The sequence below is a fragment of the Beta vulgaris genome, chromosome 5, assembly GCF_026745355.1.
Source record: "Beta vulgaris subsp. vulgaris cultivar EL10 chromosome 5, EL10.2, whole genome shotgun sequence".
Classification (NCBI taxonomy): Eukaryota; Viridiplantae; Streptophyta; class Magnoliopsida; order Caryophyllales; family Amaranthaceae; genus Beta; species Beta vulgaris.
The window spans coordinates 53,488,706-53,560,794 of NC_079206.1; the positions used below are offsets into that span (position 1 = coordinate 53,488,706).

The 72,089-nt window shown below is 34.1% G+C and overlaps 2 protein-coding genes and 1 non-coding gene across 3 annotated transcripts; all 3 read left to right on the forward strand.

Annotated features, from left to right (window-relative positions):
* Positions 1 to 2,099: 2,099 nt before the first annotated feature.
* LOC104884646 (uncharacterized) lies at positions 2,100 to 12,497 on the forward strand. Its single transcript, XM_057394780.1, has 4 exons — positions 2,100 to 2,224; positions 10,209 to 10,471; positions 10,608 to 12,239; positions 12,394 to 12,497. The coding sequence occupies exons 1-4, from the start codon at positions 2,100 to 2,102 to the stop codon at positions 12,495 to 12,497; spliced, it is 2,124 nt and encodes a 707-aa protein (XP_057250763.1).
* An 18,859-nt stretch (positions 12,498 to 31,356) lies between these two features.
* On the forward strand, positions 31,357 to 31,463 carry LOC125498053 (small nucleolar RNA R71). The gene has a single exon (XR_007274819.1). It is a non-coding gene; the product is annotated as a small nucleolar RNA R71 (small nucleolar RNA).
* A 15,737-nt stretch (positions 31,464 to 47,200) lies between these two features.
* LOC104884642 (squamosa promoter-binding-like protein 6) lies at positions 47,201 to 52,540 on the forward strand. Its single transcript, XM_010669328.4, has 3 exons — positions 47,201 to 48,982; positions 49,718 to 49,851; positions 51,618 to 52,540. Exons 1-3 carry the CDS (start codon positions 48,327 to 48,329, stop codon positions 52,289 to 52,291), a joined length of 1,464 nt encoding a protein of 487 aa, XP_010667630.2. The 5' UTR covers positions 47,201 to 48,326; the 3' UTR covers positions 52,292 to 52,540.
* Positions 52,541 to 72,089: the final 19,549 nt, after the last annotated feature.

Here is a 72,089-nt window from a genome sequence, read left to right on the forward strand (position 1 = left end):
CGCACATTTGACGGAGAATTCAGTGAGGCAGAAGACTCAGGTGCGCCCGCACCTGAGCAAGGTGCGCCCGCACCTCCTTTTGGTGCGCCCGCACCTTACGATCCGGAATGAAAAAAATCAATCATTAAACCCTCTTTTCGAGAGGAGTTTTAGACTTACGGTTTATTCTAGTTTTCACACAACATTCTAGGGTTTTGTATTAGAGAGAAAGCACTTTAGTTTCCATTGATAGTTGAGATTAGTGATCATAGTTTGTGATTCGATTTACATTCAAGGTACTTTTCATTCAATTCAATTCAAAGTTTCAGTTTTTAATTCATTCTCTTGGTGTTTGTTTATGTTCTCAGATTATTTTAGATCTTCATTCTCTTAGTTTAATAATTATGATTTCTATTAGTTTAATAATTTCTTAATCATGTTTAAGCTTAGATTAGTCAAAGATTTTATGTTTAATTGCTTAAACTCCATGATTAGTGAGTAGTTTCATATCTAGGGTTAGGGTGAAAGTATGAATTAGGGTTTTAATTATGATGTTGATGTGATTGTGATGTGTGGAGAAGTTTATGCATTGATCTTGGTGTTTTGAGACCTTAGGATAGATATTGATCACATTTATACTTTGGTATTTTGATTTCAAACGTTCTTAAACCGGATTTTGAACTCTTTTATCATCCCCAAGAATCAACTTAATTTCTATACCAAGATATTGGATGGAAATTAAGGGGATCCTTCATTAGGGGTTTTCCAAACTTATTGAATCTCTTAATCAATTAACTAAAGACCATTGAGAGAGGATTTAGTTGATTGATTGAGTGATTACTCTTGAGGACCATTCGAGAGAGGACTCAAGTAATTTAGAGGGAAACTAAACCTTGCATAATCGTCTTTGTTGCTTCGCAATCGCATTAACAATCATCATCCGTTCTTATTCATACTAGTAACCTTAACTCTAGTGTCTTTTATTTGATATTTAAACTCGTGATATTTGCTTGTTCTAGTTGTTAGATAGTCTTAATTGTTACCAAACATCTTTTAAACCCCAAATACCTTTCAATTAGGTAGTCTAGACTAGATAGACTCTAATCAATCCCATTTTCCCTGTGGATCGACCCTTGACTTGCCCTTACTATTCCCTTAGTAGTTGCTTGTTAGGATTATAAATATTGTTTGGAAAGCGGTTCTTAGTGCCTGAACGACACACTAAAAACCTCTTATCAACTAGCTTCGTCTTTCTATCTATTGAACTCGTACTTTGGCACCTACACATGTAAACAGAAACATGTATGCAATATAATAGTTCAATGTGGTTTGTTTTGTCATCATTCAAAACTCAAAACAGAAAACATAACAAAATGGTTTTACTATATTCTTTTCTCCCTGTTTGCAAAATGAATTGAATTAAATGAATTTACGTTGTTAGATTATTATGTTACTGAGTATCGGCTCATGACGTTTTGTTTTTCTGTTTTAGGTATGCATACGAAGATGGGATGACGTAGCTGTGAGGATTAAATAACTGTAATTCATGCGACTATGATGGTTATGTAATCCAAGTTTATGACCTCTAAATTACGTAACCTTAGCTATGCTTAAGCTATCTATCCATGTTTCTAGAATTACTTTAATTGTTATAAAGGTTTAGTTATATGAAAGAATATTTGCCTTGTACTTTCCTGGGTGGAGAGTACAGCAGTAACACGCCGACTAAGCTAGGAAGGTCTTCCGCTGCCAATCTTTGTAATTAATTAACATAATAGTGATGCTTAGAAGTCGGGGCGTTACAGAGTGGTATCAGAGCAAAGGTTCTGAAGACCATAAGTTAAACTCGGGATTTCATGGCAACGAGTTTTTAGGGAAAAAGAAAGTTAAAAGGAGAAATAGAATATAAATAGAAATAAAAGAATTATTAACAATTAGGTTATAAAGTTACAAAATGATTCTAAGAAGGAAATGTATATGATTATGAAAATGGTAAATAAAAATAATATGAGCATGAGTGTTAGGAACGGGATGGGGAAATATTTATACTATTTATGATGTTTATCTAGAACGCTTGTCCATAAACATGTGATGATTCTAATACAATTAATGTATTAGAAATGGCTTCAAATGAAATTGATCCCACTAATGGCGCAAATGGGAGCCATGAACCTGATGTTTCACTAGATGAAATAAGGGCAAGACTTGACGTTTTACGAAATGACCCCATATTCGAAGATGCCACGTGAGACGTTGCGAACGATAATCGAATGGATTTGATGAGGCTCATGATGATGAAACTACTGCACGGGAACTGACAAAAGGCCAAGACGGAGCAAGAAAAATGCTTGAATACGTTTAAAAGATTTTCTGCGCATAATCCACCAACTTATTATAGCAAGCCAGACCCCACCGAATTTGAAGAATGGCTTAACAGTATGGAGAAGTTATTCGATGCCCTTCAGTGGCCCAAAAAATGAAAAGTAAACTTTGCTGTATTTTATTTGAAAGCGCAAGCTGATCTTTGGTGGTTTACCACCAAAGACCTGCAAAGTCAGCATGGGTTCGGATGCGAAAAACTGAAGGAGGTTATGAGAAACCAGTTCTACCCTCAATCTCTGTAGCTCCAGATGAAATCTGAGTTCATCCAGCTAAAGCAAAGGAACATGTCCGTCCTGGAATATGCTGTGAAGTTTAATGAGTTGGCTCGGTTAGCTCCCAACCTGGTAACCACCGATCGTCATCGAATGAACTGTTTTGAAGGTGGTTTGAACTTGGAACTTCAAGAAAAGCTTGTTGTGCACATGAGTCAGTCCTACAAAGAATTGTATGATAGAGCTATCAGCGTCGAGCGGAAAATGAAGCTTCGAAAAGAGGTATATGAAAATGGCAAAAGAAAAGAAAAACCCCATGATGGTCGATCAAGCGACGACTCCAACAAGAGGTTGAACATGGGATTCTCGAAGAACAATCGATCCCAAAGACAACCTCTCCAATGTAATAAGTGCGGTAAGCAAGAACATTTGGAAAAGGATTGTCGACAAGGGACATGTCAATGTTCCCGATGCGGTAAGCTAGACCACTTGGCCAGAGATTGTCCCATGCCAGACTCTCGAAACCAACACACGAACAACTACGGTCCTAGATGAACTCAAGGAAGCGGACAAATTTTCAGATATAATGGCAACAAAAGTAACACCAACGCTAACAGAAACCCCGCACAAAAATCTTCGCACGCTGGAAGAGCATATGTGATACAATCAACTGAAGATAAACATGAAAATTATGACAATGAAACCCTCTCTACTCATGAGGCTTAAATCGTTGTGCACAAATTGACAAACTCGTATTACATGACGCTATTGCTACCTATTAGGTATAGTTTTAAGACGCGTTTACGTTTTAGCAACCTAAATAAAATGTGAAATTGTGTCCATGAAATGTTGTTATGGTTTTTCTCAAGTTTCGAGGACGAAACTTTTCTAAGGGGGTAAGAATGTAATATCTCGGAACTTTACACTTGCCTAAACTAAATAATGATAATTAGGGATTGATTTTTTTTTCCTTTAGTTATAAGGTATGACAAAAATTTTGTTTGTTATACATTATGGAATGATACAATATATTTAGGTTCCAATATGTATATAATTATTTGCTACATGAATTGAAACTTGGCAAATTATAACAAATGATGGTGTGAATAAAAAGGAAAAAAAAAGGAAAAAAAATAAAGATTTATGAAAAGAAAAAAAATAAAAATAAATAACAAAACAATAGTACAGTAACTTAGTTTCCTCCTCCATCTCTCCATCTCAATTTTTCCTCACAAACAACCCACCCATGAATTTCTAATTTAAATGAGATTTTCTTGCACACAAAGATCTACATCAAATAAAAAACTCAAACCTCTCCAAAATCATAATTTTTATTACTTCCATCAACCCAAAACTCAACCTCAACCATGACTACAAATAGCCATGTTGCCACCCTCAAATCACCAAACACCACCACTCTATCTTCCACCCTCTTCTATCTACCGGAGTTTCTATTAAACCGCCGGAAAACTACCACCAGAACACCCCCACAATCCCCTATTTTCGCACTTTCCCCCCCCCCCCTGTTTTCGTTCAGCCACCGCAGCACAACCGTAGCACCACCATCTGTAGCTGCCACCTCCTCCACCAGTGCGACCTCCTGTGCGCCACCCAATGCACCACCAACCACCTACGGCAAACCCAGCTCGCACTTCTCCATCGTTCGCATTCTCCTCTCTCTCGCCCAATTCTTTCTTCTTTCTCCTCTGTTTGCTCTCCCCACGCGCACCACTGGACCACCATTGTGACGCCGCCTCACGTTCTCCTTCACCTCGCCATCCAAGTCGTCGGAGCCCCGACCCACTCCCAACCGACCTCCCTCTTCTGCTCTCTCTTTTCAAGTCTGTTCAGTTGGAGCAGAGGTATAAAAATACCTCCCCACTGTTGTTTTTGATATTTGATTTAAGTAGTTGAGCCCAAAAACACCCATTGATTTCTCATAATGTTGGCCCTTAGCTCTAGTTTAAATTTTTGTTAAACTAAGTAACTGAATTTATATATTTAGCTTGTTGGGCTTAGAATTTATATTGTGTTTTCCTAATTGGATTGATTTTTATAAATCAGTAAATGAATGGATTAAATTAGATGGTTAAACTTTTATTTGCTGAAATATTTGAATACTGATGGGTTCTTTAGCTATAATTAAGAACTCACTATAACTTTTGGGATAAGATTATATGTGACTAATAAATGATTTATTTATAACTCTAGTATATGTCAACTAAAGAGTAATTCAAATTAAGTATAGTTTACTTGTTAAATTTATGTTAAAGTAGCAGACAATTATATAGTAATTAAACTACAAGAATGAAAGTGTTTTATTACGAGTTTTATAATCACAAATTATAAAGCCTGAATCATGAACCATAAGACTAATGTTCACTTATTTAATTTTAAAATGATGAATATGTATAAAGGTACCATATGACTAATAGAACGAAGTTTTGAATTAAAGATTAACAAAATAATAACGTTTTGAAATGGTAAAATACGCAATGGTTATAGTAAGACATCGTCAATAATCACAAATAATGAATTACGACTTAGGCGCTAAGTTGTTAAGTGGAAAGGGTGACTACGAATTTTTATCAACCACCAAAGTCTTAAATATATATTGCAACACCCCAAATTTTTCTGAAATTTTCACACATTAAATATTACTATTGAGAATTAAGTTATATCTTTGCTAATATATTTTTTCGGTAAATATATATATAGAGGTGAGTTCATATGAGAATGCATACTTATATGAGAAATGAGAATGAATTTTACACGCTATAACTCTTATGAATAAGTGATGTAACTCTAATGAAAAAGTGATGTAACTCCAAAAACAAAATATTTGAAAAAAAAATTAAAAAAAAAAACAAATTTTTTTTTGAATTCAAAATTTTTTAGAGGGATATAACTCTAATGAATAAGTGTTGTAACTCTAAACAAATCGTGTGGTTGAGATTCATTCTCATTTCTCATGTAAGAAGCATTCTCATGTGATCTTGATATATATATATATATATATATATATATATATATATATATATATATATGTATATATATATATATATTATATATATATTATATATATATATATATATATATATATATATATATATATATATATATTATATATATATAATATTATATATATATATATATTTACACCTACATTTTAGTTCGATAATATTTTTACATATATTAATATATTTATAACGTATTTTAAGTGTAGCATTGTTTAGTAAACGTACAATGCTTGTACTTACGTCAACTATGTTAAACGGGCAATGTAGCGCTCGTGTTTGTGCAAAGTGTAAAATGTGATCGTTTTGTGAGTTCGTATTTATATTACGTTAATAATTATAATTTTTAATTATAAAAAAATACTTACTTATATATATATATTATTTTGAACGAATTACTTTGTTCCTGAAACGTAAACTGTACTAGCCTTTGCGCACATTGTGTTACTTGGTTTGGGGGGGGGGGGGTTTCGAAAATTCTGATTATTATGGGTTTATGAAGAGTCTTGGACAGCCACATTATTCCCTTGTAACGTTAAGCTAATCAAAAGTCACACCTCTTCACTCACCCTCTTTTAACACCCCTTTAATCACCCTCTCTTCATCTCCTATGGCTGAAAATAAAATCAGAAAATCACTCTTTTCCACTCTTCCATTCACACGCCTATTACCAAAGAAAAAGGACGAGGAAAAGTTCTTTACTTCCTTCACATTTCTCTCACAAAAATCAGTCTCTATTACTTATTTTCAAGCTATTTTTGCACCGGGTTTCAAGCACGTGTTGAGTTCGTTGTGATTGTGTTCGAAGGACATGAAGGTGGTGATAATTCACAAGACATTTAGGCTATGATCGAAGTGTTCTACTACATTCCTCTCGAAGAATAAGGTAACTAGCGTTATTCTAGTTCGATGGAGAATAAATTTTTGAGCTTAGATTGTTAGAATCGCGTTAGAGAACTTAGATCATGCGAGGTGGAACTTAGGTGATTGTATGCTTGTAGTTAAAAGTAGTATCATGGTTGTTAGTGGTACTTTTCATGTATTGGACATGTTGTTATGATCATATTGTTAGTCTCGATAATTAGTTTGTCAATTTGATGTTTTTGTTGTTGTATTGATTTGGAGTAATTTTGATTATTATTGGATTTTTGAGTAGATAGTTGTGGTTAATGATGTTTAGCCTCATGATTAGGATGATTAGTGTTGTGATTGGTATGAATTTGGGTTGGTTTGGATGCTTGAGACCGAACATAAGTGTTTTGGACGAGGCTAGGGCATGCGAGCACAACCCGCAAGCCACGAACCGCAGCAGCTCACGACTCGGAACAGTCGTTACACCTCGCGACGAGGGCATGTTTTTCCTTGGTTGTGTATTTTGATTAAATTCCTATTTGGCTTACAACATGTTTAATTGTTGGTGGTTGGGTTTATGCATGTATGTTAAGCATGTTTGAGTACGTTTGGGTTGGTTTGAGTTATTATATTAAGGGTATATACCCTACTTTGTTAGGTAGCCTATGGTTGTTTGGTTTGGAGTGTGTTGAGGGCCTATACTTTGTCGTGCATACTCACGTTTGAACGTCATTGGTTAGTTGGAATTAATTTGCTTGTATACCTTGCCGTGTATACATTTGAAGGTTGGTTAGATGGATTATGTGTATACCTTGTCGTGTATACCCATGTTTGAGCGTTGTTGGATTCCTTTGTATGCCTTGTCGTGTGTACATTGTACTTGGTTGGGTTTGATTGATCATATGGGTAGCATGGTCATAGGAATTTGGGTTTGATTATCCTAAGGGCGGTATGGTCCTAGGAATTTGTTACTTAGCCTTGGGCGGTATGGTCCAATGGTTCACTCACAGGTGGTTTGATCCGTTGAGTTTTTGCTATTCGGAAAGGGCGACATGGTCCTTAGATATGCAACGTAGGCCTTGGGCGGCATGGTCCAATGAGTCTACTCACAGACGACATGGTCTGTTATGTTGATCTTGATAGTGTTTGATTGCGTTGGTCGCATGGTTTGACTGGGTTTTTGTTTGATGTTGAGCTTTCCTATTTGTTTCTTATGACTTCTTGTATCTCGTGGTAAGCATGTCATCTTGGCGATGTATTTCTTTGGTGTGGTTTCTAATTTCTATAAGTTTATTATCTGTTCCTATTTGGGCTGGGAGAACGGCTAGTTATTCCCCACTGATTGTGGAAATTGTTGATTTATTATGCAGATGTTGATGCTGTTTAGGATCGTTAAGGTTTGGACTGGGATTGTGCAGTTTGACCTTGTGAGCAAGGAAGTTGTGCTAGTCATAGTGGACGAGCATTTGGACTAGTTACTTAGTGGGACTTAAGTAGCTTTCCTTTATGGTTGTAGTATGTTTGAACCACTGGTTTTGGTTTTGTCCTTTGGATTTGGATTACTCTATTTTGAGGTTTTCGGAGTTTTCATAGTTATTTTGGAACTTTGGTGGGAATGAGGGTATGGGACCTCATTTCCCTTTTTATATGATTTTCGAAAGTTAATTATTATCCTTGAAGGATTATTTCTTGTTTATAGTTTAAATTCTACTCTTAAGAGTAGCATTTCTGTCTTAGTGGTATTTCTGCTACCACTAGTTGCATTATTTCATTTATTTTTGTATCTTTTCTTTTTTATATCGGACGGGATGTTACAATTGGTATTAGAGCAAAACGTTCCAAAAACTCTCTTTGAGTTACTACTTATTTCACAAGAAATAGGTAGACCTGTAACTAGTAGAATAAATGATATTTGCTGCGGTGATATTGCTGCGGTTTTACCTATACGCAGCAATATAACACGTAAAAAGAAAAGAAAAAATAGAAATTAATAATATTGCTGCGGTTTTGGGCGGGAACCGCAACAATATTGTGTAACGGACATTTTTTAAAAATAATGTGGGGCCCTGAACAGCAAATATTGCTGCTGTTGCCACGTAGGACCGCATCAATATATTAAAAAAATATTTTTTTAATATATTGTTGCGGTCCTACGTGGAAACCGCAGCAATATATGCTGAATTAACCAAAAAAAGACGCGCCTGTTGAAATTTTAAAACAATACTCCTTAGGGTTTTTCTTTCTTATGTCAAGAGAGGCGCCTCTCTCTCTCTCCTCTCTCTCTCCCCCTCTCTCCTCTCTCTCCTCTCTCTCTCGTCGCCGCACTTGTTCGCAAGTTCATCTTCGTTCATCTTCACTCAAAATTTCGTTTCCCTCACATTCTCTCTCCTCTCAGCCTTCGTTTTTTCTCACCCTCCCTCCTCACTCACCGTCACCACAAAGCCTCCCTCGTCGCCGCACCAACAATTGTTCGCTCACTCTCCTCGTCGCCGCATCTGTTCGCAAGTCGCTCGACCCAACAAAGCCTCCTTCGTCGCCATCAACAATTGTTCGCTCACTCCTCGGCGCCGCATCTGTTCGCGAGTTCATCTTCGTTCATCTTCACTCAACTGGCGTTTCGTCTTCTACAGTTATGTTCTTTATTTTATTTTCAGATCTGAATTTCAATTTTAGATGTAAATGATGATTTTGGGTTGAATTTTTCGATTTGCGTGGTGGTTGCTGGTGGTGGTTGTTGGTAGTAGTTTAGGGTTGAAATTCGTGGTCAACATTAGTGGTGGTGGTTGTTGGTAGTGATTTGCGTGGTGGTTTCTTTAATTTTTAATTTTCTTTATTAATTTCATGTACCTCTGTATTTTTTTTTCGTTTTTCAGAAATCTTTTTTTATCAGCTTTGTTTTGATTTTTTTATATATTATTGTAATTAGGTCCACTTTTGAGCCTCTTCACGAAAGCAATCAACAACATTTGACATTTCGCGAAAGAGGGAGGAGAAAAAAGTCCCATCACATACTGCCCAGAGAGTGAAGATTAAGCCATTAAGATAAACGAAACAAAAATAATCGTTGAAATTAATATAGGAAGACCAAAGCCAGAGCAATATGAGTTGTATTCTTTTTTTCGTTTTTTCGAAATCTTTTTTATCAGCTTTGTTTTGATTTTTTTATATATTAATGTAATTAGGGTTTGTAAATATTATTTTTATTGAATATATAGTGGTTTGGTTTAGTTGCATTTTGTGTTGTTATTGTATTTCAATACAGCAATAGTCTCCTTGAATGAGAGATTGATAGTGGATGGGTTTGTTGTTGGTTTTATTATTTTAAATTTAATTGTAAAATGCAAAAAAAAAAAAAAAAAAAAAAAATTTCTATACCAGGTCATATTGCTGCGGTTTTGACCAGAAACCGCAGCAATATAGTGGATTTTTTCTGATAAAAAATGATAATATTGCTGCGTTTTGTGCTAGAAACCGCAGCAATATGTTGAGATATTGCTGCGGTTTACAACCGCAGCAATATAATTAATACCTATTGTTGCCCACTTAATTGCTGCGCGCCCAAAACCGTAGCAATAGGGCACTTTTTAACCGCAGCAAATAGCATTTATTCTACTATTACTAGTCTTAGGCTTCAAGTTGAGTGCTTATTGAGAGCTACTTGGGTAGGAAAGGAAACCATGGGAACCATTTTTGTTTACGGTATTTGTCGATTAAATGCTTCCTTATGTGAATTCAGTTGACTAATTTAAAAGCTTTTGTTTTGTAGAATGCCTCCACGACAACAATTGCCTGCTAGAAAAGAAAGTGCTCGTCGTTGCCGTGTAAGCCTTGAAAATGCATTCATATTCTTAGCTAACAGAGCTACTACTCCCTCTGCTGGGCAATCTGCATTTGACCGATTTGATCGCCATAGGCCACCCACTTATGATGGTGCAGCTGACCCTATGGCTCTAGAAGATTGGTTAAGGGAAATGGAGAAACTCTCTAGGCGACTAATTATCCCGTTGCTGAGATGGTACCTATTGGGACGTACTACTTGAAGAAAGAGGTTGATAACTGGTGGGGTACGGTAAAGGCTTCATGTATGGCTACTGCTAGATTTTGGTGGACTCAGTTCTCCGCCAAGCTGAAGGAGAGGTTCTACCCTGATGTGTTTCGTTGGCAGAAACAGGAAGAGTTCCTATCTTTGACTCAAGGAACATGAATATCCAAAAGTATACCGACCACTTTACTGAGCTGTCTAAGTTTGTCGGTACTGTCATTCCCACGGAAGCCGAGAGAGTTAAGAGGTACATAAAGAAGATGGATCCTAGAGTAAGGACCCTTGTGCTGTATTTGGGAGTTACTACTTTCCAGGGTGCTTATGAAATGGCCCTGAGTGTCCATGCTTCAATAAAGGAGGAAGAAACTGCTAAGGCCGCATCTGTGAGGAAGCATGTCCCTTCTTTTTCTCCTGGTCCGGCTAAGAAGTCGAGGTTCGAACCGAATTTTCGTGGTGGATATCAACGTTCCAGTTCGAGGCCGAGTTTTGATCCGTCCAAGCGTCGGAGGTGTGAGAAGCCTAATCATCCGGGAAAAGACTGTGATGGATCTACCATTGTTTGCTTCTACTGTAGGGAGGTGGGTCGTCACAAGACTTATGAGTGCCCTAAGAATCCGAGAGCTACAGCCAGACCTCCTGCTCCTCCTAGTCATTCTACTCCACCGAAGAATCGAGTTTATAGCTTGACTCATTCTGACGCCGATGTCCATCCCGACGTCATCTCTGGTACCTTTCTTGTTAATTTTGTTTCTGCCTTCGTGTTGTCTTATTCTGGTGCTACAGTGTCGTGTGTGTCTAACTCATTTGTTAAAAAAGCTAACCTATCTTTAAGTTCTCCTCTTCGAACTCTTATATCTCTTCCTTCTAGTGAGAACTATCCATGTTATGTTGAGTACCGTGATGTGACTATTTCCTTGTTGGGTACTAATCTTCCTGCGGATCTTAAGGAATTTTCCACGACTGAGTTCGATGTCATTCTGGGTATGGATTGGTTGTCTAAGTATCATGCCCATATGCATTGTCGTGATCAAAAAGTGACTCTTCGTAGTCCGTGTAGCAAGCGTATCTCCTATAGTGGAGTAGTGTTGAAGAAAGGGGTAAAGATCGTGTCTGCTCTCAAAATGCCGAAACTTCGTCAGAATGGGGAACACGTGTTCCTTTGTATGGTCAAAGATTTGACTCAAGAAGTGAAGCTAGAGGATATCCTCGTTGTTCTTGAGTATCCGGACGTCTTCCCTGATGAGTTACTAGGTATCCCTCCTGAAAGAGATGTCGAGTTTAGCATTAACCTCACTCCTGGTACTGCTCCTCTATCTAAGTCCCCGTATAGAATAGCGCCTGCTGAGTTGCAAGAGTTGAAGACTCAGTTGCAAGAACTGATTAATAAGGGATTCATTAGGCCAAGTGTCTCACCGTGGGGTGCTCCTAATCTGTTCGTCGGGAAGAAAGATGGGAGTATGCGGCTTTGTATTGATTACCGTGAACTGAATAAGGTGACTATCAAGAATAGATATCCTTTCCCCCGCATCGAGGATCTGTTTGATCAGCTGAAGGGTGTTGGGGTTTTCTCTAAGGTAGATTTGAGGTTGGGTTATCATCATCAGATTCCGGTGAAGAAGGAAGATATTCCTAAGACCGTTTTCCGTACAAGATATGGGCATTATGAGTTCGTTGTTATGCCCTTTGGTCTTACAAATGCTCCTGTTGTATTCATGGACCAGATGAACCGCTCTTTCCATGAGTTCTTGGATACGTGTGTGGTTATTTTCATTGATGATATCCTTGTGTACTCTAAGAATGAAGAAGAGCATGAGAAGCATCTGAGGTTGATCTTGGATATTTTGAGGAAACAAAGTGGTTTGCGAAGCTCTCCAATGTGAGTTCTGGCTTAAGGAGGTGTCTTTTCTAGGCCATGTCATCAACAAAGATGGTGTTATGGTGGACCCTTCCAAGATTAAAGCTGTGGTGGATTGGGAAAGTCCTAAGAATGTTTCTGAGATTCGAAGTTCCTAGGTCTTGTTGGTTACTATCGGATGTTTGTTAAGGATTTCTCAAAGATAGCCTAGCCGTTGACCAAATTGATGAGAAAGGAGAGCAAGTTTATGTGGTCCGAAGGGTGCGATAAGGCATTACAAGAGTTGAATAAGTGCCTCACTACTACTTCAGTTCTGACTTTGCCTACTGAAGGGGTTGGGTTTGAAGTTTATAGTGACGCATCGAAGCACGGGTTGGGTTGTGTCCTTATGCAACAAGGGAAGGTTGTGGCTTACGCCTCTAGACAGTTGAAGGTGCATGAAAGGAATTACCCTACTCATGATCTAGAGTTGGCTGCTGTGGTGTTTGCCCTTAAAATTTGGCGACACTATTTGTATGGAGTCTCATGTAAAGTGTTTACCGACCACAAGAGTCTTAAGTATATCTTCACACAGCGTGATTTGAATTTGAGACAGAGAATATGGTTGGAATTGATCAAGGATTACGACCTACAGCTTGATTACCACGAGGGTAAAGCTAATGTGGTTGCTGATGCTCTCAGTCGTAAGTTGAAGCATTCTCTTAGTACGGCTAGAACCCTGGCGAGGGACTTATGTGATAAATTTCGGAAGCTCGAAATCGAGGTTGTGCCTCAAGGTTATGTAGAAACTCTTTGTGCTATGAGTGTGGAGATTGTCTTGTTCGAAGAATTGCAAGGGAAGCAAAGGAATGATCATAAGTTGGAGAAGATCCGTGAAGCTAAGGCTCAGGGTCGAGCCGAGAATTTCGAAGTTGATTCCGAGGGAAGTCTGAAATTTATGGGTCGTTGGTGTGTGCCTAATGACTTAGAGCTTAAGAAGAAGATTCTCGAAGAAGCTCATTGTACTCCCTATTCTGTCCATCCTGGGGGTGATAAGCTTTACAAGGATCTCAAGGCTAATTTCTGGTGGCCTTGTATGAAGAGGGAAGTGGCTGAAATTGTGGCTAGATGTTTGGTATGTCAAAAGGTCAAGATCGAGCATCAAAGACCAGGTGGATTGCTACAACCATTGCCTATTCCCGCATGGAAGTTCGATTCTATCTCGATGGACTTTGTTATGGGTCTTCCGAGAGCTGCTGGTGGTAAGAATGTCGTATGGGTGATCGTAGATCGTTTGACTAAGGTAGCTCGGTTTATTTCGATGAAGAATACTTGGTCTATGCAAGAGTTAGCAGAAGCTTATGCTAATGAAATCATCCGATTGCAATGTATCCCGAAGGATATAGTCTCTGACCGTGATCCTAGATTTTTGTCTCATTTTTGGGTTGCTCTACAAGAGGCTTTTGGTACTAAGTTGAAGTTGAGTACCGCTTTTCATGCGCTACTGATGGGCAAACTGAGAGGACTATTCAGACTTTGGAGGATATGCTCGTGCTTGTGCTTTGGAATTCAAGAGTCCTGGTTGAAGTCGTTGAATTTGGTAGAGTTCTCTTACAATAAGTACCATGCTAGTATCCAGATGGCTCCTTATGAAGCCTTATATGGGGGAAAGTGTCTTAATCCTACTTGTTGGAGCGACATAAGTGACTCTTTGGTGTTGGGACCAGACTTGATTCAGGACGCCGTTGAGCAAGTGAGGTTATTCAGGATAGAATGAAGGCTGCTCAGGATAGGCAAAAGTCTTATGCAGACCTGCGACGAAAGCCTATCTCTTAGGCTGTTGGGGATAAGGTACTGCTGAAAGTGTCTCCAATGAAGGGTGTGACGAGATTTGGCAGAAAGGCAAGTTAAGCCAAAATATGTGGGTCCCTATGAAATCCTCGAGAGAATTGGGGAGGTAGCTAACAGATTGGCTATATCACATTTGTCAAGGGTGAATGGTGTGTTCTATGTATCGCAGTTGCGGAGATATCGCAGCGATCCTTCTCATGTCATTCCTATAGAGTCGGACGCTATTGAACCGAATTTGAGTTTCGAAGAGCGACCTGTCCAGATCTTGGACCGTCAGAACCGTGCCTTGAGAAGAAAGGTGATACCCTTGGTTAAAGTACTTTGGAGAAGCCAAAAGTACGAGGAAGCCACTTGGGAAACGGAAGAGTCGATGAGGCTTAAGTATCCCGAACTTTTTTTCTCATGTATTTTCCTTTGTTATTTGAAGTTTCGAGGCCGAAATTTTTCTTAAGGAGGGGAGATTCAACACCCCAAATTTCTCTGAAATTTTCGGGCGTTAAATATTACTATTGAGTATTAAATTATATCTTTGCTAATATATTTTTCCGGTAAATATATATATATATATATATATATATACACACACCTGCATTTTAGTTCGATAATATTTTTACATATATTAATATATTTATAACGTGTTTTAAGTGTAGCATTGTTTAGTAAACGTACAATGCTTGTACTTGCGTCAACTATGTTAAACGGGCAATGTAGCGCTCGTGTTTGTGCAAAGTCTAAAATGTGATCGTTTTGTGAGTTCGTATTTATATTACGTTAATAATTATAATTTTTAATTGTAAAACAATACTTAATTATAGATATTATTTTGAACGAATTACTTTGTTCCTGAAACGTATATTGTACTAGCCTTTGCGCACATTCTATTACTTGTTTTAGGGGGGTGGGTTCCGAAAATTCTGATTATTACGGGTTTATGAAGAGTCTTGGACAACCACATTATTCCCTTGTGACGTTAAGCTAATCAAGAATCACACCTCTTCACTCACCCTCTTTTAACACCCCTTTAATCACCCTCTCTTCATCTCCTTTGGCTGAAAATAAAATCAGAAAATCACTCCTTTCCACTCTTCCATTCACACGCCTATTAGCAAAGAAAAAGGAAGAGGAAGAGTTCTTTACTTCCTTCACATTTCTCACACAAAATCAGTCTCTATTTCTTATTTTCAAGCTATTTTAGTATCGTGCTTCAAGCACGTGTTGAGTTCGTTGTGATTGTGTTCGTAGGACACGAAAGTGGTGATCATTCACAAGACGTTTAGGCTACTATCGAAGCGTTATATTACATTCCTCTCGAAGAATAAGGTAACTAGCGTTATTCTAGTTCGATGGAGAATAGATTTTTGAACTTAGGTTGTTAGAATCGCGTTAGAGAACTTTGAATCATGCTAGGTGGAACTTAGGTGATTGTATGCATGTAGTTAAACGTAGTATCATGGTTGTTAGTGGTACTTTTCATGTGTTGGACATGTTGTTATGATCATATTGTTAGTCTCGATAAGTAGTTTGTCAATTTGATATTTTTGTTGTTGTATCGATTTGGAGTAACTTTGATTATTATTGGATATTTGAGTAGATGGTTGTTGTTAATGATGTTTAGCCTCATGATTAGGATGATTAGTGTTGTGATTGGTATGAATTTGGCTTGGTTTGAATGCTTTAGACCAGACATAAGCGTTTTATACGAGGCTAGTGCGTGCGAGCACAGCCCGCAAGCCACGAACTGCAGCAGCTCGCGATTCGCGAGCAGGCTCGCAACTCGCGACGCCCATAGGTCGCGACTCGCGACAGTCGTCGCACCTCGCGACGAGGGCCTGTGTCTCCTTGGTTGCGTATTTTGATTAAATTCCTATTTGGCTTACAACATGTTTAATTGTTGGTGGTTGGGTTTATGCATGTATGTTAAGCATGTTTGAGTACGTTTGGGTTGGTTGGAATTAATATATTAAGGGTACTACTTTAATGGGTAGCCTATGATTATTTGGTTTCGAGTGTGTTGAGGGCCTATACTTTGTCGTGCATACTCACGTTTGAACCTCATTGGTTAGTTGGAATTGATTTGCTTGTATACCTTGTTGTGTATACATTTGAAGTTTGGTTAGATGGATTTTGTGTATACCTTGTCGTGTATACCCATGTTTGAGCGTTGCTGGATTCCTTTGTATGCCTTGTCGTGTGTACATTGTACTTTGTTGGGTTTGATTGATCATATGGGCGGCATGGTCCTAGGAATTTGGATTTGATTATCTTAAGGGCGGTATGGTCCTAGGAATTTGTTACTTAGCCTTGGGCGGTATGGTCCAATGGTTCACTCACGGCTGATATGATCCGTTGAGTTTCTGCTATTCAGAAAGGGCGACATGGTCCTTAGATATGCAACGTAGGCCTTGGGCGGCATGGTCCAATGAGTCTACTCGCAGACGGCATGGTCTGTTGTGTTGATCTTGATAGTGTTTGATTGCGTTGGTCGCATGGTTTGACTGGGTTTTTGTTTGATGTTGAGCTTTCCTATTTGTTGCTTATGACTTGTTTTATCTCATGGTAAGCATGTCATTTTGGTGATGTATTTCTTTCGCGTTGTTTCTAATTTCTATAAGTTTATTATCTGTTCCTATTTGGGTTGGGAGAACTGCTAGTTACTCCCCACTAATTGTGGAAGTTATTGATTTATTATGCAGATGTTGATGCTGTTCAGGATCGTTACGGTTGTGACTGGGATTGTGCGGTTTGACCTTGTGAGCAAGAAAGTTGTGCTAGTCATAATGGACGAGCATTTTGAGACAGGGATTAGGACTAGTTACTTAGTGGGACTTAAGTAGCTCTCATTTATGTTTGTAGTATGTTTGAACCATGGATTTTGGTTTTGTCCTTTGGATTTAGATTAGTCAATTTTGTGGTCTTTGGAGTTTTCATAGTTATTTTTGATCTTTGGTGGGAATGAGGGTATGGGACCTCATTTCCCTTTTTATATGATTTTGGAAAGTTAATTATTATCCTTGAAGGATTATTTCTTGTTTATAGTTTAAATTCTACTCTTTAGAGTAGCATTTCCGTCTTAATGGTATTTCCGCTACCACTAGTTGCATTATTTCTCTTTTCTTCTTTGTATCGGACGGAATGTTACATATATAACTTAGAGGTGATCATGGGCCGGGTCGGGCAGCGGCCAAAATTTTTTGCCTATTGGTCGGGTCGGGCCTAAAATCGGGCTGAATGTTTGTGTCCAAAGCCCTCTATTTTGGGCCTAAATTAGCGGGCTTTTGCGGGCCAAAAGGGCCGGGCCAAAAAATAGACTAAAAAGTCGTTTTTGGCTTGGCCAAAGCCCGCCCAAAACCAAAAAAAATACGGGCGGGCCGAAAAATTCTGCCCAAAACCCGGTCCAAAAACGGGCCAGGCCGGGCCAAAATAATCACTTCTAATATAACTCCTAAAATGGATAGATAATGGAAATGGATCAATAAGCTCAAAATTTAGATTGGCATAGTAATAAGTCTTTTTATTAATTCTTGATTATTAGATTAAAAACGATGAGATATTACAAGCCTCCCCCACAAACAAGGTTGTTAGCAGGATTCCAGGTAACGTCTACTGCTAACACCCGCACTCCCTTTCCAAGTACGTTTTATGGTGCTTTTATATAATGTTTATGTTATGTTTCACATTGTGTGCGGGATATGAAATGTTTGGCTATGTAAATGATTTGATGACGTTATGAAATGACTTTACTATGTTCATCAAAATCACTCATAACAAACTAAACATGATAAATGAAAGTGAAAGATGGTGAATGACAGTACTATGTTCTCTGGGCCTTGCACGTATCATTTTGTTATCTACGGACAACGCCACCTTCTGATGGGGGCCAACGTCCTCGGTGGTACCCACATTATGGCATTATATGCCACCTTCTGATAGGGAACTATGTCCTCGGTGGCTTTGTCTGGCATTATATGCCACCTTCTGATGGGGGATGAATATTCTCGGTGGCTTTGCCTTCTGTTACGATCCATGGCATTATATGCCACCTTCTGATGGGGGATGAATATCCTTGGTGGTTTTGCCTTCTGTTACGATCTATGGCATTATATGTCACCTTCTGATGGGGGATGAATATCCTCGGTGGCTTTGCCTTCTCTTTTATGATCTATGACATTATATGTCACCTTCTGATGGGGACCTATGTCCTCGGTGGTTATGCTTCTGTTGTACTCGCCAAGTAACCAAATAAAAGTTTTCTGATAATGAAATGTGATAATAGAGATTATTTTAATGAAAATGACTTTTAAATTCCTGATTCGAAGTATATGTTTATGAAATGGTTTTACTATATTCTCTTCTCCCTGTTTGCAAATAAAATGAATTGAAATGAATTTACGTTGTTAGAGTAGTATGTTACTGAGCCTCGGCTCATGACATTTTGTTTATCTATTTTAGGTATGTATACGAAGATGGGATGACATAGTAGTGAGGATTAAATTACTGTAATTCATGTGAATATGACGGTTATGTAATCCAAGTTTATGATCGCTAAATTATGTAACCTTAGCTATGCTTAAGCTATCTATCCATGTTGCTAGAATTACTTTAACTGTTATAGAGGTTTAGTTATATGAAAGAATGTTTGCCTTGTACTTTCCCGGGTGGAGAGTACGACAGTAACGCACCGACTAACCTAGGAAGGTCTTCCACTGCCAATCTTTGTAATTAATTAACATAATAGTGATGCTTAGAAGTTGGGGCGTTACAATACTACAACAAAAGGAAATAAAAAAATAAATTTTTTTGGAGGAAACCCCCTCTAAGGAAACCACGGTCAACTGACCACCCCCTCTCTCTATCCTTCCATCTACTCCCCTCTTTATTCCCTACTCTAATAACCTCCCTTATTTGAACCACCACTCATCATCTATCCACCTCCATTTTTGTCTCCAAAATTTATCTATAAATGCACAAAGGAATCAAGCTTTGAAGTCACAACACAAAAACCACATTACAATCAAATTTTTTTCTCCTCCCACTCCTCCGTCCTCTCACGGTACCAGCACACCACCACCACTGTGCGCACCACCTTCTGCACACCACCACTCTCTGACTGACGAACACCACGTCATTCCTTCACCGGAGCTGCACCACACGTGGCGCCACCAGCAACACTCTTATTCGCACGCTCCTCTGATTCGTTCGCTGCTGCTGCTCCTGCCTTCTTGCAGTTGGTGGAGCTCCGAAGACTGACGACCAACGCTGGTATGTTTCCACCGCGGGCTCCTGCCTTCCTGCACCTCTCGCTGGAGCTCGCTGAGGGCTCCTGCCCTGTCTTGTTTCGTCCCTGCTCCAAGTGAGTAGAGGTATAAACACCTCTTTTATTTTTATTTCCCTCTAAAATCTGTTTTCAAATATTACAAATGCAAGCCCAATTACTACCCATTGATAATTAATCTAAGTTGGGCCTAAAAACTAATTCCATTAGTTAAACCAACTTAATTTAATTGTTTCATGTATACTAGTTGGGCTCAAATATGATTTTTTATAATGTTAGTTAAGCTACTTGGTTAATTTGGTTGTCTTGATAATGTTGGCTTGGGTGGACTGATTTGTTGGATTTAGTTAAATCACTTGGTTTAGCTTAAATCTTTAACTAGTTGGGTTAATAATTATATTAAGGATTAGTTAAAAATATTATGTTAAGTTAATTAACTTCTAATTCTTATAATCTGACTTTTATAATTGAATACTAGGAACACTTTAATTTGTAAAAATGACTTTATATTTAGTTCATAAGTTCTATTATAATATATTTATGGTGATTATATTAATGATAAGAATAATTCAAGTTTAGTGATAACCACACCTAAGCTTATTTATGAAATAAATTAGTAAGTCGATAGTTATAAATAAATATCACTCATTAGCCTAGTTTGTAAACATATTAGTAATTAGGAATATCACGTTGTTATACTATGAGTGTTGTTAAAATAAATTCATTTAGTAACATGTACTTATAGTTTATTAAAACATGAATTATAAGACAAGATTATTTATCATTAGTATCACTTTTATATTTAAAAGATGTAAAACATAAGTTGAGCCTATTTATTAGAACCTCATTAAAGGAGAATAAGAATTAATATGAGGTATAAACTTTTCTAAAATGCCACTTAGTTGGTAACGAATTCCGCTTTTAAATTCTTAATTAGATTAAAGTAAGGAATATTACAAGCCTCCCCCGACTCTCAAGAAAACTTAACTACGTTACCAGGTAGCGTCTACTGCTAACACCCACAATCCCTTTCTAATGATATTTTATGTTATTTCGCACCACGTTGTTGATGTATGGATTGTGGGATATGAAAGATTTTATGAATATGACTATTTTCGATGATATAAAATGACTTTGATGTTATGAAAATATGGGTATGATAACACAATGATTCTAATTACGTTTTATGATTACGATTACGATGATGTAATGTAATTATGATATGTAAAAGAAACGAAACATGATAAAGTAAAGTGAAAGATGGTTCTTGGCAGTATTTGGGCAACGAAACTGTCACCTATGTTGTGGTTGCCTTTCTGTGGGCACAGAAAGTGTCACCTATGTTGTGACCGCCTTTCTGTTAAAAATGTGGGCACCGAAAGTGTCACCTATGTTGTGGTCGCCATTTTGTATGCTTTTGGGGAGACGTCCCTTACGTTATATTTTCAAGTTACCAATATAATTAAGTAAGATGAAAAGATGATGATGAAGCTTATGATATATTTATAAAAGGAAAAATTCACAAGATTGAGCCCAGCTATTACCCATTTTCTTTTATAACTCCCAACTATGGATTATTCCTTACAGGTTCCAAGTTTACTATCTTGTGATTTTCATAGGTCTCGAGTTACTTATAACCGGTTTAGAAGGTAATATTTTATAATATTTACCATCTTCGAACACTATCAGTAAGTGACAAAGACCTATAAAATGGGGCCAACGTTTAATAATCTTACCTTTTGAACCCACTAGTGGAAAAAAGGGGAAGGGTTGCGTTTTTGGCCAGCATCCCTTTCCGTAGCTGCCCTTCACTAAAAGTGAAGGGTTGCGTTTTTAAACCGCAACCCTTCACAACGAAGGGTTGCGGTTTTGGGCCTCAAACGCAACCCTTTTGACCCAAAAAAAAATTTGAAATAATGTAGCCAGGGATACAGATCAATTATGCTGAGATGATGACACTGACATATGAGCTTGCAGAAGTAAATTACGTTTGATAAAGCAGCAGCAACAACCAACTCCGTGTAAATGCAATTTGATAAAACTTCAATCCAGAAATTAAAATTAAAATTTTTATTGATTCTGATGAATATCATACAACCAAAATACTGTAATATACAACTGAAATTAAATAACAGATATAACAAAACTATTTCAATCTTTAACCTAAATGTTCAATGCTAACTTGAACTTCAGCCTCTAACTTTAACTTGAACTTCCTATTCAACCTAAATCTGTAAAAACCAAAATTAGAACAGAAGCAATGAACCCAAAATTCCAGAAAATTCATAAAACGGAGAGTATTTTTAAGAAAAAAATCCACAAATTAAAAACGAACGAAAATGAACACAAATAAAAAAAAAAACGAATGGAAATACAAAAGAGAAAAATTATGATCTAAAAATTAGATGAACATTAATCAAAACAAACATCAAGAAATTATAGATCTAAAAACGAAAAATCATCACTTGTTGTTAAGCGAAGTTCGACGACGACGAAAGGACGAACGACAAGGAATAGCCCGGCGCGGCAAGGTCAACTAACGATGACGACGACGAAAGGTCAACGAACGACGAACCCTTGCAGCGTGAAGGAGGGAATTTTTAGAGATTAATTATGCCGACAATCAAGTGTGAAGAGTGTTAAAATTGAAATCGAATTCGAAATTGAAAAGTTAGGGATCAACAATTTGCAGAGAGAGAAAGTGTATGTGTGTGAGAGAGAAAGGAGATCTTAGGTAAGCGAAGCTTCAATGGCGACGAAAGTGAGGAGAGAGAAAGAGAGAGAGAGAAATAGAGGAGAGAGGGGTTCGGCGTTGTAGAGTGCAGTGTTGTTGTGGAAGGAGGGAGGAAGGTGGGTGAGAGAAGAGAGAGAATGAGGAGAGAGAATTTAGTGAGGGAGAAGTTCCGGACGGGAAGAGGAGAGAGAATTTAATGAGAAGAGAGAGAATTTAATGAGGGAGTAGGAACCGCGTTTATAGGGCTGCGTTTTAAAAAAACCGCAGCCCTTTATTACTTAAATGGTTGCGTTTTTAAAAAACGCAGCCCTATAAACCATAAAGGGCAGCGGTTTTTAAAAAACGTATCCCTTCACTAAAAGGGCTGCGGTTTTCTTTAAAAACGCTGCCCTTCATAAAAGAAGGGTTGCGTTTTATCAACCCTTCCTTTTTTTCCCCTAGTGACCGTTTATAAGTAATTCAGGACTTATAAAAATCACAAGATGGTAAACTTTGGACCTGCATGGAATAATCCATGGTTGGGACTTATAAAAGAAAATGGGTAATAGTTGGGCCCACTCTTGTAAATTTTTCCTTTATAAAATGATCATATATGTTTATGAAATGATTTTACTGCTTCTCTCCTCCATGTTTCAGTAACAAAATGAATTGAAATGTTTTACGATGTTAGAGTAGTATGTTACTGAGCCTCGGCTCATGACGTTTTGTTTCTATTTTAGGTACTGATGATGATAACGGGTTGGTGCATCTGTGAGGAGTTATTTAGTTTTTAGCTTCCTTAAATTAAAGCACTTTTGGTTTAGTTTATTTCAAACTATGTCAGTTACTAAGTCTAAACTTTAGTCTTTATTAATGGATAATTAGGATGCCTTAAGTTATAATATGTTTAAGTTATGAATTTATGCTTGCCTTGTGCTTTCCAATCGGGAAGTACGGCAGTGACGCACCGACCTTCTAGGTTCCGCTGCTAATGACTCTTTAATTAACCGAATAACGATGATTAGAGGTCGGGGAGTTACCCTTATACTTAGGAAAATAATTAATCTTCATGAATCTTCCCTTGAATCTCCATGGATCACCATCCTTGAAACTCCTTTGATCCTCATCCCTTATTACATAATTTGTATTAAATAAATAACAAAAAATTTAGAGTTACAAAAATACAAATGATTTGCAGATCATATTTAATTTACATTTAAATATAACGATTCACAGATCGTATTTACTATCCTAATTTGGGCCATACTAGTCATAACATGTAAAATATAATATCATACATATTACATTAAACATCCAGGCATTTATAATATCATAATAAAATAAACACAAATTACTTACTTATTAATAATTAACAAATTTAAGCTAGAATTATGTAGGAAACTTTATTATTTTAGTTCAATTACTTATTTACATATGACAATAATCTTTATTATTCCCAAAATTGCAAACTAGAGGAAATTATATATGAATTAATGCTCAACATTAAAAAAAAAATCCCAAAAAGATTATTTTTTAAAAATTAATTGTAGGTCGTTGACCAACAGCATAAGGCTGCCAGTCAATACCCTTCCTGCAAAACACCAACACAGCAGCAACACTACCTTCATTGCACACACACGTCACTCAAAACCACCTGCAGCAGCGATAATAGTCGGCCAGCCCCCGTGCGTCTCACACCCTCGCAGCCGGCGATCAGCCCATCCACGTCGCTCACCGGCAGCACACGCCATCTGAGAGCTAAGCAGCGTGAGCCGCCGCGATCCCCATTCTACCTCGCCTACCTTTTGCGCCCTCCATCATGGCTCCACCGGTGCAAGTGGGGCCACCCAACTTTGGGGGGTAATGAGATGAGACAACTCGCAAGCTACTCGAGATCGACTCGATCAAAAATCGATAAATGCTCGACTCAAGTGACCTCAAATCAAACTCGAGCTCGACTTGAGATGTGGGTAAGTCAAGTTGTGCAACTCGATACTCGACTCGAAAACTCTTGAGAAGCTTAAATACCCTATTATCAATAGCAAATACCTAAATTCAACATTTTTTTACCTTATTGATACTAGTAACATGAGACAATTGCAAGTTATTCGAAATCTACTCGGTCAAAGCTAGACTCGGTCAATGCTCGACTTGGTCAATGCTCGGTTAAAGATAGACTCGATAGAAACTCGACTCGAGTGAGTTCGACTAAACTCAAACTCGACTCAAAATGCTAACGAGTCGAGTCGAGTCGAGCTAGCTCAAACTCGAACTTGACTCGCATCGTTGCCACCCCTACACCCAGCCATGGTGGGAAATCCTTGAATTTTGCAACAATTTACAAAATTCCAATTAATCTTTAATTTACAATTATTTAATGATTTAGGACTTAATTAGGTTTTCATAATCCAAAAAAATAATAGAAAATTTGAATCAATCAATGAATCTTAAACAAATTTTTAGATTTGTTGATTTTAGATTGAGTGCATAATGTTTATAAACAATAAATCGAACAAGAATTCAAAATTAGGGCAAAACATTAAATATTACCCAAAAAAAATCAGAAAATTAACACTTAAATTATGAAAAATTCAAATATACTTTTTACGGTGATCTACTGAATTATCATATCAAATAAATTTAAATATTTTAATTGTTATCCTGAAAATTTATGAATAATCAAAACCAAAATTCAAAAATTAGGGATAAAAATAATCAGATTATTTTTAGCCATGATATTATTCTAAATCTGTGTGGGTGGTGAATATTAGATTTATCTAACAAGTAAAAAAACTCATATTTTTCAATTGTTAACAAATTATTTCAATGATTAATAATCAAATTAAACATTAGATAATTGTAAATCTTACAAATATATTTATAAGAGCCAAAAATTTGGAGGAACTAACCAATTTATTTCGTCCATAATATAAAAATTTGGAATTTCATAAAATTATTTGAGCATAAATCACAAATAAATCAATTATTCACAATTTTCAATCACTTAATATTAAATATCAATTATGCAAACTCAAGCCATAAATAAATCCACCATTAATTGAATAAATTTTTTAACTTTGCATACAATAACATGATCATTTGAATATTATGAATAAGGCAAAACTGATACCACTATATATGTATATATAATATTATATAATAATAATTATATATATATATATATATATTAAATATATATATATATATATATATATATATATATATATATATATCGGAATTTCTATAAACAATTTCCTAGCATCTATCATAGGATCACACATGAATCATTCAATAGGAATTAAATATCAAACCATTGTAGCGTGATGTCCCTATTATATGCAAGGTTTGAAGACCCGAGACCCCCAAGTGTATGCTCCTCTAATCAGTCCATGAGTATCAATTGAACACCAACGTCTGCTAGAACGAAAGACAAGAAATCTCTTGCTTTTAGGTAGTATAGGCATCGGTTAGTGGGAATAGTTTAGGGTTTCACTTCTCTCTTCTCTTGTGAAAAGAAATTGATTAATGAATTGATCACCTAAACCCTAATATTATATCTTATATATAATAGGAGAGTCATATGCTAGTTAGGAGAACTAACTCTCCTCATATTCTCCTTATGACCGGTCCAACCCTAATCCTAATTGGATTTGGATTACTTTGTTCAACTTGTGCTACAATGTGTGAACTCATAGGATTAATATATTTTAGTTATAGGCCCGATCAATATTGTCCTATTAATCATATTTATTCTCTAGCAAGAGAATACGATTACTTAAATAAAAAACTTTATTTTCTTCATAATATAATTTCTATTAATATTTACTATAATTGTTGAATGTCTAAGGACATATTCCTTCATTATTGTGTAACAAAACCTCACATGTATATAGTAAAATATACTCCAACAAAAATGACATGGGATATACAAATAATGATATCAGCATGAAGTCATCTAGTCATTTATTTCACGTCATTTGAGTTTTTTTTTTTTTATTTTAAAAAAAAAAGCAGTAGTTTCTAGATTGATAAACAAAAGTTATAGTTGCACCCAAGAATTTTTGTTACATGAATGCTAACTAGCTATACTAAAAGATATTTTGTGAGAGTAGTTCTTAGATATTGTTATGATGAATCACATCTATATCTGTCATCTGTGAAACGATGTATGTTGTAGGTTGCTATAGCAATACAATGAGTTGCCATACAAAGATACGGCAACTATATCTGGTAATTCAAAGAAAGCATGAAGATAATTAACATGATTTAGGTGCCACCGTTAATATAATGATCGAACATATATATATACACTTCATTTGGGAAAGCGATTATTTTTTCCTTTTGTAGCCAAGCAACTGAAGTTGGTGGTGGGGTGGGGGGGACTTGGGGCTGAATAGCCTAAAGAGCAATAGCATGCATATTGCAACTTGCAGCATAGACGGGAAACTGATGTTTAGGATCCAACTACTTCACTGAATAAAAGAAAAGAGTGGTGCTTAATTGATAAAAGAATAGTGCACTTGATTGAGAAAAGATGGAAATGACATAGCCACTAAATCACTTCCAAGATATGATTCTTGACTTGTAGAGTTGTAGTCATGGTATTCTCCAAAATTTCCAATTTTGTCACAGGATGATTTTAAAGCCTTCGATTGAGTTAGGGGGTTCGTCAATGCAACTTCTCCATTTTGCAATATATATTCGCAAATACTCTTTTTGTTTTTAATTTCTAATTGTTACACTTAATGTTGGGAGAGAATCAAGTACAATGTACAAAAAACCAGGAAGAAGTACAATAAAAGAATGTTTAGTTTTGGAAAATGTAAAACAAACACTAAAATAAGGAAAATTTGTCAGAAATCACCTTTTATAACTACTTTTTTGTGAGAAATCACCTTTTAAAAAAACTGGTTAATTAGTCACCTTTTTGGTTCTTTTTTTTTGTTGGAAGTCACCACTTGTCGGAATCTGGTGGTTGACCTCGATTTTCTGCTGTTGACCATCAGATTTTTGCCATTCTTCCCCTTTATACTTCTCTGCCTCCCCCCTCGCATCCCCCGACAACCCACCCTCCAACCTCGCAACCCTCGGCAACCCCCCTCCCCCTCGCATCCCCTGACAACCCCCCTTGCAACCCGGCCCTCCGGCAACCCCCCGAACTATTCCCACCCTCCAATTTTCCCCAATTTCCCCCCAAATCCATCATCTTCCTTCATCTCTCTCATTCTCTCACTCTCTCTCTCTTCCTTCATTTCATCTATGCATTTGAAATTCTTATAGCTATATAATAATATTTGAACTTGGAATCAAGTTGAAATTAATGAAATTGAAACACAAAACAGGTAGATGAATCGAAGGAAGAGAGAGAGAGAGAGAGAGATGAATCAAATGGATTTGGGAAGAAAACCGGGTAAAAAAGGAAAAAAGAATGGTGTTATGACATCACGTGCCATGCACGTGATGGTCAATGCCAGAAAGCGTTAGTCAATGCCAATTTTCCAACAAGTGGTGGCTTCTAACAAAAAGAAAAAGAACAAAAAAGGTGGCTAATTAACCAATTTTTTTGAAAGGTGGGTTCTCACAAAAAACGTGGTTATAAAAGGTGGTTTCTGATAAATTTGCTCTAAAATATATAATGTAGGAAAAAAAAATAAGGTAAGAGGTGAGAAGCTTTTGAATGGATTATTAAAATCGTTCTACTGTATATTCTAAACCTTTTTATTTCTTTATATTTAATTTTATACATTATTTTATGCTTGCCTAATTGTTCAATGCATACTATATGATTGTCCTGCTTTATTGCTTTTCTCACCCACATGTTACTATTTATTGTTAATCAAGACCTAAAGAATTATTCTAATATAAATTAGATTAATTTGGACAACCTACTAGCTTCCCTGTAAATTGATTGCATAATAACATATCACTAAAAAATAGTCTGTTTATGTGTTTTCAGAACCAAACTAGAAACATTATTTGGTTATTCTATTGCATAAACATTGACATGAATCGATATTTAGTAGAGGCCAGCAATGGGAAACATGGTCCCTGACTGTGTTTGTACCCTCACCCCCTAACTCAATTATTGGTTCATTTTGACCATCTACGGAGTCTAGACGAGGAAATCTACGTTGGATAAGTCCCTATTCTGTCCTACGATTTCCCAGTATCCAATTAGGTTTACGATTCTTCCTTTAAAGAATTGCTGGTGACTTCAAAACGAATTTAAATACAAAAACCTTTAGAATGAGATAGTTCAATATAAATATGTGCTCATTCCCCGTAGGCAAAATAAAAGCACGCCTACAGAGAGAGATGTGGATGGGTTTCAATTCACCCATGTTGAGTTTCTTGCAAATTGACAAAGGCATGAGACTTACACTAGCCCCAAATTCACACAAGGCATTCTCGATAGCAATATCACCAAGTTTGACTGCAATATATTATCTGCTTGAATCTCCTAGCTTCTCTGGAAGCTTCATTGCAAAATAGCACTACACTCAGTTGTTCGTGAAACAATGACATTCTCTTCAGTTATTCTTTTTTTAAGGAGCATGTATTTCAAAAATGTAACGTTGGAAGGCATCTTAGAAATAGCATCCAAGAAGGGGATGTTGATGTGCAGCTTCTTCAAAATATCATGGAACTTCCCATACTTCTTTTCAAGTTTTTCCTGTGCCAATCTTTGAGGGAATGGAACATGCGTCTTGTATGCACTAGTAGAAAAATGATAATTTGCGTCTCCCTATTCGCATCGGACAAAAGAAAGACCAATGCAAATGTTCATAAACAGATGATTTGCATCGAATGTTAACAAAGATCTAACGCAAATAACCACAAAAAGGCCATTTGCGTTGGACTATCTAGAGAACGCGACGCAAATGATCCAAAAATGTGTGTCGGACGTGCCTAAGTGTGGATACATATGGGTATTAAATAAGCCCAAGATTTTGGATCCGACAATGTGCATTGTATTATCCCAATTGTGCAACACATATAGGTATTAAAATAAGTTTTGGGCCAAGAGACACGACGCAAATCATAAGGGCCAAGAGACACGACGCAAATCATGGGTTTCCCATATTTAAGGTGCACTTTAGGGTTCATTTTCCCAACCTTCTTTAGCCGTTTTCTCACATTTCAGAACTCCCTCCACCTTCATCTATCTTACTCCCACTTCAGAACCTCTACCGTCATCTCTCTCATCTCTTGTTTTTTCACCTTCATCTCTCATGTCTCTTTCGCATCTCTTTCTCATCTCTTTCATCTCCCTCATCTCTCGTTTTCTCACTTTCATCTCTCATCTCTCTCATCTCTCTTTTGCATCTCTCTAGTGGCAAATGCGGCGGTTTGACAGCAAGGGGAGGAGAAAGAAAGAAGGTAAAAGGGTTTAAAGATTCGATAGAGGAGCAGCGAGAGCTTTTTAGATCTCCGACGAGCGAGTGCGACGAATTTCAACCTCTGGCGAGTGTAAAGAAATTCGATCTTTGCGGTATACAAACCTCTGGTGGTAAGTTACCATTGATTACTAATTTTGAATTTTCTGATTCAATTTCTCATCAATTTTAGAGTTTAATTTGTTTGAGTTGAACTTTCAATTGATTGATCTCGAGTCAAAAGGATTGAAGATCAGAGTCGTTTTTTTTTTGTAATTTTATATTTTTTTTTTTATTTTCTGTAATCTATGTATTTTTTTAATTAGTGTTTGCGGTATACCGAGGTTTTTGAGGGTGGAAATTGTACTAATAATGAGAAATGTATTATAACGATCCTCTAATGGATGATTTTCTGTAATGAGGCAATGAACTTTGATTCTATTTGGATATGGAATCAGGATGTAGGTCTTGAATGGAAAACAAAGTCTGTTCATTTAATTTATTGTTTTCAAATGTGAGTTTGTTCTCAATTTCACGAAATTTATTTTTTTTACAAAATAACAATAATTTGCGTCAGATTGTGTTCAAAGTCTGACGCAGATTGACTTTTTTTTAATATAAAATGGCTGATATGCGTTGCAGATATACCATCATGCGACGCAGATGGTGTTGTTGCGCTTGGGGCTAAAAGGGCCATTTGCATCGAACGATGCAATACATACGCCGAAAGTAACACTAAATTTGTGTCGTGTCTTAATCCAACGCAGATCATATTTCTCAAATTTGCGTCGAGATGTATGTCGTTAGACCAATGTCCAAAGCAAATGGTGGTCCCAGGTGCGCCGCAAATCTTTAATTATGTACTAGTGATGGTTCAATAGGGATAATAGTGGGTTCCTTTTTCTCAGTCTCCTTAACTTCATCTTTGAATGCCTTCTCACCTTGATCTTCGTCACTCAACCTTATAGCCTCTTCAACACTTTTCTTTTGCTCAGTCACCTTCTTTGTCGGCTCTTGCAATTGCTTACCGCTCCTCGATGAGATGGCATGGATAGTCCCCTTACAATTTAGTTCAATTTTACCCGGTAACTTGGCTGGAAGGTTTAGGGAGATGACTAAATTTGTTGGGGAAGTTTTGTCATCTGATTCTCCATGAACTTATTATAAGCATTGATTTGTTGGAGGGAGTTGCTGAAGATTTCATTTTTGCTTTGCTTGATATTCAACTTGTTTTGCTTGAGAAGAAGCTAGATTCTCCATGATAGCCTCAAGGTTGGATCTAGAGGATGAAGAGGAACACTTGAAAGGTGGTCTTTGTTGAAAGTCGGGTGGTTGGGAATAGTTTGGTGTGTGTAGGTTGAGGTTGCTTATTTTTCTAGGAGAAATTTGGATGATTCTTCCAACCTTGGTTATATGTGTTTGAGTATAGGTTGTAGGAAACTCTACCTACAACCCTCAATTAGCTTGCTCGTATATCACTCCCATGGTGTTGTATTCACACTCACTCAATGAGTGACCCTGCACTTCACAAATCTCACAAACAGGTGTTATTAGTCCGCTACTAAATTGATCAACCTTGGCTGCCAAAGCTGCACAATGTTAGTCAAAGTAGCAATAACATTAACCTCATACCTAACTTTCCTATTAGGGGCTCCACGAGACACACTCTAACATTCAAATAATTGTTGGCAGTCATACCATCCAACAATATCTTCGCAGCTTCTAGAGTTTTGGCCATGAAAGTATTATGAGATGCAGCATCAATAGAACTCCTAACGTCATGCTTCATACCATTGTAGAATTTTTGAATCAATATCCACTCAGGAATACCGTGGTGTGGGCATTGACGCTGAAAAGCCTTGTATCTATGTCATGAATCTTAGAGAGACTCCGATTCATGTTTTTGAAAACCAGATATTTCATTTATGAACATTGAAGCTCTCATACTGTAGGGAAGAACTTATAGAGAAAGGCTTTTTTCGGTTCTGGCCACGTGACGATCTTCCTCGTACTTCTTCTACTTTCAACCATTCTTTTGCTTCATCCTTGAGAGAAAAAGGAAAAGCACAATATTGAATTAGGTCATCAAAAACATTTTTTAATTTCATTGTATTACACTTCTCTAGAAAGCTAGCAAATAATTAATAAGGCTCTGTTTTGGTGTTCCCGCATAAGATCCCTATGAAATGAATTGAATAAATTATGGCTTAAGCTCGAAGTGTGTTGCAGTGGTGGTTGTCCTGGTAATGGTGGTGGTGGTACCATCGGGCATAGCATACTCCCGTATAGACTTTGGTGGTGTTTCGTCTCCTATTATTTTTTGTTGTTTTCTTCTTCATTGACCTCTTAATCTCCTTGATGTGGCTTTAATCTCGTGATCAAGAGTGGCTAGAGCTTCTGAACCCTTGCTACGAGTGCGCATGCCACAAAAAGACTAAAGAGGAAAAAAATCAAACAAAAAGTGTAATAATGGCCGAACAAAAATAAGTTTAACTAAATAAATTAGTCCCCGACAACGATGCAAAATTTGATAGGCGTGGCGCGCATCTAACAAATACAATTCCTAACTAATCCTCCTAACTATGTAGTAAGGAAAGTCGAGGTCGAATCCACAGAGACAGATGTACCAAACACTAGGTATCTTGACTTAATTTAACTAAACACGTGACAAACAACGGTGAAAAGGATGTTAACTAATACTAACGCTAAACTATAACAACTAGTAATAACACACGAGGTAAAATTAATTAATAAAAACATCTAAAATTAAGTATCGCCACAAGCACGAGCAATACATGAATAGCTCTCATCCCAATAAGCGCAATCAATTGTCCAAAAGGACAAATGCACCCTAAATATACCAAAGGCCTCTCCCGAGTACCAATGGTTACTCCAATCAAGCATTCAAAACTAATCCCATGAAATCATGTAAGAAAAGAGACATTAAGCTAGGCATCAGAATATAAATTCCTAGTAATCCTATCTACTTATTGCCATAGAGATATTCATACCCTTAATTGAATGAACCAATCCATCTATATTCAATTCCCACTTAAAACAATACATAAAGACTGAATTCAATACCATCTACCACTAGATAATGAAAATATATACAATTCAATCAAGCAAGGACAATTTAATCACATTAACTTGGATCGTGGAGGAATTCATGCATTAAACATTGATAGGGTGCAACTTAACCCTAGATTATGGAACTACACACTCATAATTATTGCAATAACAAATTAAAATAATTTAATAATAAATAAGTAAATACAGTAATAAATAAATAGAGAGAATTAGAAAACTTAGTCTTTTACTTCAATGAAAATAATCCAAGGCAACCAAAGCAAGGACAATTTAATCACATTAACTTGGATTATGGAGGAAATCAGTAGCAAAATGATTTGTCAAGCAGCGTGAAATGGACGTGTAAAATATGACATGGACGTGTCATCTTGAAAAAAGGATTCTAGTAGCTACGGTTTGTGATCCAGTGAAGTCACACTATGACACGTTCGTGTTCACTTGCTTCATCCCATCTTCATTTTTATACCATCCCCGATTTGTCACAAGATGTACAACATGTTTGATTAACTGGAAAATTAACTCAAGTACCACAACATACCTCGTGAAGTAACATAGAACTAAAAGGAGCCAAAATAGTATAAGAGTTATACTAAATGCTCTAAACTAATCTAAATGAGACTTGAAAATGCACCTAAAATATCAATTATTATTGACTTATCAGGGATAATAACAGTAGCATCATGGCAGGGGAGAATAATCGGAGCTGCAGCAGCAAAGAGGAGCAAGGAACTCGTTTGCAAGGAGAGAACAACACAACGGACAGAAAAGAAGGGGACTTGCCGGCAACACGACCAGAGAAGAGATAAACTTGGGCCAACAGCGACGAGTAGAAAAGAAGGGCAAAGAGGGAGAGAGAGGGGGTTCCGGCCTATGGGGGTGGAGGAGGGGTGAGGGCTGCTGGTGGGTTGGGGTGAGGGTTGCAAGGGTGAGGTGGGGGAAGGGTTGGCGTCAGGTGCTAGTGATTAAGGGTAATGTGGTGGTGGTTGAGTGTTGGTGGTTAGGGTGAGGGATAAGAAATTTGGGTTTTTAATGGGAATAAATTTAGGTTAATTAGGTTTCAAAAAATTGAGTTTATGACTAACAGAGTTAGCCATCCTTAGTTATCAAAGACATTTTGATGTATTTCCATGAAATTCAGGGGGGCCTAGTAAATTTTGAAAAGTGCAAGGGTATTTGAATTTTCTGAAACTCGAGGTACTTGGTGAAAACATCGTATAATAATTAAATTTAACTAAAAAGACTTGAGCAAGTATTTGGATCTCTAAACTCTTTTTTCAATACAACCACGATATTGTTGATGACATATTTTCTTACCCCAATTCTTTTTAAGCTATTACTTGCAAATTCAAACCTCTAAGATTCTTTTACTTATAATGTTATTATGTCAACTTTTCAATTTCTCACAGGATAAAAGCAAAATGAAAAGTAACAAATGAATTATAAAATTTTTGAATAATAACATATCTATTTCTTGTAATTGACCTGATGCATCGCCCGAGCTAGAATACCAATTAACTACTCCCTTTGTCCCAAAATATAGTTCCTATTTCCCTTTTGAGAGTCCCAAAATATAGTTTCTATTTTCATATTTAGTTCTATATTTTTCCGTAATTTGCCTATAAAAACATGTCCCCATCATTTATTTGCTTCTTGAAATTAGTTTTTGACTTTGTTTATTCAACCCAAGTGTTACAATTAAATGATTAATGCTCTTTCACCAATTATTTCATTCTCTCTCCTAAAATCATTTTTTCCCATACAACATTTATTTAAATAAACAAAAAAAATTACTTTTTTTTTAGATTTTACTTACCTTAGTTTCCATGAAAAATAGAATTATGAACTATATTTTTCAATGAGTGGAGTAATAAATAGGGTACTCTTCACACTATCATTTGACCAGGTCATATAACATGTCATACGGACGGCAGTGGGCAGCGGGCAGCCTATATCAACTATATATTTGGTCTCTTCTCCCTTCTCTTCTACAAAACCGTAATTTTCAACTTAGAGGCTACCACCACCCTTTTGAGTGGTGGTAAGCCCCTTTTTTCCTTTTATTAGTAGTTTTTTATGTTTATATTTCTAATAAACTTCATTCTCTCTCTAATGGAGAGTTTTTCTACCCATATATTGGGTTATGTCTACCCATATATCGGATTTTATCTCTCTCCATGTGAGCGTTTAGAGAATTTGTTTTTGCATTTTTGTGTAATTCAAGATGTTGATCTGTTGTTCGAAATTTGTGCGGAGTTGCAACAGATGTCAAGACTTCGTTTACAATCACTTGAATTCAATCCGATTCTACATTAAAACAACAAAAGACGATCGACGGACCCCCCTTGCAGAAGGCTGCATCAAACAGCGATGTGAAAGATGAGGGTTTTCGAAAGTGTTAGATCTACTCAACGATCGTGGTTTTGTCATATTAGAATTGTATTTATTTCAGTTTGATATGTATTTGTTTAGTTTTGACTTCTATCTTAGATGTCGTATGACTTTGAATCAATGAATTAAATGTTAATTTCAAAAGAAAAATTATGATAAAAAAAAACTATATATTTGGTGGTCTAATAAGGGTGAGATCAAAGGACTTTACTAGTACTAGAGTGACAGGCATATATTTATCATGAGTTGTATCGCCTTTCTTTTTTAAAATGGAAACAATAAACAAGTAACATGTGTTAGGAATAAACTATGAAGCAAAGACAACCAATGATATCTTGACCTAATGGTTAAAATTGAGGTGTTGTAACGATAGCCGATAGGTCATATGTTCGAATCCCACATCCCCTTCTTTTTACTACCTTCGTGGCTCATATGGATCAAAAAAACTATGAAGGAAAGACGTAGAGGCTTTTAGACCTTAAAATCTTTTTAAAAAATAAGGTAAGGATAAACTTTGACAAATTAAGGGGAATAAAAGGGATCCCAACTTGCCAAGGGTGAGAATCGATCTCAAAATCTCCTTGAAACCGGAAGGAATCTCAAACCACTAGGCTATCCCTACAATTGGCTTTATCTTTCGATGTTGTACATCATACTAGTGTAATCTCAAACCACTAGGCTATCCCTACAATTGGCTTTATCTTTCGATGTTGTACATCATACTAGTGTACAACAACAACAACAACAACAACAACAACAACAACAACAACAACAACAACAACAACAACAACAACAACAACAACAACAACAACAACAACAACAACAACAACAACAGCAACAGCAGCAGCAGCAGCAGCAGCAGCAACAGCAACAGCAGCAGCAGCAGCAGCAGCAGCAGCAGCAGCAGCAACAGCAGCAGCAGCAGCAGCAGCAGCAGCAGCAGCAGCAGCAACAACAGCAGCAGCAGCAGCAGCACCAACAGCAACAACAACAACAACAACAACAACAACAACAACAACAACAACAACAACAACAACAACAACAACAACAACAACAACAACAACAACAACAACAACAACAACAACAACAACAACAACAACAACAACAACAACAACAACAATGTCACAAATTTAACGTCTGTTCAGCAAAAAAAAGTTGTTAGATGTAAGGTTTTAGCTTTCAGCTGTGAGCTTTTAGCTCTGTAGGTAGTTTTAGTTTTCAGTTGTGAAACTGGTTGTCTAAAGTAGAAATGTTTAGTAAAAAAATTGGTAAATTTTAATGTGTAAATAATATGCATAAAAGTAGCTTTTGACAAAAGCTACTCAAAAACTAATAATCTTAGCTTTGTGCAAAAGCTACTCAAAAGCTAAAAGTTACCTCCATAAGCTACTTCATCGAACAATAAAATAATTTTTCAAAAACTAAAAGCTATTTAAAAGTTACTTAAAAATTACCTAAAAAGCTGCACCAAACACTCCCTTAGACTATATTTAGTTCACCTTATTTTTACAGATCTGATTTGAACTTATTTTTTCTGGTCTTATATTAAACTTTTTTTTCTAATCTTATGTGATCTGAACTTATTTTTTTCTGATCTGATCTGAACTCAATTATCTTTTATGAAATATATTATTACTAATAGTATTATTACTTTGTATTTCATTACTAATATTACTATTATTATCATTTTATTACTATTACTATCACTATTCATATTAATTATTATTATTATAAATGTAATTAATACAATAAGTAACAGACTGAAAAGAAGAGGTAAAATACACGCAAAAAGAGCCCTCTTGAAATAAACTATTATACTGCTCCAAATATACTATGGTAGTAGCTAGTGAATGCTACTATGCTATTCTAAAACAGAAAAAATTGTGTGTTTAAGTTACATGTTAGACGATGACGTGACATGACTACATTATAGAAAAAAAAAAGAAGGGATGTGATTACATTATAAAACAAATAGGATGAGAATATGTTTTACCAGGATATCGCAAATCAATGTAAAATATTTTAGCATTGGTGCAAAAAGATAAGTTAAATATTAGGTTAGCAATCGGGATTTTAATTATGTTAAATGTCATTTATGATTGGTTGCGAACTTAAGGAAGAAATAGAATAATATAATGTCAAAGTCAATAGCATTAAAGGGACAATTTCATACAATACAAAATACAAAATGAAATAAACTGACCCCATTCTGTTTACAATTTCCAAATTCTGCTAAGTATTGTTCACCAATATAAAACTTCAATAAAACAAATAGGTGAATTTTATCTACATATGATAATAGGGGTATATATCCTAAAATTAACGCTTGCGCGTCATATATATTGCCTTTTCTTTTTAGAAAATGAGTCTAAATAAATTATTCTGATGATTGGTCAATAATATCATATAATGTACTAAATCTACAAAATTAATAAGTTTGGAACAGTTGAATTCAAAGCGTTGGGTTAAAGGTTAATAAGAACAAGTGAGTTTGGTCCATGGAGGAGATATAACACCTTTCAATTAAAAAAGAACATAAAAAATTAGAAGAACGCACCTTTTAAATTAAAAAGAGCATAAAACATTAGAAGAACACACCTTTTAATTAAAAAGAACATATCTTTTGAACTAAAGAAAACAAACCTTTTAAGTTATAGAGCATATAGTTAAAAAATAGCTTGAAATTATAACGATGACATGTATAATGATAACAACGATATTAAAAATAATTACTAATATTAATAATTAAAAGGTACAATAACAACAATAATAATCCTTTAGAATGCATGTTAAAAGAACAAACCTTTTAAGTTAAAAGGCCATATAGTTAAAAAGTAATAGCTTGAAGTAATAACGATGACTCATAAGTTTCTATATTATATAACAACAAAATAGCTTGATAAAATAATGACGACGATGTTTATTATGATAAACAACAATGTTAACAATAATTATTAATATTAATAATCAATAAGTACAACAATAACAATAATAATTCTTTAGAACGCATGTACTAGTAAATAGTAGTATTAATTATAATAGTAATGGTATACAACAACAACAAGAATAATAGTAATTACAGTAATGTTAACCATAATAACAACATTAACAATTATTATAATAAGCATAATAAAATTAGTAATAATAATAATCATAATACAAAACAATGCTAACAACAATAATAATAAGTTTTTGAATATAAGCATGGTCTGAACTTATTTTTTATGATCTGATATGGACTTAATTTTTTGTTTTGATATGATTGGACTTATTTATCTGATCTGATCTGAACTTATTTTTGTCATATGATCTGATTCGAACTTATTTTTCTAATCTGATCTGATTCGAACTTATTTTTTTCTAATCTGATCTGAAATAAATAAAAATAAGATGAATTGAACATAACGTAATTCCCATTAAAATGAGGTTGGTTGCATGAGTCAATATTTCCAGTGATCGTCTACGTTAATCCTGTGCTTCATTACCATCATCTATAATATTTTGCTAAAAGCCCAACAAAACTACAAAAAGTGTTAGAAACAGATATGACCGTTGGGTCAACCAGATTCTGACGTGACTTGAACCTAGTTCGACCTGTGAGGGTCCGTCCCCAGACTTGACCGAAATCTAACCTGGGATTACCAAGACCTGACCGGCACCTGGCAAGATTATATGCTGACCTAACCAGGTCGAGACCTGTATTCAAACTCGAACCCGACCGTACTCAACCAGATATTACTAAAATTCAATTGTTTTTTTATATCTACAAAATCATTGAAATATATTAATTTACAAAATTTCTTACATTCAATAATTAATTAAATAAAAAATTAAATTACATTTAATTTAATAACTTTAAATATCATGTACTTGTTTATATTTTCATTTAATTACCCAATCTCCTCATTTTCAAATAATATTAAAAAATATCCGGTTAAACCCTGTAATCCAAATTTATTATTCCATTTTAATATTCTACCAAAATTTTCCCATTTTCTAACAAATACGACTGCTAGCCAGTCGTTAATGATGGAAGTCATAATTTGAAAAAAAATCAGCTACATCCCTTTAATCTAAGAGATACAAATGATTTAAAATTTTATTTAAAATCTAAAGCAATTTTAAGGAAGATCTAAGATTTTAAGCAATTTTAAGCAATTTTATCTAAAATCAGTACACAAACCAAGCATAAATCAGCAAATATGCAAACATAAAATCTCAAATTCAAAATTTTCAATTGAACATGGGTAGATCTAAGATCAAAATCCTTGGTAATTACATTCGCTTATTACTGAAAATGATAAACTAGATTTACATGTTACAAAAAAAAAATACAATAAAAACAATAACACCTTAACTCTTAAATTCTGTAAATTGATTCGGTTATTTTTGCATCACCAAACTTCAAACTTGCCAAACTTTTGGATATTGAAGACAAAAGTTACAAACTTACAATCACTCATTACTAATTCCATTTGTTCGTTCTTCATCACGATTATTCAAATCTGGGAAATTTCATTATACTGAAAGAGAAAAGATGAGTAAAGAGTAAGAAAATAAGAAAATTAACGGGGAACATTCAAAAAGTGAATATCTAAAACGAAAAAAAAAATTAATCTAAACCTTCAAACGACCGATAGAAGGAACCACCACCACCGTAAAATAATGGACGAACCGAGGAACCGCCAACCGCCGCTGATGAAGGATGAAATGCTATGACCAATGCGCACTACAATGACCACCACCTACGTCGTTAAACTAACATATTCTTGTAGTGTACGACGAGCGAGGATGAGAGGGTGGTTGAATCTTCAACGAGCGAGCGACGGAGTAGGAGGGGGTAGTGCAGTCTTTGGCGACCAATGTGGTGGGGTGGTTGAGAGTGTGGCAAGGGAGGAGTGGGTGGTTGAGGGGATGGTAGTCTGAGGAGAGAGAATGACAGAAGGAAAAGGAGGTGGGCTGATGAGAGAGGGATGGGCATTAGGGTTTTAGAGATGAGAGATGGAAGAGAAACAAGAGAAATGGGAGATGGGTTTGAGTCTTTGAGAGATTGATGGTTAGATTTTGATCCTTCTCAAATCAAGGGTTCTAATTCATGATTCATGATATTAATCTTTGGCCAATAGGAAAAGACAATGACTTAATACATGGATTGATGACTTATCACATGATTGACAATCGTATATTTTTTTTATAATTTTACTGATTCTTGTCTTGGTTTAGTAACTTCTAACTTTAATAATTAGTCAATTATTTTATTAATTTAAAATTTTGGTTATTTTTATTGAAATTATTATGATTGGTGTTTAAGTATTATTTAATTAGGGTTATGAATTGAGTTTCTAAATTTTAATTAGACTTTTTATAGCATTACTTATACAACTATCAGTCTATTACTCAATTAAGTAATGGTATAATTATATTTACTTAAGTAAACTTATATATATGTAGTGTTACATTGACATAGATTATCGACTTACAATTATACATTTATTGATCTCATCAAATAACAACTTTTTTTCATTCCAAATACATGTTTTTAGTTTCGAAATACATTTCACATGAAGATTATTAGATAAAATATTGTATTGTTTTTGAATTAGCTTATAGTCTATATTGATACATTGAATACACTAAACATACGGTAAACAATATAGTGTTTTTATTAGTTTTTTGTTATCATTCATTATTTATCGGGCACTTACATATGTATATACATATCGATCTTAATGCTTTTAATAATATAATTCATTTACAAAATCCATAACAAAATCAAAAGGACTCGACAAGGGTAAACCGAAGTTGAATTAACGTTCAATAGCGAATGGACCCGATGCATGCTTCACAACGATCGAACTAAGGTCATTAGTGATTCAACCCCAGTATACTTGACTCTACCCAAGTGTACATAAAATGACCCAAATACGACTTGCTCAAACCCGGTTAAAAATTTTCCGCAAGTGATCACACCAAGTAATGGATGGAATTGTAAATGGAACGTTCAAACATGTTCGACACCTGGCAATCCTATGATTCAAATGTGATCGACCCAGTTGAACAAAACCTGATCAATCACGACCTGAGACATTGACTGACAGCATCCTAACCTATCCGGGTCTGACCTAATTCGCCCTGGGTATACCCAAAACCTGTTTGACAACCTGTTTTTACACCACTTAATTTAATCCCCGCTTACAAAATTCTCAAAAACAACCCGTAAAAAAATTCCAACTAAATAAAGAAAGAGAAAAGCAAGAGAGAAAATTAAAGGAAAGAACATTAATCTGCTACAGTATCTGTCAATCACTATCATGCTTGAACTCCATTGTTTTGGTGGGAAGAGTTAAACCTACTTGGTGAAAAGTGAAGTTGTTGATGAGGGATCCATCTCATGGAGAGGCCCACCAAAATTAATTTGAAGGTAAATCATTGAGCTCCTATGCCCATTTATTGTCCTTTCAACATTTTTCCTCTCGACTTGTGTCTTTCAATCATATGAAAGTTAGCTGAATAATGTGATCTTATGAGACTAAGAACACATATTGTCTTGTCTTTTGGTCGGAATATTAATATCTAAGGGCCTCTTCATGATACATGCAAATCGAAAATTAGTTTTCATCTACCTATTGTCAATCCCTATATAAATATGATTAGTATAGTTATGACACATAAAATCATATAATTAATGAGTAAAAGCTAGTCAACATTGTTTGGATACTTCTTTCATTTCAAAGTAATTGCTACACTATTCTAATACTGACATTTCAATATTTTTTCTGGTAGTATCATATAGTGACATTTGAATATGATTGCAACAATCTCTTAAATAACAAACTGTTGTATGTATATGGATGTATTTGCCTACCAAAAATGACAAATATACGCAAATTTACATCCTAATAGCTACATGAATTATATAGCTACCTCAACATTGGAAATACTTTTCATCCTAATCTTTGTGCTTCATGAAAACGTTGCAATAAATTTGAAGGGATATATGAAACTTTTAAATTTGCAGAGGCATTTTGGCTCCGTAATCTCTTGCTTAAGCTGTACTGTCCCTCCATAATTTAGTAATTGTGTTCGGCACAAATGCACCAGACATGTTGAAATGAATTTTCACTCTGTTTGAGAAAAAGTTACGTTGGGGTTAATTTGGCCATTTGGGTACTTCAAGCTCCTATACTTTATTAGTGGTTGTTGGTATACAGTAAATAATATTGGTAATAGAGATTTCCATAATTTTAAAATTGGGTAGTTGTTTAGTTGACAAGAAGTGGAGAAAATGAGGACAATGAAAATTCCTATGAAATTCAAAATTCATGATGGGAATCTGTTCAACTAGACCCTCTAATCATTCTAAATTCCCATATGAATTCATGAAAATTACAAATTCCTTAATGTCAACTAAACACAATAGTGAATTTCCTAGGAATTACAATGGGGAAATAACTTTCTAGGCAATAGAACTTTCAATGGGAATTAAATTCCCATGGGTACCAAACAACCATTCAATTTGTTGACAGTTTCACTAAGGGGGTGGTGTTTGGTTGAGGGTCTTCTGGAAAGGGTAAAGGAATTAACTCATTCCATTCCCTTACTTGTTGTTTGTTTACTCAATTTAATGATTCTCTTTACCCTCGTCCTCTACTTTCATTCCCTCCCACCCCCAAGGTTTCAGTTACCTTTTCTTTGACTTATCATTGATCCACCAAATAATATTAGCTAGGTTTCAATTCTATTGCCTTACATATCAATTGTATTATTTTGACTTCTAGCTGTAATTTTTGGACTTCCCTGCTTCTGATTACAGTCATTTAATGAGAATAAGAAGAGCCATATTTACTAGTTACATACATTTAGTTAGGCGTGAAAGCTTAGATTCTTATTAATATGTATTCTAAATATTTGATGCAATACTTAAAATTTTTAGAGCATGTTTAGTTCGTGATTTTTAAGTATCATTTGATTAGAAAGTTAGGGTCCAAAAAACTACACTTAGAGCATCTTTGGTTCGTGATTTTTGGGTTTCATGAAACGAAATCAATTACCAATTCTTTTTCTTTTTGTTTGGTTCAAGTCCTTATCAATTCATTACCATTACTTGGTGGTAATGGACTCCCCCATTTTGTTACCTTTCCCTACCTCTCAAGTAACAAAATATGTTATTTGGTGGTAATGATTACAATTCTATTTCCATTACATGACTTGAACCAAACATCTAATAAAGCTAACTAATTTTGTTATTGTTATGACAGATGTGAAAAAGAAACAAATAACGAATGCAAAACAATGAGAAACAGACGACAGATTTACGTGGTTCACCAATTTAGTTACGTCCATGGCAGAGAAAGAGAATATTTTATTGATATGAGGGAAAACCAGAATACAAAGAGAATTAGACTTGTTTATACATGTCCAAAGGAGCGCCAAATACCCGTGTAAACCTTATTTCTTACCAATCTATCTATACAAATATATTAAAAGGCGTGTATAAACAAGAAACTGTGCCACTCTCAGTTTTAGTTCATGTAATCTACATACAATAAAATAATTTAGAAATTGTGTAGTATAGGGTTTGATCCCAAAACCTCAAGTACATATACTAAAGTCTTAACCACTAGACAATAGGGGAAAAAAACAGAAGGGTTGCGCAAGAAGGGCTGCGCTTTTGATAAAAGCGCAGCCCTATGGTTGAAGGGCTGCGCCTTTTTGGAAAAGCGCAGCCCTACAAATAAGAAGGGCTGCGCTTTTTTAAAACTAGCGCAGCCCTTCCTGAAAAATTTTGAAATTTCGAAACCGCGGGCTTTGAAATATTGAGCGGAGATTCAGATATATTATCCCTCATTCTCTCTCCTCTCTCACGTCCCTCATTATTCCTTTCCTCCTTCTCTTCTCTCTTCTCTCTCATCCTCTCTTCTCTCTCAAAAACTCCCATAAACATTTGCGACAAAAACCCTGGAATGATTTGCACTAAACATGGCGACGGAGTCCGATTGCCTATTGTGATACCTTTTCGGAAGCGGAACGAGCCAACGAGTCAAACACATCGCTACGCCGTGACGTTTAGGCTTTTTAAGCCATCCGAGTTCGTTTAAGCCTCCAAATAGGCATTTTAAGTTTTTTCGAATTTTTTTTTTCCCTTAAATTATGTATTAGGGTTTTGTTTTATGTATTTAAACATTATTAGGTTAATGTTTGGAGGTATTTCTTGTATTTTCATATCTATAATGTTCTTGTATACTTCTCTTTGTTTATATATTTTGATTAATGTTCTTGTATACTTCTCTTTGTTTTGATTAATGTTCTTGTATACTCCTCTTTGTTTATTTTGATTAATGTTCTTGTATACTTCTCTTTGTATATAATTTCTTGTATTTTCATCTTTGTTTTGATTAATGTTCTTGTATACTTCTTGTATACTTCTCTTTGAATATTAGTTTTGTTCCTTTTTTTCATTTTCGTTTCATTCTTTTTTTTGTTTTGGGTTTAGTATTTTCGTTTCGTTTCTCTTCTTTTCTGTTTAATTTCAGAAAATGTGAGATTATGAGTAAAAAAATGTCAAAAAAATGTCAAAAAAAATTTTTTTTTTAAATTTTTATTTTTTGGTAGGAAGGGCTGCGCTAGTTAGGAAAAAGCGCAGCCCTTCTAGCTCATAAGGGCTGCGCTTTTTCCTAACTAGCGCAGCCCTTCTGGGCTAGAAGGGCTGCGCTTTTTCCTAACTAGCTTAAGGGCTGCGCTTTTCTAGCGCAGCCCTACTTAAAAAGTGAAGGGCTGCTACTGAAAGGGCTGCTGTCAAAAAGCGCAGCCCTACAGGCCTTTTTCAGCGCAACCTTTCTTCATTTTTCCACTAGTGAGACTAAGTTGAATTTAGTGTTATTATCATAAAGTATTATATTAATAAATGAAAATTTTTCTTAACCGGGACATAGCTCGAGCCTAATAACTAATTACAGATCGAAAAATGTCCCTTGTTCACGATCATATATACTCTTCAATCTTCATCCTCAATAACGGCTTCCCCGACCCTTCTCGTAAAGGTTGCCCACTATGGTTAAAGTTGAGGTTCCACTGAATTGATCACTTCTGCGTCAACATCCTCAACGAACGCCAATAATCCCTTCTCTTGCCTTGAACAACAGCATGTCGCTGATGATCAATATCATGTACAAATACAATAACACAAAAGGCTACTAATATCTCTCAATGAAAGAACTCGAGTCCACCAAAGTGAAAAACCAATTCATTTGTTACGACCGCTATGGTTGTCTTCCCACTAAGGTCGTTCCTGATATTTTATAGACCCGAGGTGGAACTAAAGCTTGGTGGCTCTTACATGTGGTGACAAAGCTAGATTTTTCTCCACTAAAAAGTATTTTATTTGACACTTATGCAACAAATTAAGTACACTATGTTTTTTCTTAAGTACACATTAAAATAGATAATCAAAATCACGTATATAGCTTAGTAGTATTAAAGTTAAAGTAGGCAATTAAAAAAGGGAGGAAGTATATTTTTTAGGGTAAGTGTATTATTTTTATATAAAAAAAATATTATTTTTGACAGTTACACCTATCAAGATACTAACTTTAGAGGATAAATATCAATTGTTATCTTATTAAAAAAGGTAGATCTGATACAAGGTAGCCAAGTGATTATTTTAGTTAGAGGAGAGAGAGTGATGGGTTATATTTGTTGAGGACAAAAAAGATTGAAATAGCAATGGATTGTATTAAAAAATGAAATTGAAAAGCTAATGTAGGACAAGTAAAAAATAAAGTGTAAAAAGTATTGTGAGATAGATAATATAAAAAGAAAAATGTAAAAAGAAAGAAAAAACGTTATATCCTAAAGGGATTTGAACCCGTGCCTTCACTATCCTGCGTACTAATAAGTATAGATGCAAACCAGCAAGCCAAACTTGATTTTTGTTTAATGTAGTTGTGTTAATTCTATTTATTTAAAGCTTCTTGAAAAATTGGGCCCCTTATGTTTATGGGCCCCGGGTGGTTGCCCCTTATGTTTATGGGCCCCGGGTGGTTGCCCCTTAAAACAACCTCCGAGACCAGGTCTGTTCCTACTTGCCTAAGAACAAAGGAACAGTGAAAGCAAAGCATGTTTTGTGGACACGCCACACGAAATCAAATTGTGCGGCCACGTTCCATCCTCCTCCCTCACTCTTCACTTCTTTCGCTGCATCCATCCTCCATCCTCACTCTTCGCTTCTTTCCTCGCTCCTCGCTGCTTATTGCTTTCTCTATCTCTCAAAACCTTAATATTAGTGAGATCTCTAAATGCGACATCTCATCCTCCTCAATTTCTTGAATGAAGAATTTGAAAATCGAGTTCAACTATCCTTGCTAGAAATTCAGACTTGTTTTGGCAGTTTTATAACTTTTAAGCTCTCAAAGGAAAATCGAACCAATCAAAAATGTCGATTTTGTAGAATTTGGATCCATCAATTATTGAATTACGATTTCTTGAACCAATTTGAAGGTGTAATTGTAGTTTATTGACTTACTCAAATGATGAGAAACGAATCGAGTAGCAGCACCAGCAGTGGAAGCAAATGCGAAAGTGTCGTCGCCAATGTCGGGATGCGTCGGTCCACCTTAGGGTTCCGATCTCCTTCTCTGACCTCACCTTTTTTTCTTTCTATCTCTCTCCTAAGTCAAAGGAAACTCCTACTAAAGTATAAAGTAACTCCATTATATGTCTAAGGTAACTCCTAAAAGTAACCCCTAGTTTCAGTAAAAAGTAATCCCTTATAATTACGAAAAGTTACCCTACTTTTAGTAAAAATAACACCTTCAAAAGTAATCCATTATTCCTGTAAAACTAACCCCTTAGCATTCGAAAACGTAACCCCTAATTTCACTAAAAGTAACACCTTAGCATAAAAAAAACCCCCTAAATTCAATAAAAGTAATCTCGTAATTCAGCTTGGTCCGGTTTATTAGCTGAAAACAGATTAATGCTTGGACTTAGTTATATCGCCTAGCTTGGGCCTTTTTATTAGGTCGTAAACCATTTATTCAAGATGTGACCAGCCTTATATACTCCCTCTGTTTCAAATTATACGGCATGTAAACCACTTTTTCGCATATTAAGAATTTAGTTAGTTTTAGTTAGATTTGCATAGGTAATAAATATTAACATTAAATATTGTATTGATAATAGAAAATAACCTATAATCTTATTTTGATAGTATAAAATTGCATTTAATTTTACATTGGTAATGTAAAATGCCTTATATTTTGAAACAAATTTTTTTTAGCTAAAATGCCTTATAATTTGAAACAGGTGGAGTATAAGTTTAGGTTTCTCATAAACGATGATCAAGCTAGTAACGGGCCCGTGTCGGACCTAGGGAGTCTTGTCTAGTTGAGATTGTGAGAAAGAGATCCACAAAAACAAAAGAGTTGATGTTTGAGAGAGAGGTGGGCAAAAACGTCAAAGGTAGACCCAATTCTTTTGACTCAAGCTGTGGCCTGAAAGTTGTGAAAAACAACTTATCAGCTACTTCGACTACGGAAAGAATTGCACAGCTCAGAACACTCTTCTTCTTCAATTCTCTCTCTCTCTCTCTCTCTCTCTCTCTCTCTGCCTGCCAAAAAGCCACAAGAAAAGCAACCAGAAAACCCTTTCATTTAAGCTTTAAAACACTAAAAACTTTAATAAGCACAAAAAAAACCCACCTGCCCCCCAAAAAGAACAACAAATCTTCTTCCTTTTTGTTATACCTTACTATCTTAGGTACTTTTTGCTTAATCAAGTTCATCAAATTGCGGGTAATTTCTCCATTTTTGCTGTCATTTCTCTCTCTCTTTCCATTATTGGGGCAACTGCAAATTTCTTATTGGAGTTTTAATCTTCGCTTTTTTAGCTACTTGGTGAGTCTCTTCTTATTACTGCTGGAATTCTAGTGATTGTGTACATTGGATCGATCTATCTCTTTCTTTTGACTATTTGTTGACTGAATTTTAATGGAGGTTTTTGCTATTTGGGTTTTCTGGTATTCTTGTTTAATTTGATGGGTTTGTTCAGAATTTTGATGTCTTGGGATTTTTTAGCTTCAAATTTGAGGAATTAGGTGTAGAGTTACTGACTAAATGATGGTGTTGAAGTTCTATTCAATTAAGGTCTGCAATTATGTGCCAATGATTAGCTCAATTTGAGGCTTATTTGTGTTGGATTAGAACCTCAATTTTAGGTGCAATTACATCATATTAAGGGAATTTTATTCCAAGATTGTTTTTTATTTTGGGGGGGGAGGGGGTTGTATGTGGTGTTTGTCATTTTGATTTTGTTGTATATCATGGAATCATGGTGCTTTGATTCTCTGGAAAAGGGTTTTGTATCGAATGAAACAATCCCGCAATCTGATTCAACTATTAGAAATAGAAGCGTTTTGATGGCATGGGAACTCAAGCCCCCTTTGAGTTATGAGAATAGTGTGTTAATCTCAAGTCAAGAATCCGTCGAGAATTCTTGTTTTCCTGAGTTGGGTATTGCAGAAATGATAAGAAAACAATTTCATCATGATTCAACAAAAAATGTTTTAAACGGTAGTGCTGGTGTTGGAGATATGATTAGTCCCAGTTTGGTCACTTCTAATGCTATCTCTGGGGATGAGGAATCAAGTTCGAAAATCTCAAGCTCGGTCATGGACACGAATAGTCGAGAATCATCACTAATTGATTTGAAATTGGGTGGATTTGGTAATAAACCTAATTCTGATTCAACTAGAGCAGCCCGGGTTTTGTCTTCTGCCGAGTCTTCAACACCATCAAAAAGGGCTCGAGTGACGAGCTTAAGCTCACAGACTGCATATTGCCAGGTTTATGGCTGCCATAAAGATCTCAGTTCTGCTAAAGATTACCACAGGAGGCATAAAGTTTGTGATGTTCATTCAAAGACTTCTAAAGTTATTGTCAATAATATTGAGCAAAGATTTTGTCAACAATGTAGCAGGTTGGTGTTTCTCTGTATCTTTTATACACTTACTGGACACATAGCACTATTTGGAGCTTCAATCCTGACTATAAAGGAGTATTTATGTTTCTGCATTTTTTGCTAACATGCTTTCTGCTAGATTATTTAGGTAAGAATGCATCTTTCTGATCCCTGGTTGTGGCTGCAATAGAGTTCTTTTGGCTACATACTATCTGCTAGTTTAGATTGTTTTGGTAATAAATTTTTTATCTCTCTTTTTTCGTGACCTAATTTCATAAAAGTTGCGATTGTGCTTCATGTTCATTTTCCTCAGTGTCTCAAGAACTCTCACTTTTTCATGTACCTAATATGTTGAAAGAAACAATCAATGAAGTTTCATATTTTTGTTTTTTATGAGGAATGAATTACTTGCAGAATGTGATTAGATTTCTTCATTTGCTTTTGGTGGTCTACTTATAACCTTATGACCTGATGCTTGATGCATCTCGCTATAGATATTTTAACTCTCCGTCTAAGTAATATTCTGAATTACTCTGCTCTTCTGCCACATATACGTGTACCAAAATATCTTTTTAGATCGCTCTTGTTTGTGATACTTTTCTCCTATTATATCTATCTTTCGGAGCTTTTTCTCAAAATCCAGATCATCTAAATGTTTGATGGTTTTTCTAGATTTCGTCGCTTTCTGTTTTTCTTATGGCTTGAAGTGACATTTTCCCGTTGCTTAATAGATATTTGCTTTTGGACATACAGGTTCCATCTGCTGGGTGAATTTGATGATGGTAAGCGAAGCTGTCGTAAACGACTTGCAGGTCACAATGAAAGGAGGAGGAAACCTCAAATAGGCTTTGGCGGTAGAAATGGGAGATCATTTCAGTCCTACACTGGTAATATATACTTATCTTCATGAATCTTCGCCTAAAACTGTTTCTCCTAAAACTGTTTCTCCTAGATAGGCAATTGTAGACTGTATTGATGCGGTAGTTGTAGGTTGTGGATAAAATGATACATTTGCCAATTTTTTTTCAATTTGGGCACAGTGCATTACTAGTGAGGATCTCTATGAAGTGTGATGATGATTGAAGTCCACTTCAAACTTTTTTGTCATAATTGTTTGCAAAGTACTCCCTCCGGTCTTTATTAGTTTACCCGTATTCCTTTCTGGGATGTCCCTTATTAGTTTACCCCTTTCTTTTGTTTCTATTTTTGGAACGAGACCACTAATTTTTCATCACACATACATTCAACTTCAATATGAAATAATAGTTTCTCTTTCTTTCTATGACCCACAACATTATTTCTCCTAAAACTCTGTGCAAAAGAAAGGGGTAGACTAATAAAGACCGGAGGGAGCATTTCATAACTTGCAAACTGCTATCTGCTTGGATATGAAGCTAATGATGCTTCACCCCCCCCCCCCCCAAAAACCCGTATTTGGGAAGTATACTTCCTTACATCTTAATTTGCCTACCCCCCTCCTATTTGGGAAATATAATTTCCTTGCATCTCAATCTCCCTTACTTCTGCAACTATTTTTCCTACCACTAACATGCTTTATGTGTATGGATCATGGTTACCTCGCTATATGCTGGATTACCTTTAGGCCTCCTCCAGTTTACAAACTTATGATATGCTAAGGCAATTTATTGCTATTGTTTTCTTATTGGAAAAAGTTAATATTTTACTATGTGGAATTTCTTAAACGTTGTTAATGGTTTGGAAACATGGATTTGTAGAATTACTTTGGTGCTAATGGGCTTTGCTTTGATGCTGTATTGCACCTTTTAGTTGAAAAATTTATATCAGTTTTCTCTTACTCCTGCATTTTGTCTCTGTAGTCTGTTCAGTGAAAAAATGGGTGTCTTTTAACTCAAACTTTTTTTGCTTGGAAGTGTATTAGTTTGCTTCATAGTGACTTGCTCACTGTGATGTGTCATTGGCACATATATGAACTGCATGTTACTCATGTATGGAGACATACATCCATGAAGTTGGCATGGCACACCATGTTTTCTAGACTTTTATAGTGCTTTCAGTAATTATATGTATCCCTCCATTGCCGAGGGCTGGGTTGTAGGGTTTTGTTACATAACCCTACAAGCAGTGATATATCCATTTGAGATGGGCAAATTTTGTGGGGATTCACACCTTTCAAATACTATAATAAATTATAGAGACAACTTATTATACAACATCACATGTGACCAGAGATGTATAAAAAGTTGTCCTGCACATAGTATTCTTTTTATTAATAGTATGATACTTTGGTATGGCCTGCTGATGCTAAAATACAACTTTTCTTTTACTCAAATGTCTGACTATAATAGCAAGAAATGCTCTGTAGTATCATAGACTCATCGTATGCACCTTAGTCCTGTTTTATGCCAAGAAACTGCTGCACCCATTTGACTCAGTGTATCTGGCACTCTTGACGATGTATTTGTAGCTACTAAAAATCTCAAGTCTTCAATTATTTCTGCTTTATTATGTGTATTTGGTATTCGATAATCCATATTGCTGATATAAGTGTCTTTTGACCTCAGGATAGCATCGCTTTAATATGAAGGTCGCCTAAGACCTTTCGACCTTTCTTTTCTCTGCTATGTACTCTCTAGATCCTTTTATGATCATGCTATATGTCTTTGCAATGTAGGAAGCAATTTTCAGGGGTTCAGTCAAACATCAAAATCCTTTATCTGCCCAGATATACTTCAAAGAGGCACATCACATACAGAAAATTATGGAACAAATGATTGGGTTAGATATGTAAAAGTTGAAAATGAAACAGAGTGTACCCAAAAGCCAGCATATAATTGCATAAATGGACAGCTTCATCCAAAATCTACTTTGCCCCCTTCCATTATTGAGAAACAGTGGTCATTTGTTGACGACACAAATAACACAAAGCCACAAAGTGTTTTTGGGGAGAATGTTAATCAATATACTACACCAGAAATAGTCTCACATTCCTTGTTTCAAACTCACTCATCAGCAGCAAGGAATGAAGAATATACACTTTTGAACGCAGCATCAACCGTTCAAGGATTACCAGTAATATCAGAGTCCGGTTGTGCTCTCTCTCTTCTGTCATCTCAATCATGGAATTCTTCAGCTCATTCATCAGGAATGCCTGGAGATCACTCTTTAATTATATCGAGCAGTAGCCCATGCTATCCTATGAACGTCAAGGATCGGTTGTCGTGTGAAAACGTCCCTACTATTGATTTGCTTCAGTTGTCATCTCAGCTGCATCGAGTGGAAAACCGGAGGCAATCTGAACCTCATAAGCAGGAAACCGAAGGTTTCTGCTGTCTCCGAATGACATGAAAGACAGAACATGAGGTATAAGAACTGAGTAGTAGTACCTGATGAGTTAATGACATTCATCTCTCTAGTAATATTATGTGAACTTCCATAATTTACAGCAACTAGCCCACTACCCATCACTGCGATCATGTTCTTTTGTTTTTGTCCAGTGTTGTGGCATCCTGGAATCAAACAGCTGTATTTGTAATGAGATGCATTAATTTTTCTAGTTAAACATAGTGAAAATTATATGAAATTCTACTTATTTAAGATTTTAGCACAAAAATGATTTAAATTGTCATTATCTGAATACTAACTATGACCTTGTGAACATCACCCCTTCCCAAGTTGCCAATTCTTTTAACTCTAAAAAAAGAAAAAACAGTTTCCACTTCTGTGCACCACGAATTTCGCCTGACTTGGAGATTATTGTTTAAAGATATGAGGTTAGAGATAATTAGTCATAATCTTTTTGTAATTGACAGGATTGAAGATCTAGAAAATCAATTTGAAATTTTTTCCCTACTTATATCGATTGTGTGGATGTTCATTGGAAAAGATGCTATGATATTAATGTTAAAATAGTGGTGGAGATTGTTCCATGTCGAGTAGAAGCTAAATGATTACAAGAATAGGAGTTATAATTTGTACTTTATTTTTTAAAAAACTAGGTTAACTCCTAACAAAACGGTAATGTAACTCATTTTTTCGAATGATTAACAACAAATTATAGTATTGAAAGCTTCCAAACAGTGAGTGACAAACACGAGTGATTTTTATTAGCGCAGAAGTTCGCAATTTTATTTGCTTCTTGAAAGTAGTGTGCCACCTCAAAATTCTCGAAAAACAACATATCCATTTCTACATTGTAAATGACACTATGGATCTCCACGGCACTTCTCATACTCTCTTGATGGAATAGATTACGCAAAGATTATCCCCTCCTATAATCAAATAGAATACGCCTCGGTACCTTCTTTTATGGCCATAAATTTGACCATGAGAATACCTTGTGTAAGGAATTAATATTTGTATTCAGATTTTAGATTTCATATCATGCTTAGATAAAAACGTGTTGTCCTCAAGGCGTTGAGAAGGTTGTTAACTTGTTATACATTTTTAGTTTATAAGTCCAAGTATTTCAGGATCTAAGTAGAAAAATAATTCTAAAACTATGACTATAAACTTTATGGTTTAGGCAGATTAAATACAAAAAGGGATCAAGGGTCTTCCACACTAATCAACTAACGATGCAAAGTATCTTGCGCAAATGATTAAAAAGGGGTGATTTCTTTCAGAAGTTAATACGACTAAGATTTATCTCTATTATATAAGGGAAGGGGGAGTAATGGTGTCCTCTTTTGAAACGCCTATTTTGCCCCCCTTCTCTTTCTAAATTACAAAAGGAATGTCAAAATCAAAATACCGAAAATAAATTTACAACACTCACTCACAAATCACTTAAAAGAAGAAACTTCACAAATCATCCATACAATTGAGAAAATCACGTTATAAAAATCACGCAAATCACTCAAATAATCAGGATATTTTATTAAAACTTAAAAATTAATATACAAACTAAAACTAATAACCTAGAATGTCAATACATACAAAAACATTTACAAAAATTTACTTACAAATCACTATTCTCAAGAACCATTCACAATTAATGGTGGGTCATGATAAAAAATAGAGGTATATTTGTAGTGAAATCAGAATTTAGAAATTAGACAAGGAAAAAAATTATTTATTTTTTTATAGTGTTTCCTGTACATAATGAAACTTTTACATATATTTGGACGTATTTTTTTCTATTATATAATAGCGATAAATTATCAAGGTAAAAAAGTTTATATAAAATATTATTCAGGAATTAAAGTACAACATATCTCTATTATATAAGGGAAGGGGGGAGCTATGGTGTCCCCGAATGAAGAGACTATCTTACCCCCTTCCCATTCTAAATTACAAATTTACTTACAAATAAAAGGGGCTTCAAACAAAAATATCAAAAAATAATTATAATAATCACTCACAAGTCAACTAAAATCATAAAATTGCATAATTTACGTTATGCAAATCACTAAAATGAGAAAACTTTACAAAAACTTAAAAATTCACGTACAAACTACAACCTATGAAAAAATTGACTTGAAATCAAAGTGTCTACTTTCTTTACAATTTATGAAGTACTGTACTTAATTCAAAAATCAACTAAAAAATTATAATATTAGAAATCATAAATAAATTCAAAAAACTATTTTATTCATAGAATTTAACTTTGAAAAGTAAAAAAAAAAAATGGTGAAAGACTTAAGTGACAAAAACTAAACCAATCAAATTTTGCAACTAAAAAATAATTATACTTCGTATGTCTAATGTTCAAATTTTGACTTTTATGCTGAAGAAAATTGAGTTTCTGTTTGAAAAAAAATTCAAGCACGCATCGCGTGCAAAAAATTCTAGTTTTCATTATTGGAGCAATCCGACTTGCGTGGACCCGGTTCACACTAAAAATAGTGTGAACCAGGCCCAAGCACGTGACCCTATATCACTTTAACATACACTATATCACTTTAACATATACTATATCATTGTAACATACACTATATCATTTTAACACACACTAAATCACTTTAACATACACTATATCACTTTAACATACACTATATCATTGTAACATACACTACATCACTTTAACATACACTACATCACTTTAACATACACTATATCACTTTAACATACACTATATCATTATAACATACACTATATTACTTTAACATCCACTATATCACTGTAACATACACTATATCATTTTAATATACACTATATCATTTTAACATATACACTATATCATTTTAATATACACTATATCATTTTAACATACACTATATCATATCAATATACACTATCATAAACTCACATGAGATGGATCGGGTGCACACTAATTAGTGTGCACCGGGTTCATATTAGTTTTTTTTTATTATTATTGGAGGTCCTAACAACTAACAAGGGACTCTTCATGCAATGGACTCATCATTCAATGTATTATGTATGGTCCCTGTTATAACAAAATTGATACCGACCAAAGCTTATGTCGACATCAAACATTAAAATACTAACATGGACTTCAAGGAAGAATATTCACATCAATTGAAGATACTAGGTATTAGTAGAAAAAAACCGTAAGGATTGTGGTAAAAACAACCTTAAGAACAGTTTTATATATGTATATTCACATGATATAAAATATCATAATATTATAGGCAGTTTTATAAATATGTTCCATTTTATTTTCTTGGAATGATTTTTGTGTATTAAAATTATCAACTTAACCTCACTTTTTGATGATTACATACATGATGTCTTTCTCTTACCTTTCAAAAAGACCACATGGATCAATATCTATATATATATATAAAGCTAGAAAAATTTGCCTATGTGTCAAGCTATTACTCATTTCGCCACATGTCATCACTATACTTATTCTCATTTTTTTAGTACCACGTGTAAAATGGATCAATTACAATCTTATAAATTTGGTAAGTTTCACTCAGCAAATGGAAGTACTTTACAATCATATTATTTCGTGTATAATTCCGGCACAGTTGCTAACTAATAATAAACAATGTTAATATTGATATAACTTACCATTTTACATTACCATTTATGTAACTTACCCGTAGTCGTAGATTTTGATTTATAATGTAGACAATTTACTTTGGAATTGCGGGATTGATAATTTTCACAACTTTTTATATTGCTTAATTATTACTCCAGTAGAATACATTATTATTAGATATTATTGTAGTATACAATAATTATCTTTACGTGTCATTTGTCTATATTAATAATGTAAGGTAGCAATAAGTTCGAGTTGGATTTATTTCAAGTTCGCCTGATTTCTATTTCGGGTCACTTACCCCTAATCCAAACTTGACTTGATTCTGATTTCAGGTCGAAAATTAGAATTTGAACCCGACCTTTTCGATTTCAGGTTGACCCGAAACCAACCCAAAAGACATGATTTTAAATTTAATCACTGCAATAATTCAACATATTGAGTGAGTCTTGAATTCAAATGCCAACTTAATCAAATTTAGAATATTCAAGAAACGAGTTTGGTCTAATACAAGTTACATAAACATAGGTTGGCCTGCCTTGAATTTGACCCCACTTCAAAGTCAAACTATTCGGATTGTTTTGAGGTTCAAAAATTCAACCTGAACCTAACCCATTATTTTTTCTGGTCGGGTTGGGCTGACCCATCTTTTTTTTCAGGTTGAAAATTTTAACCCAAATCCGAAATTTTCAGGTTAGATTCGAGATAGGTTATCATATTGGATCAGCTTTAATTTTGACAGCCCTAATGAAAAGATTATATTATGAAATATAAATTTACAATTTATAATCTTTCAATTTTAAATGTAGTCATTCCAATAATTTTGGAATTTAAAAAAACTATTTGAGAACTAAAAAAAATCCATGTGCATTATGCACGAGCCCAGATAATCTTAATATAAATTATTTCTCAAATAGTCAAGATGTAAATTACTCCCTCCGTTTCTTAAAGATCTTCCCACTTACTGTTCCTACAGATACCAAGGAAAATCAAGTTGTGTGGGACATGGTGTGAGTAAAGTAGGAGAGAGAAAGGGGCTAAGATAAATAAACAAATAAAAAGGGCTAAAGTAGGAGAGAGAAAGGGAGTAAAATTGAATTAATAATGTAATGGTGGACCATATGATAGTGACATGAGAGGGTAAATAGGGAAATTTGTTTTGCCAAATAAGGAATAAAGCAAAAGAGGGAAGATCTTTTGGAAACACCCTTAAACGAAAAGAGGGAAGATCTTTAGGAAACGGAGGGAGTATTTCGCAAGTCAATAGTAACAAATTTTAAAAGTCATCTAATCCTTTATTTCTCATTTATATCTTTCTTAAATTATTTCAATATGTAGTTGTGTATGATCACTTCATGATTCTAATGTAAATATCACAAAATATTCAATTTCTAAATTGAAATATTTTGGGTTTTCATATTTTTTCTTAGATATATGTTATTAATATTAATTATCAGCACATATTTTGCTGACCCGCAAATGAAAACCATGCTATCTAGGGGGAATAGATATTTTTTTTTTAATATGTAACAATATTGATATAAACAATTAGATTCATTGTAAGAAAATTTATGTGAGCTTAAAGCGAGTTTGAACAAGTTTGACCACTAAATGTTACTCAAAGTTAATTAAATTATAACCTAAGCAATGTATGTGCTATTAACTTAGTACCATTTAATCATTTATATGGATAATAATAATAATAATAATAATAATAATAATAATAATAATAATAATAATAATAATAATAATCATAATAATACTGATTATTATAGATAATTTATATTTCAGTATAGTGCATCGCACGGGTCGTAAGCCAATTTTAGACTATTCTTAATACAATATTATATCATTTTAGATAACAAGCGCATTTAGTTATTTTGTTTAAGGTTAAACCCATTTTAATTTATACGATTCTCATTACAAGATCATAATATCGTGTAGGATATTTCTATATTCATTTCTTAGGTATATATTAGAAGAAAAATTATACATTACAATAAATATTTCATTTATATATTACAATATACATGAAATTTTTTGTATAATATACTTATGATTAAATGGGTTAAACGGGTAATTCGTTTATCAAATAGGTCGGGTCAGGGTTGATATTTCAACCTGTTTATTAAATGTTTAGTAAACCCGAACGCAATCCAACCAAACCTGAACTGATTGCAGCCCAACTTGGTTGCCTACTCTACTTTTATGTTTATACTATTTCATTACATATTTATATAAATATATATACCATGATTTCAAGGGACGTATTATATAATTTTAAATATATATTGTCATATCAAGAGTTATTAGCAAAAAGGGTTTGATGAACATTAATAACTGATATTTCTATATTCTTTCTTAGGTATATATTAGAAGAAAAATTCATACATTACAATATATATTCATTTATATATTACAATATAATGAAATTTATTGTCTATTTGATAAGATGAGTTACATGTTATTTTTTTAATAAACTAAATTGAAAAAGTATTTTCTCTTTAATTTTTTTGTTAATTTACATTTACTATACAATGTAGATTATAATGTCACTACTTTATGTAGGGTTTGCAAAAGCTAACTCAATACGAAATATGACCCGAAGCTAACCCAAAATAAGCAGGTTAGGGTTGGAACTTTGACCGATTTTCTAACCCATTGATTAAACAGGTAGGTTGAGGTTGACATTTTGACTCGAAATTGACATGCTTTGACTTTATTAACTTACATATATGTAGAAAATTCTCGAAAAATATATTGATAAAACTAAAATTTGGTTCAAAAAAGTAAATATTGCTAAGATTGGTCACAATTATTATAAGAAATATTAAACATGCATACTTTCAAGTTTCAACAGTGAACTCTCTCAAATATACTTTTAAGAAAATAATTAATTTTGTATAATACTAATTATAATTAAATGGGTTCAATGGGTAATTCACTTATCAAATAGGTCGGGTCAGGGTTGAGTATTTTAACCTGTTTATTAAATGTGTAGTAAACCCAAAAGCAAATCCAACCAAACTTGAACTGATTGCCAGCCCAACTTGCTGGTTGCCTGCTCTACTTTTATGTTTATATATTTCATTACATATTTATATAAAAATAGATACACCATGATTTCAAGGGACGTATTATATAATTTTAAATATATATTTCATATCAAGAGTTATTAGCAAAAAGGGTTTGAAAAACATTAATAGCTGATAAAGAACGTGAAAATTAAATGTTACCACAAATGTATAGTACAAAGACTGGTTCAAAATGTTTTTAAAATACTCTTATTATTATTGTCATTTAATAATTCATTTGTGATGTTCATTCACTTCGTTGAGATAAAAGGGTTTTTTCGTGTTTCCTCTTCAATAAATGCTACATGCAAACCTGTAGTGTTTTATTACCATGTATAACATAATATATACACATTCTTATTTGATATAAAAAATTAAATCAAAAAAATAAACTTCCCGTGCATTTTTGCACGGGTGGAAAACTAGTTATTATCTAAAGCAAAATGATAAATCATACGTGTCAAGCTCACAATCACCGAGCAATTATAGAGCATGGGGAATGTAAAACTCCCATCTAGGGTGTCCACATAGGATTTGCCTACGTGGAACCCGAAAATTATAATATTTCGGAAATTTAATTGCCTTAATTAGGGGTGGTTTGAGTTAGTTATTGATGATTGGCGTAAATTGTGGAATAAAAAAGGCAAGGTCGTTTTTAAAATCTCTAATTATGTTACTAATTGTCCGAAATTTATTCTTTTCAATTTTATGTACATCCGACTTTGCCTATCTAATTCATATATGGTAATGAAATCAAAATATCAATCAAGGATGATTTATGTTAATTGACAATCAACATTAATTTCGGCCAATCAACTATTCAATTTTATAAAAAAGCCGAAATTAATTACATTTTACAAAGCTCTCTTTTAGTATAAATAGTACAGAATTGTCATTCATCAACACTACTCATTTCCGTGTTTTCAATTTGCACGGTCATGCCAACTTCGTCATCCAGCACAAAAGCAATTCCTTGTCCTCCACAATATATTATACAATCCCATATTCCAAAGGAAAAATGGCCCACTAAAATTGATAATAATTCGAATTTTTTAGATGTGGAATCTATGGTTTTAACACTATTTCGTGGAGGGCATCTATATTTCCACAAAGTGTCGAGTATATTCACGTTTCATATCAATAGAAGCAATGAAGTTTGGGCTTATATTGAAGATGTCAATACAACAATAAATGGATATCGTCCATATTTTTATTTTTGGAATATGATGTTATAGGATCTATAATGTCATCCTCCAAGAGCTTACAAAGTTGATGATGACTATTTTGAAGACATTGATTTAAACAATACAGATTGTTGTCTGATGAAACAAAACTACATTATTCGTTTCATTATAAATATAATCGAGCAAAACTTTATTGCTAATACGACAACAATCCGTATTGCTTAAATCAATGTCTTCAAAATAGTCATCATCACCTTTGTAAGCTCTTGGAGGATGGCATTGTAGATTATATAACATCATATTCCAAAAATCAAAATATGGACGATATCCATCTATTGTTGTATTGACATCTTCGACATAAGTCCAAACTTCATTGCTTCTATTGATATGAAACGTGAACATACTCGACACATCATGGAAATATAGATGCCCTTCACGAAATAGTGTTAAAACCATAGATTCCACATCTAAAAAATTCGAATAATCAATTTTAGTGGGCCATTTTTCCTTTGGAATATAGAATTGTATAATATTTTGTGGAGGACAATTAGAGATTTTAAAAACCAACCTTGCCTTTTTATTCCACAATTTACGCCAATCATCAATAATTAACTCAAATCACCCCTAATTAAGACAATTAAATTTCCGAAATATTATAACTTTCGGATTCCACGTAGGCAAATCCTACGCGGACACCCTAGATGAGAGTTTTACATTCCTCATGCTCTAGAATTGCTCGGTGAATGTGAGCTTGACACGTAGGATTTATCATTTTGCTTTAGATAATAATATTAATGAAACGAATAATGTAGTTTTGAACAAGACTAATTTTAATGTTCTTCCTTATTGTTTTTCTTTGTATGCTATTCAAGCTTCGAATAATGTCCAATTATGGAATGATATTAAACTAATGGTCTCTACCATTTACCATTTTATTTTGAGAAATAACATGTTCACCAACAATTGAATTCATCACTTTCAAAGCAATTATAGTTCCATGTATTGATACTTTATCTACCTTTGACTATATTATTGCTTGGTCCAAATTCAATACCTAACAATGTACCTAACATACTTAATTGTGTTGTCCTACCAAATTGCAATAAATTTAACCTAGCACAACCGATTTTATTTGGGTCTATATAAAGATCTATTTGATCTTTCTATGTTCATTCCATCACCTCCAAACACACAATTTTGTTCATTCTAAAAAAAACTCCTCATTTCATTTAAAATTTTATATTTTAGAAGTTTAAGATATACAAAGTATCATCTTCTAATGGATCCGAAATCTATCAATGATTTGAAAGAAGTTAACATTGTTATGCTCGAATTCTTGGACCAATATTCCATGGTTGATGACAAACTTACTACATGTCTTCAAAGTTTAAATAAAATAGAAGAAGAAGAAGAAGAAGGTGAGGAAGCTATGGGTTACATCGCTATGATCATCTCATTTCGTAATGATATTGAACTTGCTACCAAATAAGCAAAGTGTACCGTTGAGTATTTGGATTCTCTTATTAAGAAGTGAAGTATCAAGATCTATTTGTTAGGTACTACTAAATTATCTAGCAAAAAATAATAACCTTTGTTTGTATTATTCGTAGTTGTTTAAAATGTTAGTTTCTTATTTTCAATGTACTAATCGATTAAGTTCAATGAGTTATCATGTTATATGTATTTTTTGGTTATGGTAAAATATCACTAGGGGAAAAAAAAGAAGGGCTGCGCTTTTTCTATAAGCGCAACCCTACTAGTGAAGGGCTGCGCTTTTCTTCAAAAGCGCAGCCCTACATAACAGAAGGGCTGCGCTTTTGAAGAAAAGCGCAGGCCTTCACTTAGTAGGGCTGCGCTTTTAAAAAAAGCGCAGCCCTTCTTAAAGTAAGATGGGTTGCGCTTGTCTAAAAAACGCAGCCCTTCTTAGAAGGGCTGCGTTTTTTAGACAAGCGCAGCCCTTTATGGGCTTTTTTTTAATTTGAAAAGAAGCGCGAATTGGGCTAGGGTTTCATTCTCACGCTGCCTTGCCTCATTCTCTCTCCCCCTCCCTCATTCTCTCTCTCCTCTCTCACAAACTAACGTGCCTCTCTCTCCCTTCATTCATTTTCTCTCTCTCACAAAGTCGATTTCCCTCATTTTCTCTCTTTCACAAAGTCGAACTTCGGTTCCCTTCATTCATTTTCATTCAACTCCATTCGTCTTTGAGTCATCCACCGTCGATATACATCTGTGCAAACCCTAAGATTCAATCTGTGCTCGCGAGTTCGTCGTTCGCTCAACCACCGTCGTTCGTCTCCCTCAACCACCGTCGCGAGTTCGTCGTTCGTCTCCCTCAACCACCGTCGCGAGTTCTTGTGTACAAATTCGTTCGTTTCTTTAAGTATTTTTTTTTGTAATTGTGAAATTAATTATATGTTCGTCTACAAAACATAGATCTACAAATTCGTTCGTTCGTTCTTGTGTACAAATTCGTTCGTCTCCCTTTGTGCTCGCGATTCCATCTATGTATTTTTTTCTTTAATATTGTGAAATTAATTATATATTAATTTCTGTTTTTTTTTTTTGTAATTCTGATGTAGATCTATGTTTTTTTTTTGTAATTCTGATGTAGTTTTTTTTATATATTAATTTCTGTTTTTTGGTTTGTATTCATTTCTTTGGTGTATTTTTCTGTTTTATTTCAATGTTTATAATTCTGATGTTTTTTTTTTTTTGGATTATGCAAATCTATGCTTGCTACCATTTCGATGTTTTTTTTGTGGATTATGCAAATCAGTATTTGCTTATATGACATAGATTGAACTACAATTTGTGTTGTTTAAACAATATCAATATGAGTAGATATATTTAGGAGTAAAAAAATACAAAAAAAAAAAAATTCTTTTTTTTGGGTCAAAAGGGCTGCGCTTTTTAGGTAAAAGTGCAACCATTCTAAGCTTGAAGAGCTGCGCTTTACTAGCGCAGCCCTACTTGAAAAGTGAAGGGTTGCTATTGAAAGGGCTGCTGTCAAAAAGCGCAGCCCTACAGGCCATTTTCAGCGCAACCCTTCTTCATTTTTCCACTAGTATATAGTATATATTTTGTTGTTTATTTTATTGTATATCTTACAAATTGGATTGTTAAATTGTTTTTTTTTTTATGATATAATGGTCAAATAATATTTGAATGACATAATATAAGTAGTTTATTTCGTTTATAATATGCATATAATAACTTGACATAATATAAGTAGTGATAATAGCACATTTTCATAGTAATATATATGAATCTTTTTTTTAAAAAAAAAGTAAAACCTATCAAAATGTTATGAGAATGGTCATTGAGGGTCTGTTCTCTTCGGCATAAAACAACTGAACTGAACTGATTGGAGCTGAACTGAACTAAACTAAACTGATTGGAGCTGAACTGAACTGAACTGAACTGAATTGAATTGAATTGAATTGAATTGAATTGAATTGAATTGAATTAAATTAAATTGAATTAGATTAAATGTAATAAATATATAAATAATATTTAAACAATAACAATATGAATATTAAATAAAATTATAATGATAAGTAATAATAATGAATAATAATTATAATAGTATTTTGGATATTTTTAAACGATAGTTATAAATATATAATATTAATAGTCATAAAATAATAATAATAATAATAGTTAATGATAATAATGATAATTAATAATAATTATTTTATATTATTTGTATTAATATATTAATACTTGATGATGATATATAATAACAATGATATCTAAGAAGTAAATTAATATTACTATTTTAATAATTAGATTTAATAATATAATAATATCTAGTAATAAATATAATGAGTAAAGCTGGACCGTGAAAATTACATCATTTGATTGGTTTATGGACTAAAAAACGTGGGTTTATTTGTGCTTTGATCTAAACCATGTTCCTCCTAATAATAGTAATAATAATGAGTAAAGCTATAATAAACAAAATAATATATAGAAAAAACAATAATAATAATAATAATAATAATAATAATAATAACAATAATACTTAATAGTAATGATATAAAAATAAATAATATATAATAATAATAATAATAATAATACTTAATAGTAATGATATAAAAATAAATAATAATAATAAGTGTAATAAGAGTAATTAGTAAAATAAATTATACCAACATAATAATATTTAACAAAATGGTTATAAAAGAATGAAGCTGAACTGAACTGAACTGAACTGAGCTGATGTAATAGCCCGCTCTTTCGAGCTGCTAGCGAGACATACTTGACAACCATAAACTAGAATCCGAATCTTAATTAATAAAATAGCAGCGGAAAAATATCCTTAATTATACCAATAATTGAACTAAATTCCCAAAATGATGTACAATGAAATACTGATAACTATTCTTTAATCAACTAACTAGATACAAACTCAATCTACAATCTACGACAACATCAATATCTCGCCCCACTTTCAATTCCGAGCTCACAACACCAAACCTGCAAATTCAGGGAGAAAATACAAAACAAACAAAATTCCAAAATGAGTGGAAAACTCGTGTCTCGTAACCTTTACTCCAGCCCTTTATAAACATTTTATTTCTCAAATCATTTCCTTTTCATTACAACGCTGGCATAGCTCATCTCTTAAACAATCAGTGGCATGTACATGCTTTGGACAAAGGACAAACACTGCCTCCAAGGTTCGTTATGGAGCTCAGCAATACTACCCCCCAAGGTTCGTTATGGAGCGTAGCCGACCGTTCCAGGTCAAAAGAGTAACCGCCCTCCACCCATACCTTGCCCACTTTCTATTTTCAGTTCATAAACTAAGCCAGCAAATTAGTTGCATATTCATAATCAATCAATAACATTTCATCATCACATTCATATCTATGGCCATAGTACGAAGTTATTTACGAAAACAGAACACAGAAATCACACACACATGGGCATGAGTAAATGATTTTACTGAACATAAAAGTTACCTGAACGCAATCCAGTTCCACCAACATAATTTCTTCATAATTCTGAATGATTCTTCACTCCAAAATCATCCTCTAAGAATCACCTCACAATTATAGCGATAATCAATAATCAAACTTAAACTAATCTAAACTAGAAATCATAATCACAACTAATTCCCAATCTAGAAATTATCAACCTTTAACAACCTAATTCCATATTCCTTAATTCATAATCATAACTAGCAACAACCAAACATCAACCACTGCAACAACGCTTCATCACCACCAACAATCCCAACAACAACTAAACAACGGCAACCCAACAACAACAATACTACAGCAACATAACAATAACATAATAGCTACAACAATAATTCAAGAATCACAATAGCCACCACCATAAAATGACAGTAGCAACAACGTGAAACAACGGCGGTTCCGTAGTGCAAAATCGCACCATAACAGCCCACAACAAAGGAGACAAAAGAACTGGACAACAACAATAACAACAACAAATGACAACGCAACAACAACAATAACTTCACCACTAACAATAACACCAACACCAACATCGACACCACACATCAACACCAAAGCAATAACAACAGCAACTTAGGCTAAACAAAACTGGAAATCAATTTAAAGAGGAAAATAAAGAGGTTGATATACCTCTGCTCACAAGAGCAGCGACGCGAAGAAGCTTCAGTGCACGGTGGCCAAGCCGACGAGCAGCAGTAGGGGCGGTGAGGCGGCGCGAGCTAGCGGTGCGACGCGAGGCATTAGCGAAGAGGAACGACAACCACACAACACGAGAGAGAAAAATCGTGAATAGGGAATCTATCACAGCCGCAACATCGCGCGAGCAGAGGAGCAGATGCGGCTACGGTTGAGCTTCAAGAACGCCGGCGAGGAGAGGCGCAACTCCGGCGAGGCAGAGAGCAGGGGACGAGCGAGAGAGAAAATGGCTGGGGTTTGGGATTTTGGTTCGTCGAGCAAAACAACAGGGGAGGGTTTCATGTTGGTTTTTGAAATGGGTTTTGGGTTCTGATGTTTTAGAAACATCGAGAGAAGTAATGAAGTAAAGTGATGGGTTTTGGAAATCTTTCCTTAACCGACAAAGAAAACATATGGGTTTGGGTTTCTATTTTAGACAAATAATCCGCAACAAATCTGACTAAGAACCATAATATACATTAATAATAATAATAATAATAATAATAATAATAATAATAATAATAATAATAATAATAATAATAATAATAATAATAACTACATAGAATTAATATAACAAAGATATTACAACACGACAAAATAATTCATACTCCAACTCAAATAAAATAAAAGTTTTCGGAACATAATTAACTTAATAATTATAATTAATGTTTAAATAATCGCTCTTAAAAATAGGGCTATTACAGCTGAGCTGAACTGAACTGAACTGAACTGATTGGAGCTAGACTGAACTGAAAATAAGCTGGGGAGAACAGGCTCTGACTCAATATATATTTTATACGAAAATTATTGATTAATTACATTAGGTTTACTTCATTGTTCTTTTTCAACCCTTTATGAAAACCGTATTATGTTTTCCCTATAAATAAGGTTAATAGCTTTATTTCTCCAGACACCCTATAAAGTTATATTCTTAAAAAAACATATACATTAATTTTGTATTGGTATGAGGAATGACTATTGTTCATTTGACTCACCTACTTCAGCAAAAGATTTAAAGTCTTGGCATCCAAAAGTGGAACATTCTAATTTTTTTTGTCATGAAGGTATGGTACTAACAATGTTTCATTCCGGTCATATAAAATTCTATAAAGTTCGCAACAATGTTGCGAATCCTGAAGATTTTTATTCGGATAATTGGTATATGACGGAGTATGTGTTCTCTACAATCAAAGATTCCAGGATTTTTATTGACTTAGAATATATGGTACTACATTTTCTTCATTGCAATCCTCAACGAGCTCATTATGTATGTCGATATCAACATGAACGATGGAGGTGTAATACCAAGAGAAAGACTTGGTGACCAACTGTTTGAGTCCAAAAAAGACTCAAACACTCAAAAAGTTACACAATGGTACCATTATAACCTGGTATTGGTATCACGTTGTTACCAGGATTGGTACCAAGCAACCTTACTTTGATATCAAAATTTTCGGACAATGGTACCAATCTAACCTAGCATTGGTACCAAACAACACGTGCGTGAAATTTCCAAGGCTGAAAATGACCAAATTACCCCCGTTTGAGTCCCCTAAGAGACTTAAACGGTTGGTTGCCAAGACAAGCTCGTAATACCAACTACAAAAAGCATTTTGTTGGATTATTTATCAAATGAAAGTGATTAGTTGAATGGTGTTTTTTACATTGTATTATCTTTAATTACGTAATGTTGCTCATCTAAATGTCAATGAAATAAAAACAAAATTTATGTTTCCATTTATGTTGTACTACCACTTATATATTAGTCGGTCATTTTCAACTTTGACTCTAATTGGTCAATCATTATAAATGTCATACCAACTTGAACCAAAAATTACTACATTTTCCCTAAATAAATTCGGCTATGGTATATACAAATAAGGCAATTTTTTTAAAAATAAAATAAATATCAACATCCCAAAAAAGTGGTTTAAAATTTCCCTACCAAGTAATGTGTCTTCCAACTTATTTAATGCTTTGAAAGGTGTTAAAAAAATCTACCTAATGTGTACTTCATGCAATAATGTCATTTTCAATTTTGACCACACTTGGTCAATCCTTATAAATGTTATATCTACTTCCACCAATATGTAATAAATTTGCCCTAACCAAAAAAATCGTCCATCTCTTCTGTAAATAAGGCAAGTTTCCTCTTTGTGTTACCTAAATCTCTTCTATAAATAAGCACTTCATCTATTATTCTAAAATCTTTCAAATTTAAGCACATAATCTTAATGGGTCCTAAAATAGCTAAGCATATGGTAGAAGTTAACGAGGCTACTTTCGAATTTTTAGAGTTTTGGTTGACAATTGATCAGAAAATTTCTAATGCATGTTACAAATTACGTAAATTAGAAGAAGATGAAGGAATGGTAACCATGAGTTACATTGGTCAAATTATCTATTTTCGCAACCAAATTGAATTTGCTTCTCAAGAAGCAAGGAATATTGTTGAATATTATCGTGATGAATTGGAGAAAAGTGATGATTGAAGATGGTGTTTCACAATCTATGACTAATGAAGAGTTTGAAATCTCTAATGTAGTAATTTTAATCATTTGTAGTTGATCTTTATTATAGTTGTGTCTTATGTTTTATTTGATTATGTTTGTTGTTATTAATTGTATTATATTTGTTCTTAGACTACCTTATTGTATCTTTTTAACGTCAATCTAAAATATGTTTTGAAGTTTTTAGTTATTGTTCTTATACTACTTTACAATTACTGTTCACTACAATATACAGTTTACTACTTCCTCCGTTCCATAATAAGTGAAACACTTACTATTTTAGAACATTTCAAAATAAGTGAAACATACCTTAAATGGAAAAAAGAAAGTTATAAAATGACAAGAATACCCATCACAAATTGTGTGGTTTGCTTTTCTCTCTCCTCCTTTTGATAATGAAAAGGGTATTTTATGACTTTTTGGCTTTTGAAAGTGATGTTTATTAAATCTTGTACCCAATCCTTATGTTTCACTTATTATGGAACGGAGGAAGTATTTATTAACAAATATTGTTATTTATTGAATGATAATTTCAGTCATTTTATGATATGAAATTTTAAACTATTACATAATCAACAACTTTATTTTTAAATTTGTATTTCACGAATTTATAAATAACCAATGATTGTTTTATCATTGTATACATTTATTCATAATTTCGTATAAAATTGTTATCTCAGTTTGAAAAGGATACTAACAAAATCTTCAAGAATATACTCATGTTTCATATTATTTATCTTCTAAAAATGATATGTGATTTATAACATATTCATCATATGCTCCAAATAAAAAGTTCTAAAAATATTTTAATTCCATTTATCTAATAATGTGATCTATTATTTTATTCCTTGGATCATGCTAAAGCTATCAAGTAATATGTTTTCTTAGGGATTCCAATTCACATCCTACGTAATTGTTATAAATGCAAAAAATCGAGTACAAACATAAGCCATTCAACTTGGAATCATTTTGTTAACTAAAATTTTTTTTCAGATAGATTTTTTTAAACTTATTTCTGAGGCTTTTCATTACAAGTCAGAATGGTTCTTCATCTAAGACCAATATATCGCAGTTAGCCTCGATCTATGATAATTCACAACACGAGAACAATAAATTATTAGGTAATGTATATACATTTATGTTTGTTCAATTCATAATAATAGTCAATATTCTCAATTATTGCTTAAATTAATGTAATTAAAACATTATTTTATATTGTTTTAGATGTATGTGGAATTATCTTTCAATTCGGAGTAGAGAGTTAATAATTATGGATGAAAGGTATTATATACATAATACATATTGAAATAATCATTTTTTAACATTACGAATATATTTTGAACTGACATTAATTGTATGCCGTGTTATTTTTTAAAAAAAATTTTTTATAGCTATGAAGATCAAGCTCAGTAGCCAATTAATTGCATTAAATTAAAGGAATCTATAAATGAACCAATTTGTATTCTAGCATGTGGATTATGCGTAAGAACTGATGGAGGTATTGTATTTTCATATTGTTATTTTATTCATTGTTAATTTAAGAATAATGATTCTTATTCGGAATTTTATTTAATTTTCCCTATGTTATTTTAGGTGCTTACTTGCAAAGTACAAAGAAATCCAATATTTATATACGACCTCGGACTAAAAAATCGTCTATTATTTTGATAAACTGGTAATGTCAAACCTATTTAATTTGAAGTTCATAATTCATCATTATTATATTTGTGCTTATTTTGCTTGAATATGTTTTAACTTTAATAACTACGTTGACAGGTTTAAGAACGACCGACCGTTATGTTCGAGAGAAAGCTAAGTTCAAAACTCAGTGCCAACTACCAATTACACGCACTCTAAGGATAGTTAATGCGAAAAGTTCAACTATAGTAAATTTCATGAAAATCAACAATGTGAGTTTAGTAATTTTGTTTATATTATCTTTTGTATAGTTACATTTCAATACATCATTAAATTATAAATCATTACAATTGATGACATTATCTTATTTAAATTTTTAATGTAATGTGTGTAGAATCAACTAATTAGGCTTATTGGGAAGGTAGTTGATATTGATCTAGGAAGTTTCAAGTTGTTGAATTCATCCAGCTTATCATTTGTCGTTACAATTGGGGATACAACTGGTACTATAAGCATACTGCTACGTGATAAACAAATCGAGTTTTTATTTCGGACAAATCTGTCTACCATAATGAATCATTATTCCTAGGTATGTGTATATTTGTTGATATTGATGGTTAAGAAATATTTATAAAATCTTTCAAGTTGTTTATAATGTGACATTATAATGATTTGTACAGGTTTAAGGAGATGAGAGTACTTTGTTCTTATTTGTAATCCCGTACAACAATAAGATACATCTTCATTCTTGGAAAAAATATTATTTACATTGAGATTGACTCAAAAGTGCATTGTGTAGTCTCTTGGATATACACATACCATTATTTTCATTTGATTATCTTTTTTTTTTATTAATTTATTATTATTAATAGTATTTCATTATTATTAATATTATTCACTTTCATTTTCATATATTGCTTTAATATTTCTGAATGAAATCTCAAACACATCATATAGCATGTATTGATAAGGACCCCCATATAGGTCGTATTAATTGTACATTCGAAAAATCTAGAAAATCCTATTGAAATGTATTCTAAGTAGCCGAAGTTTTTTTCCATTTTAAGTTGTAAAACTTTGATTCTTCAATAAATATGTCTTTTAGTAATGTTTCATTATAGTGCTTTTATTTAATGAATCATTAATATTCTTTACAAAGTTACCATATTATTTGTATAATATTTTCCTATTAATTGATACATTTAAAATTGCAAGTTTCATTATATATATATATATATGTGTGTGTGTGTGTGTGTGTGTGTGTGTGTGTGTGTGTGTGTGTGTGTGTGTGTGTGTGTGTGTGTGTGTGTGTGTGTGTGTGTGTGTGTGTGTGTGTGTGGTGTGTGGGGGGGGGGTAAAGATTTGTTGCACATGTGATGTATTGATATATGGCTTTCACTCTTTATGTCTTTAACTTTTAGCTAGATAAAAATGTGATGTATTGGTATTATTACAGATTAACTTATTATACCTGAGTAGGAAACAAAAAACATAAGTAATTTTTTTGTAAATGCAGGAAGGAGTTTTGCCTTAGAATTGAGTAGTGAGTCTTTATTACATTTATTTCAATAAGATATAACTAAAAGGTTCTATAACACAAAATACTATGTACACCAGCCATAGGAGAAAAAAGGTGTTGTGAAAGAGGGGCGTAAAAGAAACTCAACTAGTAGATTATTTTAAGCTATTTGCAACATCATACCCAAGTGAGCATCATTTTGGAGAAAAGTAATTGATATAGATGTTGATCACATCAGTTTGTTTCGATTTTACTTGTTGCATATTGGTTATGAGTTAATATGAATTTTGTGTTTAAGGCTATTGTGGTTATGAGTTGAAATAATTTGTTCTGAAAAATTTGCTAATGAAAATATTATTTTTGTTTTTAGGGTCATTTTCGAAAAAGTTTCATAACCAAAGCAAATACTACTGTGAGATTTTTAAGGATAACTCAATGTGGTCAAACAAAATATTTGAAGAATGCTAAGGCGATGAAATGAGCGAGTGATGGGAAGAACTTGTATTTGGTAGAAGTTTTCCAAATCTTTTGTAAAAAAAAAAAGAAAAAGATGCAGACTATTAGGTTTATGCTTTTAGAAATAAACATTTGTAATCGTTGATGTACTTTTAA

Bases quoted from the DNA above. Each gene is read 5' to 3' on its own strand.
- LOC104884642 (XM_010669328.4), top strand. From the start codon at position 48,327: ATGGAATCATGGTGCTTTGATTCTCTGGAAAAGGGTTTTGTATCGAAT. The intron at 48,983-49,717 runs GTTGGTGTTTCT...TTGGACATACAG, and splicing joins TTTTGTCAACAATGTAGCAG to GTTCCATCTGCTGGGTGAAT. The intron at 49,852-51,617 runs GTAATATATACT...TTTGCAATGTAG, and splicing joins ATCATTTCAGTCCTACACTG to GAAGCAATTTTCAGGGGTTC.
- LOC104884646 (XM_057394780.1), top strand. From the start codon at position 2,100: ATGGCTTCAAATGAAATTGATCCCACTAATGGCGCAAATGGGAGCCAT. The intron at 10,472-10,607 runs GTACTACTTGAA...TTTCGTTGGCAG, and splicing joins GAGATGGTACCTATTGGGAC to AAACAGGAAGAGTTCCTATC. The intron at 12,240-12,393 runs GTGTGGTTATTT...TGTCTTTTCTAG, and splicing joins CCATGAGTTCTTGGATACGT to GCCATGTCATCAACAAAGAT.